The sequence below is a fragment of the Python bivittatus genome, unplaced genomic scaffold (assembly GCF_059951505.1).
Source record: "Python bivittatus isolate LINGU-HERP-01145 unplaced genomic scaffold, Pbiv_v1 ctg000020_np1212, whole genome shotgun sequence".
NCBI classification, from domain to species: Eukaryota; Metazoa; Chordata; class Lepidosauria; order Squamata; family Pythonidae; genus Python; species Python bivittatus.
The window spans coordinates 61,982,774-62,054,862 of NW_028277030.1; the positions used below are offsets into that span (position 1 = coordinate 61,982,774).

Here is a 72,089-nt window from a genome sequence, read left to right on the forward strand (position 1 = left end):
ATAGACCCAGTGTGTAATCTGGGGGTCCTCCTAGACTCACGGCTCCTGCTTGAAGAGCAGGTGGCAGCCATGGCAAGGGGAGCCTTTGCACAACTTCGGGTTGTGCTTCAGTTATGCCCTTTCCTGGATCGGGATGCCCTTCAAACAGTCACTCATGCCTTTGTTATCTCCCAGATAAACTACTGCAATGCGCTCTACATGGGGCTACCCTTGAAGAGTATCCAGAAGCTACAGCTGGTCCAGAATGCAGCTGCGCAGGCTATTTTTGGAGCCCCAAGAAGGGCCCATTTAACGCCGTTGCTCCGCAAGCTGCATTGGGTACCAGTTTGCTTCTGGATCCAATTCAAGGTGTTGGTTATCACCTTTAAAGCCCTACATGGCATGGGACCAGGTTACCTAAGGGACCACCTCTTCCCCATGACTTCAACCCATCCCACCCGATCACACAGAGAGGGCATACTTCGGATCCCCGCAGTAAAAGAACTTCGGTTAGCAGGGTCCAGAAGGCAGGCCTTCTCTGTGGAAGCCCATGCCCTTTGGAATATTCTGCCCCTGGAGGTGAGATTGGCTCCCTCACTCCTGGCCTTCCAGAGGGCTTTGAAGACCTGGTTCTGCCACTTGGCCTGGGGTAGGGAGGGAATACTTCAAGTGCGGGGATGGCTAGCCCCATAGAGGCCTGCTGTCTTCAGCCCCAGATCCTTCATCTTCTTGGACTCTCTTCCTCTTTTTTAGTAATATTTTTTAAATTTTTATGTTTTATGTATTATATGTATTTACGGTTTTAATGTTTTGTGTGAACTGCCCACAGTCCCCCATTGGGGGAAGATGGGTGGGGGAGAAATTTAATAAATACATAAATAAAATAAATGCACCCATGAGTCTTAGAAGGTCAGTCATTCTATTGTCATGCTCAATGCCATTGAGATATCACTTATTTGGGATAGAAACACAAGTCCTTTGGACTACAGGTAGAACGTCAAAGGGGATTTCAGTTTTGATTCTGAATTAAATATATAGGTATGAAATAATGTTAAAGTTAAATAACAGATGTTCACTTAATTTCTGAACTGTATTCTGTTACCGTCCTTCTGAAAGTGCTATGGTCTTAGGGGCCTTCTCCTCATTTGCTTGCTACACAGCTGCCTCTTACTCTCTATGTCTCTATACTCTTCACTATAGCCCCCACCATATATCACCCCACCCTAGTAATAGTGCTTTCTGTCTTTCTCATCAGGAAAACCTGGAAGTGCATGTTGACTATAGAGAGGAATGAATTTGTCACATTTGGTTTTGGTAAATTTATTATATTTTGAAGCCCAAAGTTCATGTGGTCCCATTTCTAAATCAGTTTGCAAATTTGTAAACAAACAAAATCTGGAAAATATTTGCATTTTAGTTACTGATTTATTTGTTGATTTATTTTATTTTATGTTATTTACAGCCAATCAACTTATCAATTTATAGCCAATCAACAAGGACTCTGGGTGGGGTATGTAAAGTCATGTATAAGAAAAGGAAAAAAAAGATTACAACTTATACATTCCTGCCCCTCCCCCAATACTAATAAAGACAATTTATTTTGATCCATTTCCCCTGATTTGAACAGTTACAGTATATACTTTTTTTCATAAATGTACACATTTTTGTAAGCAGTTTTCCCCTATATATATATAGGGGATATATATCCCCTATATATATATAATATATATAGGGGATATATATATATATCCCCTATATATAATGCATTTTGTATGCTATTTTCACCAATATAATATTTTGTAGGTGCACTGTTTTTGCCTTAAAGGCCATATCACAACATTTTGATAAAATGTAACTGTTGATAGATTATTCACCTTTCAAAGAAATCCTTGTGGCTGGAAGCTCAGTTATCTGACATGCAGGAGATGACCTGTGTGGTCTCCAGGCTATGGAGTGCTCTCTCCAGGGACGTATGTTTGGCCCCCACTCTCCCAGTATTCAGGAAAATAGTAAAAAAAAGAAAAGAAAAGAAAAGAAAAGGTTACTTTTATCAAGCTTTTGAAGATTGATTGATTTTAATTGCATTGATTTTAATTCTGATTCTTATTTACTGTATTGATCTTATGTTCATGTAAGCTACCTTGAATGCTTAGATAAACAGAAAGGTGGGGTATAAATTTAAAAATAAATAGAATTTTAGATCAAGCATTTAATCAGGAAGTGTAAATTAGGTTATCTGCATGAAAGCTCGACTTGAACACTTTTCATCCTTTCTTTGGTGACAACATACTGTAGCTGGAAATTTGGTTTTAGGAAGGGTAATCAGTAGAATCTGCTTAATCGGGAGACTTTTCATATGTAATATATTTAAAAGCGTTCTCAATAAATGAAGAATGTTTACAGAGCTTCAGCAATGGAGGGGCATGCTGTCTATTGCTGGCCATCTTACAAATAAGGAATACAGAGTGCACCAGTTGCTCCTTTGATCTAAAGGTGTGCTCTGTGAAGAAAGACTTTAAAAAAAAATCACAGTGAATGCTATTAAAAATCATTTCAAGCCAGAAAAAGTTAGAACAGGTTAGCCTGTCCTCCACATATTTCCTGAAAACTTAACAAGAACGAGTCTCTCAGTTCCAAAGAAGCAGACCGTGATACTGTGGTTGCCTCCGGCTGTCCCAATTGCTTCAATTAAAGAAGCCACTCAGCCAAAAGCTCCACGCAGGAAAGGGTGCTGAAGCTCATCCCGTTGCAGCCCGTGGATCATCCCAGAGGCACAAGTTGCTGGGCATGGATATCCAAGCGAACCTAATGCTTGTGGCCGCAGGTTGGAAACAGCAGAGAAATCCTTCGGATTCTTCCTAGAGGCAAAATCTCTCCCTTAACGGTTTAAAAATAATTTTTTTAAAAAAAAAAACACCAACCTACCATTATCTACTGTTTTTGTTGTTGTTGTTACTGATGGGAAAAGTAGCAGCAAAACTTTTTGTTCTTTTTTTTTTAAACACACACACACACACTAAGATTGAGGTCAGTCATATTTTTAACCACTCACCTGAGCACTGTTAGCAGTCAGGACTTCTGTGTAGAAGATTCATAGTTTTCTGTCCAGGTGAATTAAAGGGCTAGTCAAGCAGTGATTGACTGCCCGTTTTTTGCACTGGCCATAGAGAAAAGGCTGTGTTTTCTTTATGGCCAGTACGTAAGTTATGTAGAGATAGAACTATTTTCTTCTGTAGGGATAAAAGGAAGTGGAATGTTGCTGTAGTTTTAGTCTGCAACACACACACACACACACAAACTCCTGGCGTGAAAATCAGGAGAGCTAAAAAGTTTGCTGACTACTAATCTGGGAGATAGCAACCTGATTGCTGTAATTGTGTTTGATGTTGGTGATAAAATTTAGTTTTCAAAGGTTATATTTTATTAATACTCAAGTAGTTTTGCTGCTTGCAGTGGTGTATTCAACATTAACTTTTTGATTCGCTATTTATCATTGTATAGAAGAAGATGGATCAAGTTGTGCTCACATTTTAATTAAAGTCATTTGTTTATTTCCATTTAGATGATTCAGTCACTTTAAGCAGTGTGATCGCTTTCCTTGTGTAGAAGCGACTGATATCTTTCTAAAACAGGACAGTAGGATAATAAGATTGCCATTTTTGGTTTAATCTTAAACAAAAAGAATGCGATGTCAACTGTAAGCAGATTTCATTAAATTCTGCCTTTGCACTAAATCAACCCATATAATAAGCTTTCCTGGACTCACTGTGGGGATATATGGCTTTGAATTATATCAGAATCTGAAGGGCTGCACATAAACTAATGGTAAAAGAACTTAATTGTTTTATAGGCCATGTTGTAACTAGAGTCCAAATCAATGCTGTGAAAGGAAATGTGCTTCTGATATTACTATAGTGCCGTAATCCCATTTCTACAGTCTCTTGCCTTCTTAGAAATATAATGCAGAAATTCATATCAATTTTAGTATATGTGCTGCTGATTTTTAGTGCCAAATTTCAGTATATGGTGGAGATTTAAATGCCAGGATGAGGCCAAATGATCACTCCCTATTCCATCCATTGAAGACCTTTCATGAGGAGGACCCACTAGAGGGATCCCTATATCCTAGAGAATTTAAGGATCTAAAATCTAACTGGGCAGGATTATGTGTCAGGCAGATGACCACACATTTGGAGCTGTGCATACTCAATGGCTCTCTAGATGGGGAACATCCAGCAGAACATTCTTATTGGGGGGCAGGGAGAAGAGCAACAGTTGATTACTGGATCACATCACATGATCTCCTAAATGCCCTATAGTGTATGGAGGTAGATTCATGATTAGAAAGCAATCACCACCCCTTAATACTATGACATCCCTCTGGGAATCAGTAAGAACAGAAGCAATCTATGCCCCGGTTCTGGAAAATAACAACACAGAGATACAAATTAAATGGGATGAAAGTAGTGCAACAGCAGTCACTAAATGTCTGGCAGCCCCAGAAACTTTAGAAATTTGTGCACACCTCTTACTTACCATACTTAGACTTGCATGATCCGTTAATTTTTAATCTGAAATCTGCTTTTGTCAAAGAAATAAAGCAACACTCCAGTAACTGGGGTATAAATGGTTTGAGCAGGAATGTGCCCACCTGAAAAGGTCATATCATACAGTGTATAGAAAGAGTGAACATTTTCCTTCTGAGGACCAACTACTTTCCCTGTGGAATTTAAAGGCTCAATACAAGGCCCTCCTAAAAGAAAAGAAAAGATTGGCAACGAAGGAGACCTGTCAGAAACTAATAAGAGGGATTCTTCCCTCTTCTGGCAAACTACCAGAGGACTAAGAAAACCACTACCCCCCCCCCCAATCAAATACCAATACTAGCCTGGGAAGGTATTTTAGAGAGTTGTACATGGACCCTGCTAGTAACATAAATGAGAGTGGGGGTGATCGAGACCAAGTTCAAAATTGACCCCCTGCCTCTGTGAAAGAGGTCAATTGACTGAATACCTTAAGGTGAACAAGGCTCCAGGTGTTGACTGTGTTTTGCCTGAAATAATTAAAAAGAATCCTAGCTGGGGGGCACCTCTGCTAGCATCCCTTATTCATACATCAGACTGGTCATGTTCCAAAAGATTGGGGGCTGGCAATAATAGACCCAATTTATAAAAGGGCAATAAGAAGGATTCATGCAATTACAGGCCTATCAGCCTTTTGAGTGTTGTTAGCACATTATATGCTAAACATCTAAATTACAAGCTCCAAGACTGGACAAAGACAGAGAGCATAATTCAAGATAAGCAGGCAGGATTCAGAGAAGGGAGGTCAGCAGCAGACCACATTCTGGTGCTCTACCATCTTGTACAAAAATACAGTCATAACAAGAAATCCTCCCTCTTCATGGCCTTTCTGGATTTTAAATATGCCTTTGACTCAATTCCCAAGAATGTCCTTTGGGAAAAATTAAAAAACACAACTATTGACAGGCACCTCCTCTTTCTTATACAGAAATTTTACTCCAACACCACTAAGAGTGAGGTGCAATACCCAAGTGTTCCTCTGTGGCACAATAAGTATTCAGAAAGGAGTGAGACAAGGATGTATTCTTACACCCTCTCTTTTCAACTTGTACATCAATTCAGTGGTGGACCTTCTTCATAATCCAGATTTCTGCGCACCTAAACTAGCAGGGCACAAAATCCCTAAACTCCCCTACTCTGATGCTGCTGCTATAATTTCACAAACGCTTATAGGGCTGAAGAGAGCAATAGCAACAATATTTTGTTACTGCAGACAAAATCACCTGATTCTTAATTCTGATAAATCTAAAATTCTGGTCTTTGCTAAATCAGCCATCCAACAATCTTGGGGAGTAGAAGGGCACACTTTAGAGCAGGTTACTGCATTTAAATATCTTGGGGTGGTTTTCCACTCTAAAGGCACATGGAAAGTGTACCAGAATCATGTCATGCAGCTAGCTCTTAGGTCTACAACTGCTATTAAGCGCTTCTTTTATACAAGTGGAGGACAATTAATCCCTGTGGCATTAAAACTTTTTGAGGCCAAGCCACTAGCTCAAATCCTTTATGGGGCACAAGTAGGAATTTATGTGATGAAGGATGCACTGGAAACAGTGCAGACAAAAATTTTTAGATCAATCCTCGCTGCACCCAATGGAACAGCAAATGCCCGGTTAAGGCTTGAGGCAGGAATGCCTGCAATCCAGGTAAAGGCCTGGAGGAAGAGGATAAACTACTGGCTGAAAATCCAATTCTTTCCAGTTGGACTAACCCCTTTAGTTTTAATAGACAATTTTCCTTCTCCCTAGAAACAGGCCATAGAGCAGAAGTTGGTATTCTATGGGATTTCTGTACCATTCCTAATTTCTTTAGGAAATGACCAAGCCAAGCAACTGCTCACCCAAAGAATAGTTGATAGGCTGCCCCAATATGGCAGGGTTTGGATAAAGAAGGGCACTTGGAAACTAGCAAGATATCTATAAAATTTTCCGCAAGCTGAGGATAGCATTTTTCAAAGTCAGGCATAACACCTTACCATCCACACTGCTGCAAGGCAGAGACTCCAAAACTCCATTAACTGAGCGTACCTGCCCCCATGGTGACACGGAGATCAAAACCATTTCGCATGTATTATTACATTGTAAACTCAACAGGGATATCAGGTCTGCTTATATTTTGCCCCTAATATGTAAATTTCCAGGAAGACCTGACAATTTCTATGTGAACCATCTTCTAGAAGATTTAAACCATTTATCACCTGTGCAATAGCCAAATTCTATGTTGTCGCAGTGAAAATTAGGCATAACTGGTTACAGAAATAATCACTGCTGTTTTACTTATCACTTACATTTAACACATACTAGCTATCTTGTTTTTAGATGATATATATTTTACTTCATACTGTTATATTTTAGATTTACACTTGCACAAGTAATTAATGTACCATTATAGCAGTGTATGTCATATTTTGATGTGTTGTTTTATCTTTGTTATGCTAGTCACTTATCTCATCTATTTGATTTTACTTTGGTCTTGTATTTTTTTTAAATTTTTGCTGGTCATTGACCAAATAAACTATTATTATTATTATTATTATTATTATTATTATTATTATTATTATTCATAACAACATGTGAAATCACAGCTGCCAGTTCTTCAGCTGTTGTTGGCCTTCATTCACATCAATTTCTTCCCAAGAACCTAGGATGCTATAATGTATCGGTGCAGTATATGTGTGGATCCAAGCAGTGTGGTCTTTTGTAATTGGCAGTTGTAATTGGAAATTTTGTAAATTCGCAGATTTTCTAAGTGCCATCCAACATTTTTTGGAATGGCGCCCAGTGTGCCAATAACCACTGGGACCACCACTACCGGTTTATGCCATAAACTTTCAACTTTGATTTTCAGATCTTGATGCTTTGTGATTTTCTCCAATTCTTTGTCTTCTATTCTACTACTCCCTGGTATTGCCACATCAATTATCCACACTTTCTTATTTTCAGCCACAGTTAAATCTGGTGTGTTATGAGCCAAGACTTTATCAGTTTGTATTCAGAAATCCCACAATATTTTAACCTGCTAATTTTTTACTACTTTTTCAACTATATGTCCCACCAATTTTTCATTACAGGCAAATGATAATTTTTACAGATGTCCCAGTGAATTATTTTGGTGACTATTTTATATTGTTATTTATAGTCAGTTAGTGTGATCTTCTTGCACAAGCTGAGTATATGATCTACTGTTTCTTCTGCTTCTTTGCACAATCTGCACTTTGACTCATTTGATGATTTTTCAATTCTGGCCTTGATTGCATTAGTTCGAATAGCTTGCTCTTGAGCAGCCAATATCAAGCCTTCAGTTTCTTTTTTTTTTAATGTTCCAGTTGTAAGCCATTGCCAGGTTTTATCTTTATCCACTTTCTCCTCAATCTTTTGTAGAAATTGACCATGTAATGCTTTTCCTTGCCAGCATTCTGTTCATGCTTTTATTACATTATTTCAACATTCACGTTTTGTTTCCTGAACATTCAGTAAGTTCCAGTTTTTAACTTGCATCAGTGCTTGTTCTTGTGTCTTTTACATAATCAGCCAACTCATGCTTTTCTTCTTCGAGAGATTGCTTGATTTGAAGTAAACCTCTGCCTCCACTTCTGCGGGCAAGTATAATCTATCAATATCACTACGGGGATGTAATGCATAGTGAATAGTCATGAGCTTTCTTGTTTTTTGGTCCAAACTGTCCAGTTCAGCTTGTGTCCAGTTAATAATTCCAGCAGTGTATCGTATAACAGGTATGGCCCAGGTATTGATGGCTTTGATGGTGTTTCCATCATTCAATTTTGTCTTTAGCAGTTTTCTCACTCTTTGGATGTATTCTTCACTAATCACATTTTTAACTTGTCCATGCTTGATGCTATCCATCTGTAAAATGCCCAGATACTTGTAGGCTTCATCCTGATGGCTCCTGATGGTTTGGTCATTCGGCATTTCAGTTACTGCTCATGATTTTACTCTGATTTATTGCTACTGTAGCACATTTCTCTAGGCCAAATTCCATCACTATATCTGTGCTAAAATAATCTTACAGTATTTGTCAATGACTGGATTTCGATTTCTGATTTTCCATAAAGCTTCAGATCATGTATAAAGCAAATGTGAGATTTTATTAGCATTTTTTGCTGTTTGATAGCCAAGATTTGTTTTCTTCAAGATCACTGAAAGTGGGATCATAGCAATGACAAATAATAAGGGTGATAATGAGCCACCCTGGAAGATACCTCTCCTAATGTTGACAAGCCCATATTTTTCATTTCCAACCACCAATTCTGTCTTCTGCTGCTTCATTATTTTTTCTATAAACATTCTAGTGTTTTTACTGACACTGCTTGTTTCCAAACATTTGATGATCCAACTATGTGGTAATGAATCAAACGCTTTTTTATAATCAATGGAGACCATTTGTAAATTGGTTTTTCGGTTTTTGCAATTCTCCAAAACCATTTTATCAATCAGAAGTTGATCTTTTGTACCTTTGCTTTTCCTTTTATTTCCTTTCTGTTCTACTGGAAAGATGTTATTTTCTTCCAAATAAACTTGGATGTTGTCTGCTATTATGCCTGTGAGTAATTTAAACATTGTAGGCAAGTATGTTATCAGCCTATAGTTTCCTGGTGTTGTCACTTTTTCTGGGTCTTTTTGAATCAGGTAAGTTTTGCCAGTTATTAACCAGTCACTGATGTCTCCTTTATGCAATACTCCATTAAGCTGTTTAACTATAATTGGATGCAAGCTAGTCAGATATTTGAGCCAAAAGCCATGCAATTGATCATTTCCAGGAGATGTCCAGCTTTTAATCATATTCACTTGATTTTTAACCATTTCTATTGCTGTAATTAGTTCTTCCATTTCATTTTTTCTAAATTCATCTTCAAATTCTTTTATCCATCCAGCATTTGTGTTATATTCTTTCTGAGTTTCCCATAGATCTTTCCGAAACTGGATTGCTTCATTTTGGTTTTTCATTTTCAGAATTTATATTGCCATTTATACTTTGGTAGAATCGCTTTTTTTTTTTTTTTTGCTTTGAATTTTGCTTTGGATGATTCGTGCCTCGTAGCATTCCATTTTCCTTTTGCTTTTCCTTATTGCTTTATGATTTCCAAAGTTTCTTCCATTTTTCTGGTGTTAAGCCAATACTTTTTTATTAGGCTTGTCTTGATCCTTAAATTCTTCCATTTTTGCTTTTTCATGTTCTTTAAATCACTTGCATCTGATCTTAATTTATTTAACTTGGGCTCCAGTCTGATCTTCCAGTTTGGGATTGAATATGATTTTGGTCTTGGTTTTCTAATTTTGATACCCAGTTCTTCTGTAACCACCACTGCTGTACTGTAGGCAAGCTGACTGGTTTGTTCAATAGATGTTATTTTAATCCTAGCAAGCGTTTTATTCACATCCTTCATTATAGGTGCTGGGCTTTTGGGGGGCACTACTTTCAGTGCTGGCAGTCTTTGTCTTTCTACTGCTAATTGTACATATGCCATAATTTTCTCCTTTAATTCTTCTTGCCGGGGTGGGGGTGGTCAGTTCATAAGTTGTTGTAGTGCTGGCTTGTACTAGTTCTGTTGTTATTACTTCTTCTGAATTGTGATTTCTGTAGTTCGTATCAGCTGTTTCCTCTATATTTCCAATTGTTGCTGAGTTTCTTCAACTATTCTACTATTGTTCTTGGGTCTTCCATTTTCAATTTTTTTCTGAATCTCTTCCAGTTCTGCATCTCTGAATATTTTATTTCTGGTAATGAATCTCCTTTGATCTGCTAATCATTGTTCAGTGATATTTGAGTCTGGATAAATTCCTTTCCACAGTTCAAACATTCATTTTAAGTAGCCCTACTTTGTTGGTTCCACTTTATAATAGCAGGCCATAATGGTGTGGTTTTCAAACACAATATACTTTTGTCTTGTGTGCAGTTGTTGTTCTTCCAGTAATCCTACAGGGCTAAGCCCTGGTTGCCTGGCCATAGCTCCTGAGTCCTGTTGCCCACTTGACGACAAGTGGAACTCTACATCTGATGCATTCCTTGTTGACCCGGGCGACAACTGATTGGGTATAGGGTTCGTTTTCTGTTTTCTCAGCATAGTTAATGGGTTGCTGGATACACTTAGTCTAACTCTTCTGCCAAGACCTGTCTCTCTTGGGTGACCTTTCTAGTAGAATACACTACTGTCAGAATAGCCCTCAAAATTATCAGAGCATCACAAGCCCCTCCCTCACAACAAGGGGGTATCCATGGAGGGGATGATGATGATGATGATGATGATGATGATGATGATTGATGATTCATATCAAATATTGATCTTGGGCATGATGGACTTCTTTGGTGTCTTTCATGATGTTGTGGTTGTCTTCCAACTTTATAACTGTCATTGTTAGTTTGCCTGCTTCTTTCTCTTACTATCATTGCCTATAGCAAGCATGGGCAAGTGGTCACTAAGGCTACTGGTTTTGCCCACAAGAATCTGAATAACTACTAAATGGCAGCAAAGAGGTACTGAAAACCACAATTCTTTGCTACCTTCTAGTAGTCTTCTGAATTTTTGTAATCCGGATCTGACAGTCCTGATAAAGCCCCCTTTTTCTGCAGTGGCATGATTTGCAATAGTATGACATCTATGTTGTAAGCTCCCAATAAGCTGAACATAGTTAGAACAATAATTTTTAAACCAAATTATTCTTACCAAAACTAAGGAAGAAATATCCCTGCCTTCATTAACACATTTGACATGTGTTTGCATCATTTCCAATAGTGCTACAATTCTAGTTCTTCTCAAATGTAGAGTTTGGCTCCTGATATCCAAAAGATAGCCCACACTTTGTCTAAAGCAACCCCACTGTATATGTAAGAGAGATGGGAAATGAAGAGCATCGATGGAGAAGCTGCACCAGAGGAGCTCACATTCTCTGGTATACCCATCTTCTTTTTTTGAATGCTGCAAATGAGTATCTTCCCTATGTGGTACTTCAGTATCATTGTTCTTATTCATCTTGTTTCTCAATGTTGCTTTTCCATTTTGATTCATTCTGGTTTTAAATAGTGCTATGCTGAAGAACAAATCTTCTCTGTTACCTTTGACTATTCTTATTCAATTTGATCACAAAGAAGCTGCTTTCAAAACATTTTTCAAAGAAGACAAATTCAGTGACACTTTCGTGGCTGGGATAGGATGGAAATATCATACTTATCTTAATTATGGGATGGTTAAGGAATATATAGAAGCCATCTGTCTTATTATCCAACTTTATATCCATCATTCTGTATTATTCTCTTCATTTTCTGATTAAATTCAAGTCATGGAGGACTTCCTCCTGTGGATTTGATTTTGGGTCAGGACACATGGGCAGGCTGGAAGGCTGAAAGTGATGGAGAGATGTGTAATTTAAAAAAAAAAAACAGCTTCCTCAGACTGTAGCAATAAAGTATATTGTAAAATATCACTAAATTACATTCTGACAGATCCTCAGAATGTGGTAGAAAAATAGAATATTCTTTCCGGGGAAACAAGACTTTCAGGAAATTGAAGAATATGCCTTGACATTGTATTAAAGTATTTAAAAATACCTTCTGTGACTACTTCATTGTTCCTCTTTCTTTTCCATCACTACTCCCCCATCTCATTTTTTAAAAAAAATGACATTGTAAATCAAAAGCAATGCCTGGTTTATGCTTCTGGCATATTTATCCCTGTAGGTCATTCCTATGTGTGGGTAGAAAGTGCTAGTGCACTTTGAAGCTATTTTCAAACTGCTGTTAGTGGGGATCACCAGTTGAGCCATAAACAAATCAGGCTCAATTAAAGATTTATATTTCAAGGGCTTAAAAAAAAAATCATTCTAAAAATATAATAGGATTGACTGACAAGAGAAGAAACTTGACTAATACATAAAAAGTAAGATTTATTTTTTGCTTGTAAATAATTCTCCAGTACTAATCAAGCTCTATTTTTATGAGAGCCTATATATTCTAAACTCTTCTATTCTCCAGCAAGTACACATTTATTATATATGAAACAAAACAGAGCTCTTCATGAATTATTGTAGCAGTGCAAGAGTTTGGTGCCCATGGCTCATCCTATGTTGTCATAGAAACATCTGGAACCTCATGGCTACAACCAGTCATGTCAGTCATTTGATCTTTCCACCAATCATTACCACTGTATCACTTTGGGACAGAAAAGTGAATATGTTCATGGGGTTTGACTTTTTAAAACCATCTTCGCTATTTAAAAATCAGGAAATTAAAGCATTTCATTCTCAGCCATAGGGAATAGTATTGGTTTATAAATTCCTTTGACTTCAATTAATTACAAACATGCCTATCTATCTATATACTACTAAAACTCTCCTGTCTGTAACCTTCAACTGGATGAAACAGTGCATCATAGGGCAACAATTTTTGAAGCAAGGTACCTCAAATGTGCTAACTTACAGAATGCGTCCAAAATCCAGGACCCATTACTCCCATGGGATTGAAATTTGGGAAATTTGTGACTACTTCAGCACTCCTGTGCTGCCGTACCACTGCAATCAGCCCAAGTCACGTGATTGTCATGGGCATATCCCTGACTACTTTCCCATCTCCCTCTGTCCCCTGCACCCAATCGGCTAGTGGCAAGGCCCAGTGGGTGATCAGCAATTGGCTGCTTTGGAAACAAGGCAGAAATTTAAAATTTCTTAATGGTGGTGGGCATTGAGGGAAGTATGAGGGAGCAACTTGGATGCCTGCTGGCAAGGTAGGGCTGACTGAGGGGCATTGGTGATCAGTAGGTGAGTCCTCTTCCTCCTTTGAGAGAGGGGCTCCTTGAGGACATGCCAGAATGGGGACCAGGGGTTCAGTTTCCCTCATGGTCCATGGCTCTCTTTGTTCCACCAGCTCACAGCAAAGTGGCAGGCAGTTCCATGGGTCAGCTGAGAAGGAGAAGGAAGAGACTTCACCAGGTGCTCCTGAGGGTCATGAGAAGAGGGCAAATGGTGCAAGCCTATACTATTTGTGGGAGGGAAGGAAGGAAGGGAGGGAGGAAGGAAGGGGTCCTCAACCTCTTTCTTCCTCCCTCTGACCCCTGCACCCAACTGACTGACAGCAAGGCATGACGGGCGAGCAGCGATTGGCTGCTTTGGAACCAAGGCTGAAATTTGAAATCTCTTAATGGCAGTGGGCATTGAGGGAAGGACAAGGGAGCAACTCAGATGCCTGCTGGTGAGGTAGGGCTGGCTGGGGAGTGCCAGCAGTCAATGGGTGAGTCCTCATCCTCCCTGGAGGGAGGAAGCCCTTGGAAACATGCCAGAATGAGGAGTTGGGGTGCAGTTTTCCTCATGGTCCATGGCTCCCCTTGTTCCACCTCCTCCCAGCATAGTGGCAAGCAGTTCCACAGGTCATCTGAGGAGGAGGAAGAGGCTTCACTGGGGTTTCCTGATGTGCATGTGGGAAGAGCTAATTGTGCAAGCCTATATTATATGTGGGAAGGAAGGAAGGAAGGAAGGAAGGAAGGAAGGAAGGAAGGAAGGAAGGAAGGAAGGAAGGAAGGAAGGAAGGAAGGAAGGAAAGTGTTTGATGCTCCCTGCCACCTTCCCACAAGCAAAGTCAATGGGGAAGCTTGTAGCTAGTCATACGTCACTCCCACTCCCACTGCTTTTTTGCCCTTGGTCATTCTGTTTCTCTGTTTAGGTAAGGAAATATCTCTAAAATGATGACCCAATGGGTCACGGGTTGTCTAGTAGATTTCTAAATACAATACATATTTTAACATATTCTGTGAATTCAGGGCCCAGCTGTTTCTAAACAAAACAGTCAAATAAGTCCCACTGTATTAAACACTAAAGTAAAATAGTAAGACAAAGTAATATATAGCATAACACATCACCAATTGTATAAGCATTGTGAATACACTAACCTTATCTTCTGTGTAGGCTAAGGAAAATATTAGTAGCAAACATAGTAGTTCCTAGTAAACCGAATCTAGTATTATAGCTGAAATTATTAGGGAGGGCCAGAGCAACCCAGTTTCTGTCACTTTTGCACATTACATTATAAAATCCATACTGCCCTTTTTCTACATCAGTAAAATGAAAAGAAAAAAGAAAAAAAAATGATAGCAAATGCACCTAGACTTTCAAAAATTACATTTAGAAAATTCAATTATGATAGTGATAATTATGGTCAGCTAAGTTCCAAAGTCTCAGAGCAATGCGTTATGATGTGAGGTTAATAGGAAGGAAGGGAGGGAGGGAGGGAGGGAGGGAGGGAGGGGGGAGGAGGGGGAGGAGGAGAAGAAGATGATGATGATGATGATGATGATGATGATGATGATGATGATGATGATTGATGATGATGATAATGACATGTGGGAGAAGACATCTTTTCCATATAGTATTTGTGGAAATAGCAGCATGTCATCACACACTGTCATTCCCAGGAACATTTATGACCCCTTTATGGATATGTACAGATACAACAATTGTGAAGTTTTCTAACTGCTTGAATCAACTTTTTCCTGTGAAAAAAGCTAAACCTTTCTTCTTTTTAAAGACAGCCCTGAACCCAATGTATACATTTTTAAAAGAAAAAAGCATTCCAATGTGCATATCAGTCCAGGTTGAGTTTGCTTGGGAACATGGACCCAACAAATTCTACCAATGTCTCAGCCCACCCCAACAGTCAGTACAGAATGCAGCAGCCTCAGGGTGGGTGGGTGAGTGAGTGCTTCTTTAGCATTGCTTCCTAACAGATTTCCATGCTGATGATAGCTTTCTCTGAGTTGAACCTACCTGCCATGTGCAAGGGATCTGAGGAGGCATACTACAGGTTCTCTCTTCAAGAGAAGAACAGGGCAGAGTTACTGAATTAGGCTTTCTCAGTGGCTGCTAGAGCCTTGCAGAATAGTTTTCCTCCCTGACTACTGACATTCTGGAAAACTATTAAGATGGTCCTCTTCTTCCAATCTGAGGGGCTATAGAACCATAGATGTTGGGCTCCTGCTAATTTTTAGATCCAATCTGTGTTCTTTTTGTATGAATTATTATTGTGTTCATGATCACAGTAAATTATTGGGTTTATTATTTGTGAGCTGCCAAAATGTCAAATTGGGGTAGAATATTAAAATGGCTAATCCATAAATAAGCATGCCTCTTCAGATGTTTATTAAATTAGAATATGTGGCTACTTTGCTTTATTAATATAGAATTACAACAATGTGTCATATATAAAGAGAGCATTTAGTTCTCAGCTGCATTACTGTTTCTTTCCATTTTTGCACAGAAGGTATGGGAAATGTATGCTTAGAAATTTTGCAGTGCTTTCAAATAAAGCTGAGTGAATTATATTTCATGCTCCAACATCAATTATTCCATTCACTAAAGTGTGATGTTACAATGGATAAGTACTACTGTAATTTGGACACTTTAATACTGTTTCAAATTCAACTGCATCAGTTGGTTTTCATTTCATCAGTGCTCATGCTTAAATTGAGTTTTTCATTTTAATACTTGCTGGTCACCTGGAGTGAGTTACTTTGTTTTCTAGAGAGCATAGAAGCTGTTGTGGTTGGCTGGAAGTGATTGCATATCAAAGTATGTAAAATATGACGTGAGATTGGCTTTATAGAATAGTTTACCTTCAGATTCAAGAGGATATAATTCTGAAACTCAGAAAGAATCATTCTTTTTCATTGGACTTCCGAGAGACCGCCAGTTTTTATTTTCTCAGTAGCCTTTAATTATATTTTTTTTCCTCTCATTTCCTCAAATGAATACAAACAAAATGCTAGGCAGATGCCAGTAATTTCCCAGTTGTGAGGACACTCAACCTTCTTCTTGCACTAAGCCCAAATCACAGTACAGCCAAATGAATAAACCGTAACAAAGCCTCTCTTTTTATTTAACCTATATGCAGAGTACATCATGAGAAATGCCAGGCTGGAAGAATCACAAGCCAGAATTAAGATTGCAGGGAGACACATCAACAACCTTGGATATGCAGATGATATCACCCTAATGGCAGAAAGTGAAGAAGAACTAAAGAGCCTCTTGATGAGGGTGAAAGAGGAGAGTGCGAAAGCTGGCTTGAAACTCAACATTAAAAAAAACTAAGATCATGGCATCTGGACCCATCAATTCCTGGCAAATAGAAAGGGTAGAAATGGAAGCAGTAACAGACTATTTATTTGGGCTCCAAGATCACTGCAGATGGAGCCTGCAGCCATGAAATTAAAAGACACTTGCTCCTTGGGAGGAAAGCTATGGCAAACCTAGATAGCATATTAAAAAGCAGAGACATCACCTTGCCAACAAAGATCCGCATGGTCAAAGCTATGGTTTTTCCAGGAGTAATGTATGGCTGTGAGAGCTGGACCATAAAGAAGGCTGAGTCCCGAAGAATTGATGCCTTTGAACTGTGGTGCTGGAGAAGACTCTTAAGAGTCCCCTGGACTGCTAGGAGGTCAAACCAGTCAATCTTAAAGGAAATCAACCCTGACTGCTCATTGGAAGCAACAATGAAGCTCAAGCTCAGATACTTTGGTCACCTAATGCAAAGAGAGGACTCTTTGGAAAAGACCCTGATGCTGGGAAAGATTGAAGGCAAAAGGAGAAGAGGACGGCAGAGGATGAGATGGTTAGATAGCATCACTAAAGCAATGAGCATGAAACTGAGCAAATTCAGGGAGGCAGTGAAGGACAGGAAGGCCTGGCGTGATATGGTTCATGGGGTCACGAAGAATCGACACAACTTAACGACTGAACAACAACAACTTCAGTGTTGGCATCGCATCGATGACAGTGCTTACCATCCAAATATCAGGATATACTCCCACTATCATAATCAGTCTGCATAGAACTGAGTGCAGAACCTGTTGACCAGTAAAGTGGGTATTAATAAGTCTGCCTTGATATCATATGTAAAATAAGAATATTTTCTGTGCCCCAATTTATACTCCCTATTATCAAAGGTTAGCCGGGCAACAGCCTGGGAATGTGGTTTTTCTTCCTGGGAGGTTAACAAGCACCTGCTTTCTGATGCCAGAAAAAAATGTTTTTCATTGGTTTTGATGCAGGCTGATGTCACTAAAAGCAAGGAATGTTGATTTACAGGAAACGCTTCCATAATGATATAAATGTTCCTTGTTAATCCAAATGGGATGGAGATAAATGAAACCTATTCCGAGTGAACATGCCCAAGCAATAACTATTTCTTTCCTTGTGTCTCTCTTAGGGGAAAAAACAACAACTCAGCATTGATGGAGTCTAAGCTATAGTAGCCATTCTCTATCTAATTGAAAAAATGAAATGTGAATGTTTCAGGTTACAAGAGAGATGATTAACCATTGTCCTAATAGTGATACTTTAAGTTGCCTTCACCATGATCCATCAGCCTTTGAACACTCTTCTTATATTTTATTATCACAATAAAAATAATTCTTGAATGATTTGTGCCTTTGCACATAGCAAGTCTCTCTAGACAGGCCACATTTGCAGTCTATTATCATTTAATAGGCTACACTGAATAATCCTAAACAGGCACAAGCAAATATATCATTGCAAGTATGTTTTCCTATCAATAAATGAAATTTCAGCAGTTTTCCTATTAATGAATTATCCAGAGAAGTATTTGCTGAAGAACCTCTATGAATAATTTTAGTCTCTTGATTTGCAGTGCTCACATTATGAGTATTTTGTGTTCAGGGATGTTTGTGTGTGTCACAAATTTCTCAAGTATATTTCTTCTTGCCTGAGCAAATATGAATTTATAAGCAATTTGCTTAAAATGCTGTATTTGATTTATAAATGTCTAAAGACACAAGAATACATTTAGAGAAATGGCAAATAGGGGGAAAAAACCCTGCTTAAATAATAAGTGAAATTCTCAATGGATGAACTTTATTACACAATGAAAAATGAAGTGCAACAGAACCATCTTCAGAAAAGGTGAGTCCCTCTATGTCCAGTCCTGTGCTTCCCTATTCTTATATTTCTACTGTTTTGCACCTTTTCAATTCTTCCATTCCTTTCTGAGTCCCACAAATGGTGAATCTAGAAATAGAGTTCTAGGTATCCACGGGAATTTTCCAAAAGGGAGGAATAAGACTGCACTGTGGGTACTGACCACAATTTGCATGCATAGGATACACTGCTTCAAGCACAACATCTACTTTACTTGTATGCCTGCTCTGTTACTTACTGTTATATTCAAAGACAGAAACACAATGAAGCAGTCTGAAGAATATATCGAAAGGGGGAAGCAATAGCATCTTCTTCATACATTTGACAATTTCACATGATTTCTCAGGAAAAGAACCCCATGTTATAAAAAATGAAGATGAGTCACTGCCTTACACAAGTCAGACTATGGTCCATCTAGGTCACTATTGTCTACACTAGTGCTTCTCAACCTTATCAACTTTAAGATATGTGGACTTCAACTCCCAGAATTCCTCAGCCAGTATGCTGGCTGGGGAATTCTGGGAGTTGAAGTCCAAACATTTTAAAGTTGACAAGGTTGACAAACACTGGGCTACCCTGACTGGCAGTGGATAGACTAGTTTTTCTTAGTCATACTGGGAGTTGCATTTTCCCTTAAGGACAAATCAACAGTTCTCAAGGCTTACTAAACATGCCACCAGGCCTGGATGCTGAAACAATAAAATTAAATGAGCTGTCCACGTACCAATTTCATCTCCTCCTAAAAAAATATGGTCCCATCCATTTTCAGGGTAGTACACAAATAAAACTGTTTGTTAAAAAATTATCCACACTGAGAAGAGATTAAAGGCATCAAAAGTAGCGATTCAAACCAGCATTTAGAAATCCAAATCAAGTCCATAACTTGTTCGAATGTCTTTCTAAAAGCTTGGCAAAGAAAAAGATATAAACCTAATTGAGCAACCTTTATGCCCTCAGTTCACATGCTGCCTCTTTCACATAAAATACCTGGAATACTCTGGAGCATTATCCAAGGCCTAAGCCTACACACATAAGTGCTTTATTTCAGTGTGGTGCAATGATTAAGGTCTTGGAGTAGGACTGTGGAGAATCAGGGTCAAGCCTATTCTCAGCCACAGAAAAACCACTACTTTACAGGGTTGCTGGTGTAGGGAATAAAATGGAGTCCCCCGTGTAAGGCACCTTGAGTTATTGGAGAAAATCTAACCAATGAACAATGATTGAAAACCAACACATGGCTCTGCAGATGATCACCAGCACTTTCCACTGGAGCCCAGGATTCAATTGCAATGGCTGTCCTTAGTCAACACGTCAAGTTACTCCTTTCTACATGAATGAAAGTAGATCTTTATATAGGGACTTACAATAATATCTGGACAGGGTGTGATGGAAATCTTTAAGCAGCTTTAAGCATCAAGATGAGCAAGAAAATAACAGCCCCAATCCCATCAACGTCAGTAGCTTCCTCTTCACCTCCTGGGAGACAACGTTCAATTCAGACAATGATACAATATGAAAAAGAGAAGGAAGTGACATTACAGGCAATTATGCAAGAAATTCAGAAGATTGGAAAGAGGACGGAGAATATTGAGCATAGAATTGAAAAGACAGATGAAAGTATACAACAGATGATGACAAAATATGAGGAGAGATTTAAGAAAATTGAAGATGAAGACACACAAAGAGATAAGAAAATTGGAGATATTGATACTCGACTGAGTGAAGTCGAAAAAGCCAGGAGTGACTTGCTAGGATGGGAAATTGATAAATCAGAATACTATTTGAGATTTCAAAACATAGAGGAAGGAAAAGGTGAAAACCTTGCGGAAATAATGACAGAAATACTGGCAGAAGCATTGGAGATAACCACAGAGAAGATGTCGGATGGGATGGATGAAATTTTTCGTGTATATACGAGATATGCAATGAGAAATAAACTACCAAGAGAAGTACACATAAGATTTACTAAAAAAACTATTAAGGCACAGATACTCCAGGTGGCAAGAGAGAAAACACTAAAGTACAAAGATAAAGAAATTGTAGTCCTGAAGCAGGTGCCAAGAAAAGTAAGAGATATAAGAAGGCAATACTCATTCCTGACTAAAGAGCTACTTAGAAGAGGAGTAAACTACAGATGGTTGATTCCAGAAGGTCTTCAGTTCACTTGGCAGGAGCAAAGACAAAGAGTTGATACAGTCCAAAAAGCAGAGCTATTCTATTCAGAATTCTTTAAAGGAAAAGAAGAAGACACACAAAAGGAAGAGTCGTTAATTGAGTTTCAAGAAGAAGGTGCAGCAGCAACTGGAAAAGAAAAAGAAGAAAGTGGGGGAGATGGTGCTCCTAGAGAACAACGAGAAGTAAGATCTACTAGAGCAATTAAACCCTCGTATAAAGCCTAACATGGAGGAAAGAAAATTGATTACGATCAATATAAATGGACTTAATTTGGCTATTAAAAGAAGGAAAGTATTTCATAAATTAGAGAAGTTAAAGTTTGATATAATTTGTCTGCAAGAAGTACATATCAAAAAACAACACGAATATTTGTTGCAGCAAAAAAACTGGGTAAATTATTCACTTCCTTGCCACAATGTAAAAAAAGAGGTGTGGTCCTATATATTAGAGATACAATGCCAGCAGAACAAATCTATGCGGATGATGATGGAAGGATTTTGATGGTTGAAATAATAGATAATAATGTTAAAACTCTTTTAATTGCAATTTATGCGCCCAATGACAATCAAGAAAAATTTTATAGGAAATTACATATGAAAATAGCTGAATTGGATTATGTTAATATTTGTATGATGGGAGATTTTAATGGAATAATGAATGATCAATTAGACTATAAAACACAGAAATTGACAAAGAGAACTAGGAAGACATTGCCAAAATCCTTCCTTCGAATGACAGAAGAAATAGACTTGAAAGATGCTTGGAGAGAAAGAAACCCAGCAAACAAACAATATACTTTTTATTCAGACAGACATGCATCTTGGTCTAGAATTGACATGATATGGATGTCAGCGGATTTATTTGCTAACATTCGAGAAATTGAAATACAAACAAGTATTTGGGCCGACCACAACCCAATGGTAGTTATCTGGAAAGGACAACGGAAGAGATCTAGATGGACTTTAAATAACAGGATACTAAAAGAAAAAGATTTCAAACAAAAAATAGAGAAAGAACTTACCTTCTTTTTTAATGTAAATAAAAAAGAGGATACATCATTACAGAATCTTTGGGATACAATGAAGGCTTATACAAGAGGTTTAATAATAGATTATACAAGGAAAAGAAACATAACGCAGAAAAAGACTTTTAAACTATTGGAGGATGACCATAAAAAATTGGAAGAAGAGTTACAGAAATCCCCGCAAAAAAGATATTAAAGCTAAAATGGATTTAATTAAACATAAAATGGGATTAATGGAAAAGGAGGAGCTGGCACAAAAAATTAGAAGTGCTAAACAGAATTATTTTGAAGATGCAAATAAACCAGGTAGATGGCTAGCTTATAAACTGAGAAAAGAGAGAGAATCAAAAAGGATTAATCAATTGATAAATGAAGAAGGACAGATCTGCTTTGGTAATGAGGACAAGAAAAAAATTATACAAGATTACTATGGAAAATTGTACTATCAAGAGAATGTACAAGAAGAAGAAGTAAGACAACATTTACAGAAAGCGAAATTACCTCAGATACCTAAAGACATTGAAATAATGTTAGAGGGGAATATAACTATGATGGAACTAACAGAAGCTCTAAAAAGCAGAATGTCGGGAAAGCCCCGGGTCCAGATGGGCTGCCAGTGGAATTTTACAAAACCTTCCAGGACATATTGAGCCTTCAACTATTGGAAGTTATGAATGAAGTTATGACAAAGAAGAGGATACCCCAAACATGGACTGAAGCATATATTACACTTATACCAAAGGAGGACACTGACCCACTACAGGTTAAAAATTATAGACCTATATCTCTACTAAATTCAGATTATAAAATTTTTGCTTCAATATTGGCAGAAAGACTAAAAAGATATTTAAATAATTTTATCCATGCCGATCAAAACGGATTTTTGCCAAAGAGACAAATTAAAGACAACATGAGAGTAATTCTGGACACACTGGAATACTATGAGGCACACCCTGAAAAGCAAATGGCCCTGATATTTTTAGACGCACAAAAAGCCTTTGACAACGTGAATTGGCGATTTATGCTACTGCAACTGGAACAAATGGGCTTTGGTAGAAAATTTACCCAAGCCATTGAAACAATATATCATAAACAGACTGCAAAAATCATGATAAATGGAGATTTAACAGAACAGATAGACATAACAAAAGGGACGAGACAAGGTTGTCCACTATCGCCCTTGTTGTTTGTCTTAACACTAGAAGTGTTGAACAGGAATATAAGAGAAGAGAAAGAAATAAAAGGAATGAAGATTAAAAAGGAAGAGTACAAATTGCAAGCTTTTGCAGATGACCTAGTATTTATACTAGAGGACCCACTGGAAACAGCACCTAAATTAGTTGAAAAGATAGAAGAATATGGAAAAGTAGCAGGACTAAAAATAAATAAAGACAAAACAAAGATATTAACAAAGAATATGCTAGCAAGGCAAAAGAAAGAATTGGAAGAAGTCTTGGAAATACAGGTTACAAACAGGGTTAAATACCTAGGGATATACATTACACCAAGATGTAGTACATTGAAGGAGGATAATTATCTTAAACTTAAACGACAGATTGTAATAGATCTGACAAAATGGGAGAATTTACAATTATCAATGACTGGGAGAATATCCACTATCAAGATGAATATATTGCCTAGGATGTTATATTTATTCCAGACAATTCCAATTCGTTTAGGGAAAGAGTTTTTTGATGATTTAAATAAAATTGTATTGAAATATATCTGGCAGGGCAAAAAAGCAAGAATAAAGCTTAAATTACTACAAGATGCAAGAGTAAGAGGTGGGTTTGCCTTGCCTAATTGGGAATTATACTATCAGGCGACAAATCTGATGTGGGTAAAGGACTGGATAACTTTAAGAAATAATAGACTATTGACTTTAGAGGGACATGACCTGTTGTTGGGCTGGCATGCTTTCTTATGGTATAAGGGAACGAAAACACAGGGCTACTTTAGAAGGCACTATATTCGAGAGGCATTGTTTTTAAACTGGGAGAAGATAAGAAGACAATATTATTTAAAAGTTCCACGATGGATATCCACTATTGAAGCTTTTTCTTATCCAATAACATATAAAAAGGAACAAACAGTTAGATATACTGAGATATTGAATGAAAAGGGTGAACTTAAAACTATGCAAGCGTTAGAAGAACAAGGTATAAAAATGAACTGGTTTTCATATTTGCAAATACAATCTAGATTTGATAAAGATTTTAAAACAGAAGGTATCTATGATGAGCTGACTGTTTTAGATAAAATTTTGATGGGCACTGATGAAAAGGTGATTAAAAAACTTTATGGACATTTACTAGAATTTAAGATGGAGGAAGAACAGGTTAAAGATACAATGATTGCATGGGGGAAAAATTTTGGATATGGAATTGATTTAGAGAAGTGGCAAAAACTATGGTCTCAAAACTATAAAATGACAATGTCAACTGCATATAAAGAAAACTTGTATAAGATGTTTTACAGGTGGCATTTACCTCCAGCAAGGATTGCGAGAATGTATAAGAACAAGTCTGATAAATGTTGGAAGTGTCATCAGAAGCCCGGTACATATTACCATATGTGGTGGACATGTCCAGAAGCTAAAAGATATTGGATTAAAATCCACACATGGTTGGAAAAAATGACAAAACAACATATAGACTTTAAACCAGAGACATTTCTATTAGGAATTATACCTGAAACATATAGTAAAGAACTGAAATATTTGATTGTAAATGTTTTGACAGCGGCTAGAATTGTATTTGCTAAAAACTGGAAAAATGAAAAAGTACCTATGCAGGAGGAAGTTATTAAGAAAATTATGGAATGTGCAGAGATGAGTAAATTAACATTTGAAATTAGAGAGCAAGAAGATAAACAATTCTATATGATATGGGATCTGTTTTATCAATGGTTGGATGAAAAGATATAGTAATGTAATAGATCAGCAAATTATATAATAGAAACTTGACAAACTGATATAAATTACTATATATATATATATATATATATATATAATCAATGGATAAAAATGATATAAATCTTATTATGAAAGCTGGTGTTATAGACTAGTAACAAATGAATAATAATTGATAATTGATAAATATATAAATATATGTTAGATAGATGACATGAGATTCTATATAAATGATGAGTGAAGACTATGAAAGGATGGCACAAATGATTGGTAACTGGCTGACACACGGTTTAAAATGGAAGATGGTTTTTTTTAATGTTCTTTATGTTATTGTTTGTATGTGTTTGTTGTAAAAAAAAAAAAAAAAAAAAAATATCTGGACAGGGTGTGATGGAAATCTTCACAGATTCATGATCCACTTAGTGGATCACAAAGTCCCACTGTCACATATACAAACTCTCAGAATCTCATTTTGGGCTACCCAGACAACCTTATGCTTGCTGCCAAGGAACTGAGCAATCTTCCTCCAGCAAGATGAGATGATGGGTGCTCCAGCCTATGTCCTGATTTCTGGCCTCGATGCCTTCATTTTGTTGTGGGGGGGGGGGGGCGGGGGGGGAGGCTACTGTGCAGAAGAGTGGCAAAGTTCTCCCTCAGATAACCTGAAGAGCATAAGAAAATGGTTCCAAGATGCTGTGGTGGAATCCAAGGAGCTGGGAGAATGCAGGAATAAAAAGAAATAGTTTATCAGTATTAATTACAATTTAGGATATCAATATTACAAGCATAAAATTATTTGATTTTTTAATACAAAATTGAGTATAACATTAAAAAAAAAAGAAACTGCTACATATTACATCAAAGTATTTGTTGTACAATGAAAGTTTCAGTCTTAAGCTGATTACATGGTATTGAAATCCCGATGGATGGATGGATGGATGGATGGATGGATGGATGGATGGATGGATGGATAGAGTAATAAAAAGGAGAAAAAGTAGGTACACCAAACAAATTTAACAAAAATTAAAATTCCAAAAAATAGTTAAAAAGAAAAAAAGAAAAAGAACCATTGGATTTCTAATCCCCCCCCCTTTTTTTTTGCATCTGCTAATTTTTCATATTGTAGGCATTTAAGCCCCCTTAGAAGCCAGCCTGTAAATGTTTATATTTGCCATGCTGCATGATGTGTTGTATGTATGGGGACCATTCTTGCTTAAATGTGGTTAAACTTCTGTTGTGAATATATGCTGTTAGTTTTACCATTGCTGCATATTCTCCAAGTTTAAATTTCCAATTAGATATTGTCAGACTGTATCTTTCGTCCAATGCTGAGCAACATTTATTGTCATTGTGGAGTCCTTGGGGTTCTCTGAGCTTGGCTGTTTTCTTGCAAACATTTCATTACCCAGCTAGGTAGTATCTTCAGTGCTAGAAGGCAGTGGAGTTTGCTCTCTGTTTATATACAGTAGCTTGCCCTGCTAGTGTTGGTGGGGATGGGGGTTTTGTTTTTGTTTTTTCCCCTTGGTAGTTCCTTGATTAGGATATTGTTTACTGCTTGATTGTCTGGTGTTAATCCTCATGTTAAACCTGGCTTATCTGGGTGTTGATTGCTGGCAAGAAGGTGTTCTAGTCTTTTTGTTTCCTTTTTTTTTCTTTTTTTTAATAGTGTGTAATGTTGTTTTTTAATAGTGTGTAAATGTTTATCTCTATTGTTGTTTATTCTCACTGCTTTTGTTCATTCTCACTGCTGTAAGCATATATCTCATTAAATTTTGGTGTTTCTTGTTGACTTTTTCTGAGATTATACCTAGTAAAAAAAGTTGTGGTTTCATTTCATATTTAAATTCCAAAATTTTCTGCATTGTACTATGTATGTCTTTCTAGTACTTTGTGTGTGTGTGTGTGTGTGTGTGTGTGTGTTTTACATGTCCACCACATCTGATAAAAATGTTCCTTCTGTTTCATGGCATTTCCAACATTCTTTACTGTATGATTTGTCTATCTTAGATATTATCGATGGAGTTGTATACCATCTGTAGAACATTTTGTACCAATTTTCCTTTAAGTTATAACTTGGTGTAAATTTTATAGATTTAATCCATAATTCTTCCCATTGCTGTGCTGTAACTGTTTCTTTAAACATTTTCATCCACATACAGTTTTTTGTTTCTTCTGTCTCTGTATCATATCTAAGTCAAAGTTTTCCTATATGTCCTAACAGATTGTGTGGTTTTGTATGAGCACTTTTTCTTAATATCCCTCCTTCCATCTTGAGATCTGATTTTATCCTTCTAGCAATTTGTAAATACATCAACCATGGTATCTTCTGGCCTTTGCTAAGTAGTTCTTGCTGTGTTTTTAATCTACCCATAGAGTTTGACTGAACCATATCTGCATATGTAATTACATTTTTCTTGTAGTTGTCTCCAACATGAAAAGCATTTGAGGGAGAAGTTAGAGGGGAAATTGTTAGGCTTATTATTCCCTTTGTAGATTTCCATGCTTTTATCAAATTTTGTCTAATAATGTGTCATTTCAAATTTTATCTTCCTTTGTATCTCTATACCATAAATATCTATGAACTCCATTGACTAAGCCATCTCCTTCCAAAATTGCCATTCTGCTTTTGAGGGATTTTATCTACTCTGCTATCTATGCCAAGCAGCTTGCTTTATGATACACTTTAAAATTTGGAAGGGCAAGACCATCTCTCTCTTTGGAATCTTGCAGGATGTTTTTTTTTTTTATTCTTTTCCCACTCCATATAAATTTACTGAGAGTTTCTTGCCATTCTTGTAAGGTTCTCTCTGAAATTTTGATTGGCACCATTTGGAATAGATAGTTTATCTTGGGTAGCACATTCATTTTGATGATAGCAATTAATCCTAACCAAGATCACTTTAAGTTCCTCCCTTAATCTCTTGCCCTCACCATCCCAAATATTCAGCAAGTTGTGCTAGGTGACAACAACACAGAAAAAAAGAAGTGCTAAAATCATACTTTGGACACATTATGTGAAGACCTACTGTAGCTTTCTGGAGAAGGCTCTAATGCTGGGAAAGGTGGAAGGAAAGAGGGCGACCAGCAGCAAGGTGGATGGACTTAGTTACAGTGGCAAATACAGGGAACATTATTGGGAGAGTTGAAGGGCCAGGTTAGGGACAGATCATCATGGAGAAAATATATCTATGTGGTCAGTAAGGGTAGACAACGACTTGATGGCACGTAATCAATCAAAAAACAATAACAATGTTTTACAGCAGCAGATAGTTACAGTACATTTAACATTTGTATTAGTTCTGCCACAGGAATAAAGACTTTGATTCATTTAGATTACATTTCCTCCAGTAGATGAAGAGGCAAACTCTGGATTCTTGGGATTTGGACTTGCCGCAGAACTGGCTGATAGTCTTCAAAGAAAGAAAATGATTGAATTTCCATTTTTTATCTTTAATCTCATTCTGGAGTTCAATTCATGTCAAATTTTTCTTTGCCATCCAAGAATATGTGACGCCAGATGTTCATGCCACAAGCCAATGTTTCTCAATTGCAATGTCAACATCTATTAATTCAGGTTTATAAACATTTTAATAGTATTTTAATATTTGGGGCAGGCTTTGGGACAGGGTTTCTTAGGCACTTACTTTCTCACCATAATGAATGCCATTTGGAATGTGATTGCAGATATCTTACCTGCTGTTCACGTGTTCAAGCTGGCCTGATTTTTTTTTTAATGTCTGAGAACAGATTGAAAGATTATTCTGGTCAGGGACATCTGAAAGATGCCAAAATTATGAAGCATCTTAGGACCTATTGCAATAGCATACACACTGAAAGCTCAGGAATCTTTATCCAGTTCTGCTCTTTGGTTCAGATCAAGATAACTGCAGCCTCACTTCATAAGACCCCAGTAGTAGCTACTTCTCCAGCATGTCCTGTGATGGAGTTCCTCCTCTTGCACTGGAAGACACCATGGACTCATGGAAGAAATAGTCAATGATCTATTCTTTTTCTAGTCCTAAATATGATTTTGTTTCACGTTCAGCATCAGTATGCAAATGCACAAACATTTATACACAGTCTCATTTGTATTTCTACAGAATGTACCTTCTTTGTTGCGGGTGGGGGAACAAGTCATTTCCCATAGCATAATTTTTGTGCACCCTTTCCCTTAATATATGCATGATGTATTATTGATATTGTTATAAGTAGAGAATTGAACTGAAGCATTTGGAGAATTTGTACTTTCAAAGAGTATTTGCATTTCAGTGTACATGTTGCTTCAAAGGTGCAAAATTAAGATTTAAATTAAATTGTGAACCAAATTTCTCACATTCAGTTAAAGTCACTAGAATTTATACTTGCCACAAAAAACAAAACAAAACCCTATAGTTATCATAAGCCATTAGAATTCCTTATTTTGCTGTTGTGATTTTCTCATAGCTGGGGTGAAACATGGAATACATCCCCAACCATTATCAATATGACCTTACAGAGGAGACAGTCTTCATATAGAAATTTCTTTATTAAGGTGTGCAATAGTTTCCTATAGAAGCAAAAGTGAAAAGTTAATCTCATGTGGCAGCATTGCAGGAAAAAGCCTAAGGAAAGACAGCAATTTTAAATAGAATATTTGTTCACACATAATTTGTCTGATAAACATCCTGTGGCCAAAATACAGATGTCTGTTGTGTTGGATAGTATTTTTTTAGCATTCACAGAAGGATTTAATTATCATACCTTCATTGTTTTCAATATTCTGTACATTACTCATGGATCCTTTAAAAAGGAGAAGTAAACTTACATAAACAAAGATTAATAAAATATTGTGCTGTTAATTACAAACACTCCAGGTGGTTTATCCTGTCTTACAGTTATTGAGTACTGTCATCCTTTCCCTTTGCTAATAATCCCTTAGGCTGATTTAAACCCAATACATGTCTCCCCTACAGTATTCTTACCATCAGCAGATCCAAAACATGTTCTATCCATGCTTGTGATTCTTGGATTCATAGGAAGCACCTTCAGGTATCACTAGTCTGTCATATCCTTCAATAAGGCACTCCACTTCTGGATGCATTTCTCAACACTATGAAGAAGATTAAGCAGAGTGGTTGTCCCAAAGGAAGCACCCAAGATACCTTGGAAGGCCTTGCCATGCCTTTGAGTAAGTATGGCTACTTTGTAGTTCCAAGGAGCAAATCTAGAAGAATATTTACTAACAAGTTTACCTAGGCCTATCAATTACTACTCAGCCTGAATAAGCCAATAATAGCCGTGCACACAGCAAATGCACAGCCTTTCCCTGAGCTTCAATCAAGATACGGTCATTGGGAAATCAAGCAAAAAAACTCCCAGCCCTTGCAACAGTGGTAACATTTGGACCTACCATTCCTGACCATTGTGATTCAGACTTTAACTTTCATCTATCTAACTTACAAAAATGCAATCTTCCATGTGAAGAGTAAAAAAGCAGGAAATAACAGAACTGCTGAGTTGCAGAGACAGGCAGGTCTACCCAGGAATACCCTGATGCCAGCTGTTTGTAAGAGAGACTGACAACTTCCTGTGTTGAAGATACCACCTGCAGACTGGTGCTGAGGCAACTTTTCATTATAGTTCAAATGTGCATGTCCTATCTGTGGTTCTTTTTAAAACCATGGTATATCAACTTCCTGTTGTGAAGCTTTTTAGAAGACCTCCAGCCTTGCTCATTCTTTTAAAGAATATTGCTCACTAAATTCTGGCAATAATAGAAACTCTATTCTCTTTGACCTTGGACTGTATTTATGCCTATGCCTTTGTCTGCTGGATTTACAATCTTACAAGTGCTGCTCAACTGATTCCAGCCTGGAGGAAGCAAAATAATAGCTCATGATCATGTTAATAGTTACTATTACGCTTTCCTTCAGGCAATATAGCAGGAAGTCATGTACCAAACTGATCTTGCCACACTTCAACAACTCAGCTTGAATTCCACCTTTTCCAAAGGTCTTCTCATGTATCAGGATTTGTTTCCCCTCTCTTCTTATGGTCTCAGATTGAACACCACCCATAACAGATAGATGTCTGTGAATGAAAAATATATGCTTCATAAGAATATTGTTCAATCCAACATTTTAAAAAATGAGCTGGAACATGTGTAAGAATTTTCTTCATACAGAGTGTAAAGCATTTTTTAATGCCAAAGCAATTGTATTTCCTGACACCTGCCAAACTGCTGTAACTGAATTTTACAGATACTAGATTATTCATTCAACAAACCTCTTCAGCAGTAATTGATTTTTTTGTGCCTATTTTGTAACATTATGACATCATTATATTGGAACATGCAGTGTTGGAAGACTTTCAGGAAAAGAAGTATGTATGATAGGAAAGATGTTGATTTTGGACCTACAACCACATGTAAATGGACACAGGCTACCAAAAATGGAGTATCATTTATATTAAGGATAAGCAAAATGTAGTCCTACAGATATCCCAGAGTTACAGCTCTCATCAACGAATGCCAACAAAGCCAGAGGTGAAGGATGTTAGAAATTGAAGTCAACCAACCTGAACCTCACGTGCCCACATTTAGATCACATCTCAGTTGTGCTTCTGGGTGTAGAAAGGGGGGAAATTCCCACATCTGTCACCCAAAAGAGTGCTTTGTACTGATGCTATAGAAACCAAAAGAAACCTTGCATATGCGTCTTTTGAAATCCATGTCTTGTTTGACACTGATCAAGCTGGCATCTTGATTCCAGATTACTTTTATAATTTGTGGGGGGTATGCTAACATAATATGCTAGTGGGCATAATTGAAAACTGCTTGTTTAGGGCAAATATTTCTTCCTTAGAAATAATTATTTAGTTTATGGAATAAGGATGAGCTCACTCTCCTCCAAGCATGTTAACATTTTTCTTTATTCATTTCAGAAGGATTTTCCTCTCAATAAGTGAAGTCTGTGCTTTCCATCTGGTATGATCTCCCCAAGCAGATATTTATGCAGGCAGCTCATCGGAGAGCTGAAAGCAAGCAGGAGGCCTGTCATCTCCAGCTTCACTCAAGAGGAACTGAATGCTATCGTGACACAGTAATGCTATTTGAAGCCAGTGTGTCAGATGGGGATAGCTCTCCCTCGAACAAGCAGAAAAGGTGGACTTCACTTACCTTTCAGTTCAGATAGAAGCAGCTTCATTTAATTTTCCTCCTGGGTACCTTTCCAGTTTACAGAGTTTTCTAAGTTGACATTGGTGACCTTGAAAGTCTTGACAGATGGATTGCCAGGCAATCTTCAGAAGGCTTCATGGTTTAATGAGGTTGCAGAAAGGACCCTCCTTTTTCAAATATTAATCTGATTTGTGTAAGTCTATGTACATGCCATGTTTAAACTCTCAGTTCGAACAATTATAAATGGCTGTTTCCTAAAGGAAAAGGAGGAGTGGAATCTAATGTTACTTGGGAAAATGAAAGCCCAGCTTAAGGACAATTACAAACAGCATAATCCAACCTAAGCTAACCATTTTCAGTGAGACAGTGGGACTCAGAAACACTTTACATGGGAGATTCATGTATTTTTCCTACCACTAAAAGCATCTGTATGGTTCTGAATTGGTCCAAAGCCATGGTTCCAGGAAGGAGAAGGGAAATCAGGCTTAATTATTAACCTGCTTTCTGTGTGAGCAAATGCAAATCAGTTTACAATAAAAATGTTTAAACACAAAACAAAGTATCTCTTCCCATTGTGTGGTTTGCCAGGAAGAAGTTACCAATGGCCAATACAATGCAACTTTGTTGGTGAACAACATGAACATTCTGTGTAAAGAATGGATTAATCTCTCTTGCTCTCTCCCTTCCTCCTGATCCAATTCATAGTGCTTTCAGATGGAGAAAAGTATGCTGGAAATCTAGTCATCAGTATCCTACCTTAATTTATGGCTTGCCTTTGAGGGATGAAGAAATGTGCTTGCTGCAAATTTTTTATAAACTTTGCTATTTTGAATATAAGCCAAAACGCGCACTGGATTTAGATGTTAAAAATCTATGATTTTTAGAATTTCTGTGATGTACTGCAAGTCAAACACTAACACTGAATCAAGATTGCACAAAAAGGAAAATCAATTGAGAATATATTGAAAAACATGTCATAGAAAAACTATGAAAACATGATATAAGATTATTCATCCATCTGAAGCATATTAAGGAATCCATCTCAATGTAATAAAAAGATTAATCATATGAAGCAATTGCAGTTATTTCACTAAAATGATTATATTATAATCAATTGTAAAGTAGAAACTTATCAAAGCATTTTCAGTAGAAAAAGGCAGATTAGTTCAAACCTAGAAAGATATATTAAATTTCAACTCTTGCCAGCCCTTAAACACACTTAAGCCTTCTAAATATTTAATGATAAAGGGGAAAAAAATAACATTTGCCACTCTTGCTTAAAATAGTTTTCAAATGAAAGTTCCAAAGTACAGAGATCCATCAGGATAAAGTTAAGAAAAAAAGTTAAGAAAAGTTTTTAAGTGTTTCTTTGTGTCAACTGAGGAAAATATTAGAAAGCCTCTGCACCTTCAGAGAAAGGCTCAAAGGGTTAAAGAAATCGTCAGGTTTATATATCCTTTTCTTGTCTGAGTCAGCATTTTAGAAACAGCAACTTCTCTCAGTAACATAACTGTCATATCTAGTGAACTAACTTGCCACTGAATTTCTGATGATTCCCCTCCCCCCAATTTAACTATTTCTCTGGATTCTCATAGCCACTGATTACTTCTTTGGATTTATCAATTACTAATGACATTATTGATAGTTGGATCAAAACTTACTAAATTATTTGATCACATGCATCTGTATAGTTTATCTTGTATCTAGATTTTCTTACCAGTTACCAAATCATTTTTTCTACTTCAAGTGTTCTGTTATTTGCATCAAACATTTTTTTTTAATTCCTAGGCTGGACTGTATCTTTCATTTGGAGCCTTAGAAAGCTTTGTTTAAAATTAGAAGTTTAAAATACCAATAATTCTAAAATACATCAATAAAATAGATAGATAGATAGATAGATAGATAGATAGATAGATAGATAGATAGATAGCCGCTGATAAGTATCAAAGCTAATGTTGATGCCAGTTTTAAAGTTAGTGAATATAGATACAGTTTAGAGTTTCTCTTGTCTGTTTTTATTAAAATAAACTTCTTCCTTTATTACAAAATATAAAATTACAATAGAGCTATGTGAGAAAGTACTAATATTCCAACAAATACATTAAATCAAAAGTATTTAAATAACCATAATGTAGTTATCTTACAATTCACTAGTAAATAGAAAATATGTATTCCTCCATGGTCAGATGAGGGTGCTATAAACAAAGGTAAATTTCATGCTTTTTAATTGGAGAAAAATGCAGGTGTTTTATATCTTCACCTCAGTTCTTTTCTCTGGTTCCAGACTTTAAAGCACCAATTCCCTGTGTAGAATTTCTCATATGTCAGCCTATGCAGATGCGCAGAGAGAAGAGACCTAGTGTATATTCTTCAAATAATTTTTGTTTAGTTATGGCCCTCGGAGTAAGACAGATGGTCCATTTAATTCCTTGTTCAAATATCCTTAATATACAAGGGGTTTTTTTTATAATATTTTATTGAAATTTTAAAGATACATATTTAAAAGTTAGAAATGAAAAAAAAATTGAAATACAAAATATAAAGAAAAGGAAAAGAAAAGGTGAGGTAAAGTAAAAGAAAAAAAGATTTGGAAAATAGACAACTTCCAATCTATCTCTGGTCTTAGAACTAGGCTATCATAAGTGCTAGTTTTTAATACATTAAATATGAATAATTCTTTGTCTAAATATGTCCCATTACATTTATAATCTAATCTTCAAATCCCCATGTAAACTTCACCCCACCTGCATTTTGCAAGTAGTCCATCAATGGTTTCCATTCTTTAAGGTAGTAGTTATTTGAGTTTTCTTTTAATAGGCAACTTAATATACAAGTTTTGTTCAGGCTCCTTTTGAACAAGACCTCAGTTGTTCCATTGTTATCCCATCACTCTTGGTCATAGCATCAAAAAAATAAATAAATCATCAAACTAACAAATCAAAGTTCAATGAGACTTCCTAAAAGATAGATAGGACTGTAGGCAACCTATGCTTTGCTGCTCAAAGCAGATTTGGGAACTTGATGAAGCTATTTATAGTAAACAAACACTTGCAAGCAAGACCTAAGCAATCTTTTACTACATGTCCTAATATAAATAACATTTGCAAGCAACATTTTAAAAATTGGTTAAATACGAGGACTTCCAGGTGAGTTACAGCTGATTGAAGATGTCTCTGAAAGAGCAGAGATGATGACAGCTGTGAAAAAAATGAAGGACCGGAAAGTAGACCAGTTCTTCGAAATCTCTCTGGAGAAGGAAAGAACAGGAGATCACCCACAAGCGCTCTGAATAGCAGCTCCTTGCAAGGGGACCATAAAATAGCAGTCTCCAGAGGTTTGAGTGCCAGGAGCCGAGGGAGACGACATCTTTGCTCTCAGCAGCAATGGAGGCTTTAATAAAAACACTAAGCCAGCTCACTTTCTAATCACATTCAGAAATGGTCAATTTAACTACTTTATGGACATTAGAGACCTTCAAAACAGTGAGCTTAATTTGACACCTGGTGAGTTTTACCTTCTTCTTTGGATTTTAGGAATTTTAAACAGAGACTTAAGAGTTTTAAATATACAATAAGAAAAAAAGAAAAAAAAGAAAGTTTTAAATAGACAGGGAGACCAGAGAGATTTGGAATATTGGTTATTTTTGCTGTAAAACTTGAAAAACAAGAATATAATTAAATAATATACTTATGGGAAACAACTGAAATGGAACTAAACCCACATAGGAACTGAGACTTGATGAAGGTTGCAAGTGAATACTGGAGGGAACTAAAGGACCAGGAAGAAAAGAGTTAAAATAGCAAAGCCAGCTATAACTTTTTCTTATCTTAAAGAGTTTTTTACATGGGCTGAAATATTAATAACTAATATCTCAGAATTTACAGATTTCAATAGTTAAACTTTTAGAAGACAACGATAAACATTTTAAAAAGCAACTCCTACCTAACACAGACATTATAGAATTTGAAGGCATGGAAGACAACAAAATTGATATGGGAATACAAAAGACAAATCAGGAAAAAGGTTTGGACATGGAACAGCTGTGACCAGAAATCCTGGACAGTGCCTCTTTATGGGATTTACAAAGTTGGCTGGTGAAAGCTTTGAAGACTCCTCTTGAATGCCAAACATTGATGAAAGATTGTGAAGAGCAAAAAGAAGGAATATAGAGTTGGACTATTTGATCATGGATAAACTATTTGTGTCAGGATCTGCGCAAGCTACTAATCAAAGCTGATAGAAAGTAGAGTTAAAATGTAGAATAGTGATGTATAGCTAATAGGGTTAAATGTTAGTTTTAATGTGAATTGTATGCCCGCTTGCTGATTCCTGCCATAAAAGTCAGGAGGGAGGAAGAATGAAAACAACCAGAGCCAGGTGCAAACATTATCTTAGTTAGAGGCTCCAGCAAGGTCAACCCGTTGTGAGACCAGGGACGAGGCGCGAAGAATTTCAAGTGGGAAAGTAGAGAAGAAGGGGGGGAGGGGTTAAAAGGGAAAGCTTTAGGCTAGGGAAATTTAGACTCAACAATCTATAGATGCTGTATGCTGCTTCTCAATAAAGAAATCTTTGATGGAACCAAACAGAGTCCAGTGGATTTACTAAACTTGGGAACTGAGTGTGCAGACTCTGACAATTTGTTTGACATTTCTGGTAACTCCTAATGAACTTTTTGCTGAACTAGGACTGAAAAGAGTACAATTTGTGGATTGCATATAGATAAAAGTTAGAAGGAAGAAGAGTTTTTTATTTGTAATTTTAAAAGAGGATGAAAAGTTACTATATTAGTTTATGCTTGGTGTGATGAAGATTGGAAGCCACTTCTTTATATTGTCTTTGATTCTTTTTTCCTTTTCTCTTCTCCTTTTTTCTTTTGTTTTTCTTTTCCCTGCACCTTCTGAACTTTCTTTTACTTTTTTTTCCCTTCTAGTTTAGTTTGTATTAGTTTTTACTATGTTTACTAAAAACTTCAATGAAATTATTTTTAAAAAGTTGATTAAATATAAATCTATACTGCTTCAGTTAATCTAATTAATTTTAAATTAATTAATTATAGTTAATATCCCAATCATTTAAAAGACTCTACTGTGACCTTTTTACATCTTGCATTTTGCCTTTTTTGAGTTACGTCCAATTTATCTATTGTAGTTGTAAATATAAAGTTTTATTCTTTAAATTAGATTTGGATGTCCCGCGCTTTGTCTTATTGTTCAAAAGAAGGTAGGCAATGGGCAACATTCAGAAAGCTATGGCAATGTAGACTCATTCTCATGGATCTTCTCACTTGTGAATGTATCAGGAAGGGAGATGGTTTACAAAAGGGTGCTGGTTTAAAAAATATGGGGAAAAAACCAAAGAAATGGAATACTGGGCTAGCTCTTTAAAAAGCACGTACAGACATATGTACACATGCTCAAATCAATGTACATTTTTAGGAGATTTCTGCTACCTGCCAGCATGGGGTCTGTCCAAAATACTACCAAAATTTACTACCAGAACCTGAACTAAAAACTTTTGCCCAGATAGAAACTAAAAAAGGAAATAAGAAAATAAGTGTTATTCCACTGAGTTTTTTATAATGAGTTTATAGATGAACCATAAAGGCTTTCAAGAAAGGAAAATGTATATTATGAAGGAGGCAGCAATTAACTGAAAGGGGGAGGATAATTGTACTGAGCTGAGAAACTGAAGGGAGTGGTGGAGCTGAAGGCTTGAAACCAGGCAACAGACAGAAAGAGAAACAGATGGATGGATGGATGGATGGATGGATGGATGGATGGATGGATGGATGGATGGATGGATGGATGGAGAGACAGACAGACAGACAGACAGACAGACACACCCACACACCCACACACCTTTTCTTTAACATCCAGATCAAATAATAACAAAATTTAAAAAAACATTTTTTTTAGTCACTGTAACACTTTGACAGTGGTTTTGGATGAAGGGAGACAAAATTCTGCATAACTAGTATTTTTTAAATATAATTTCAAAGTGCATTCAGAATGTGTTGCTCCTAAGTATAACCAAAAATGAATAAATAGTAAAATATTTTTAAGGCTTTATCATAAGCATCTGTTAAGCACTTATTTTTAAAAAACTCATTTTTTTAAAAAAGTGCTGAAAAATAACCCCTTATTTCTTTGTTGACAACAGTGCCTCACCATCATGTCCCTTGCAACCTTCAAAGGCTGAAAAACTTTAGGACTCCTGGCCACAAAAAGGTTATTTAAATATACTTTTTAAAAAGATTAAAGTTATAATATCTACCCAGTGTGTAGTGTGTAAATTGGTCCACATAATACTAAAAGAGAAGTACTTGATTTTTAAACAATAGAGAAAGGAACCACAAACATCATGCCACCATGTAGAATCCAATATGATTCAGGGGAAACAACAACAACAAATAAAAAGAATCCCCTCTCACCCCTATGGGTGGTATGTGTCTCCCTCAGTCTCGGGTCCTGTACCAGAGGCCTGGGAGTTTGAGGGTTCTATGCAGTATCTTAGCTGTTCCTAGCACTGCACTCTTCTGCACAGAGAGCTCTGATGATGTTCCTGGGATCTGTTGGAGCCACTCTCCAAGCTTAGGAGTCATGGCCCCGAGTGCTCCTACCACCACTGGGACCACTTTGGCCTTTACTTTCCACATCCTCTCTAGTTCCTCCTTCAGGCCCTGGTACTTCTCCAGCTTCTCATACTCCTTCTTCCTGATGTTGCTGTCACTTGGCCCAATACATCTATCACCACCGCTGTCTTCTGGTCCTTGTCTACTACCATGATGTTTGGTTGATTGGCCAGTATCTGCCTGTCCATTTGAATCTTGAAGTCCCACAGGATCTTACCCCTGTTATTCTGTGGAATCTCCAATCTGGATTTCAGAAGGTCTAGCCCATATACTGTCCAGATGTCCCTGTACACAATACCAACTACTTGGTTGTGTCATTCAGTATATGCTGTTCCTGCCTACATCTTACACCCTGCCACTATGTGTTGGACTGTTTCTGAGGCTTCTTTGCACAACCTGCACCATGGGTCCTGTCTAGCGTGGTAGATCCCTGCTTCTATGGATCTGGTGCTTAGTGCCTGTCCTTGTGCTGCTATGATCAGTGCCTCAGTGCGGTTTTTTAGTCCACCCCTTTCCAGCCACTGGTAGGATTTCCCAATGTCAGCCACCTCAGTTGTCTGTCGATGGTCCATCCCCTTGTCTTGCCATGGTACTTCCTCCATTTGAACTTCAACCCATGTGTGCTGCTGCCTGAGGCATTCTCTCAGCAGCTCATCTTTGGGTGCCATCTTAGTGATATATTCCTGGATGCTCCAGGTTTCATCCAGGACAGTGGCTTTGACACTCATCAGACCCCACCCGCCCTCTTTGTGGCTGGTGTACAATCTCTGGGCATTGGACTTGGGGTGGAAACCTCCATGCATTGTGAGGAGCTTCTGGGTCTTCACTTCATGAAGCTCCTCAAAGGAGCCTCCTCAAAAGGAGCCTCCATGTCCTTTGGCCAGCTCACTCTGCCAGCAGGGTATCTGATGACTGGCAGGGCATATGTGTTGATGGTCTTCCCATTGAGCTGGCTGTTCAGGACCTGTCTTATCCTTTGATGGTATTTGGATGTTGCTGTCTTCCTTGCCTCCTCATCGTGGTTCCAATGTGACTGTGGGATTCCAAGGTACTTGTAGCTGGTCTCTATGTCTGCTATGTGGCCCACTGGTAATTCCACCCCATCAGTCTTAACTACCTTCCCTCTCTTTACTACCATCCAGCCACACTTCTCCAGTCCAAATGACATCCCAATGTCCTCACTGTAGATCTGTGTCAGGTGGATCTCTGAGTCAATGTCTCATTCACTCTTAGCATACAGCTTGATGTCATCCATGTAGAGGAGGTGGCTGATGGTGATTCCACTCTTGAACTTGTGCCCATATCCAGTCCTTGCAACTCAAGACAGCTTCCACAAGTGGCAAGTACATACATACACACACACACATACACATATACAGTACATACATACACATACACACACATAAAGATCACCTTGCCTTCTAGTGAAATGCTACCTTTCATTTACAACAGATAATTCTGTGGGCGTTAGATAGACTTGTCTTCTCTGTATTTTCTTTATAACATATAAAATATCAAAGTCATCATAAGAAGGAGTGAAGAGCAAAAGCCGAACTGGGATTTTGCTTTCGTTTTCATTTGCAAATACAAACTACTGATAGACACGTCTACTCCTTTTAAAAGCTACTTGAGTAATATTATGATTGGAAGGAATAATCTCTGCCCAATACAACACAATATGAGAAAATCAAGCCAGTTTACATTGCCCTTGAATGGTTCAAGTGTTTTCATAAAACAATGCAAAAAGCTTTCATTTCTTTCTACAGACATCTTCAGAGCAGCTGTCAGCCTTTGTAATGCTGCTTGTCAAATTACAGTAACACTCTTTGACAACTTTCTGGAAGGATGACAGTCTCATCTGCATACTTCTTGATGTTCACCTGTGGAAAAAAAAAGAAATCCTCTCTTTAAACTTTTGTCTGTTAAAACTGGTGCACCAAAACTATGCTTTCCAAAAGGTGAAGAAAGAGGACTGGAGAAATTACAGACCAGTTATTTTGACTTCTATAACCAGCAAGGTCCTCAAGCAGACTGCCAAGCAACATGTCTGTGAGAATTTAGAAGCTAGCGCTGCCATTACAGGAGCCTGAATAGGTTTCTCAAGAACAAGTCATGTCAGACCAACTTTACTGTTTTTTTATGACAAAGTACCTACTGCAGTTTGGTACAACAAGGGAATGCTGTAGATGTAATGTACCTTGATCTCATTAAAATATTTGACAGGGTCTCTCATGATATCCTCATGGACAAGATGGATAAATATAGTCTAGTGTGATAAAGATTTGATTCTGGTTGAACAACTCCACCTACTGAGTATTCATAAATGGTTCTGCCTCATCCTAGAAGGAAATCTCAGGTGGGGTTCTTCAGGGGTCCATCCTTAGTTCTGTGTTGTCTAGGATTTTTTACCTTGATGATGGAATGGAAAGGATGCTTGTCAGATTTGTAGACAGCACCAATCAGGGAGACTTCCTAACACCTTAGAAGACAAAATCATAATTCAAAATGACCTTGACAGGCTTAAACGTTGGGGAAATACAACAGGAAGATCTATAACATAACAAGGGTAAGGTCCTATATAGGGGTGAGAAAATCAAATGCATAGGCTTAGGGAGATCTAGGAGTGCCAGTGGACCCCCAGCTGAACATGAAAAAGCAGTGTGATACATGAGGTAAAAATATCAACAGTTTGTACTGCATGCACACCATTTAAAGTAATAGTTCTATTGAACTCTGTGTTGGTGAGACTACAGTCAGAGTACTGTGAACTACATTTAAAAAATGACATAGTGAAGTTGGGCTGTTTTAGAGGAGAACTACTAAAAGAGATCAATAAACTGTGCCTGAAGAGGACTGTTTAAAAGAGGTGGGCATGTCTAGTTTTTAAAAGAGAAGGTGACGGGCAGTTATGACAACAGTCTGCAAATATCTAAAAAGCAGCCACATGCAAGAGGGGTCAGATCTATTCCTGTTGAAAGTGAGAGCAGGACAAATACCAACAAGTTGACATTTTAAAAAGTTTTGGGCTAAAAATTAGGAGGAATTTCCTGACAATAAGAACTTTAAGCAGCGGAACAATCTGCCTATAAACTTGCTGGAGGTTTGCAAACAGGAACTGGATGATGTAGCAGATTCCATCACTAAGCAAAGACTGGACAAGGTGTATTCATGAGGTTCCTTCTGACTCATATAGTTTATCGTTTCACAGTGCTCTCCACCAGGTTTTCCTCTGCTTATTATCATAAATGAAACTTATTCACAAACAAGGCAAAAACAGTAGTAATTGAAGAGGGTACTTGTGTGTGCAAACACATTACAGAAGTGAGAGAAATCAGTCCCAGAGTTCATCTCCAGAAAATGGGTGCTGGAATCTCTACATGTTCATCTCTAAATATTCATGCCGTCTGCAAGTATCCAGCTCCAAATTTTTCTCAGTTCAAATTCTGAATAGAAATTATGTACACTGTATGGTTGAGAAGGTTGCATACAAAAATGCAGATCCTGAGAAAAGCTGCATCTTAAAAAGTGTATAGATTCAAGAAAGACGTGCACAAGGCAAGAACAAATTGTTTATGTTAGAGAAAGCTTCATAGGAATATAGCACCTATCTTTTAGGATCTGTATCGGCTGCCAGAAAGCTTCTGAAAACAATTCAAAGGAATGAACATTACCTATTATAAAGGAATGCAGAGCTGACCCTGGGGGAGGTATGAGAGAGCTGTTAAGAGGGGATGGAAGGAACAAGCCATTAAGGGAGAACTTGGAGAAGAGATTACACAGTCCTGAGACAGAGGGAAGAATGAGAAAGAAACTCAAAATAATGCTGCCTTGATCTGGAACTTGGAGCGGCTTTCAAGATTCTGCTAATCTACCTTACTAAAATAAAGACCATTCCTGGAATCCTTGCCATGCCTGTTTCTTGACCTGGCCTATCTCAAAGGGCTCATACCTATGAAGCCCCTATGGCTTTGGCTCTTGCCGACTGGGAGAACATCTTCTCCAGATGGAATTTACCTGCCCTATGCAGTCTAACCAGGAAGAGATGCTTTGAATATCTACTTCCTGAGAAATTAGAGATGAAGGGACTTGAAGGATGACATTAACTGCAATAGTTCACTGAAGAACCAAAGTCAGATTGGCCCCCACCCATTTTTTTAAAAAAAGGAATGGTGAAAATAATTCTCTTCCATTGTAATGGTATGTGGGAAAGACCTTGGGAGACTGGGCCAAGAGATGCTGCCAAGGGAACAGTCAGACAAGAGACAGCATAGCCCACAGCTGGATAGTAGGTGGGGCAAGAGGCTCAGAAGAGACCTTCCCTAGTTTCTTGGGCAGTAAAGGAGATGGGGAGAGAAATGTACTTTCAGACTTGCAAGATTCTGTCAATGAAGGTTTACAATAAAATAGAATTAGCTCATCTGGTCATGTTTCCTATCTGGTTTGTCCTACATGGCTGACATCCATAGAGCATTTGGTGAGGAAGAGTTTTAACTGCGGATAGCTGCATATTGTTTTTACATTATATATTGTTGTTTATTGTTATAGATTTACTGTATGATTTATAAAAGCTACCTAGTGCCTGGTGAATCAAGTGGAACATAAATTTTTGCAATAAATAAATAAATATAAATGCAAATTTTCTTGCATTTTTTATGATCTATTGAATAATGTAGAACTTTGATAGAATGACCTATGAAATGAATACATGTGATACTCACATAAACTAGATAGAAGGTGAGTTAGTCACCTCTAATACATATAATTCTTTCTCTCACACACACACATTCAAGCTCCATTAATAAAGATATTTATCCTTTCACATCAAAGCATTTTCAGTCAGATTTCAGAATCAAATGTGGGCTAACCTGAATCAAATGGTGATATACAGAAACCATCAACTATTCACACACAAACTTTCTTCCCAATGCAACATTCCCAACTGTCATCTTTAACCCACAGCTGACAATCAACTAGGCTTTTAGTTGGCTCTCCACACATTCTTCTCACATATCCAGAAGCTTCTAGAGAAGCTTTATAAATAACAGTGATCCACATTGAGTCTTGCATACAATTAGGTTACAGTACCCTCAGTGACTTTTCTAATTCATGCAGAATCAATGGAGTATGTTTATATTACCATGCATATAAGTGCTATCATATGTTCACTATGATATATTTAGCTTTTTATTCATTTATGCTATTTTTCCTCCATGACCTCAAAGTTTTAGGCATAGCACTCTATAGTCTATTATTACCATAATCATCAACAACAACATCATTGCAACAATTCTATGGGGCTAATTTGGGCTAAAAGATAGCAACTGTCCAAAGTCACCCAGTAAGCTTCGATGGCTAAAGGTGTATTTGAATCTGGGTCTGCCTGGTCCATGTCTAACACCTTAAGTCATAGGCCTTATTGAAGCTGGCAGATTTTGTAATGGCAAACTTTAAGTTATAACTTGAGAAGTTCTCCAAACTGAATTTATGAATTTATTGCTGAGCATTATAAGTAGTTCTCATTTCAACTCTTTCATAAGGAGATCATAATAATCAAGACTTAGCCTGTAGAGTTCATGTGAAGATTATCAGGAAATAAAAAAGGATATGTGCACCCATTGCTTACCAACTAAATGGGGCAAATCCTGCCATTGTGACCAGTGGACACTCTGTTTGCTGCAAAAAGCTTTACAAAGAAACACAGAGATTTCTTTTTAGCCAGTGCAAAGAGAAAAGTGATCCAAATAGCAGATCTAGCAGTAAGCAATTTAGTCAATTCCATAGAATGAAATGGCTCGTTCAGAAACGTGCACAATGGGAGACAATGAAAGTGGAGCCAAATAATCAAAGAATGGTTCATATATTTGTTATGTATCATTCATTACTTACATTTGCCTCTGCCTAAAGGGAAAAGAAGATGACCCATTGGATGGATTTATTTCCTTTTCCCCATCTTTCTTATATTATACTGTTGTTTATATATAAGAATCTCTCTCTCATGGTTCTTTATATTATTCTGAACGCAGCAGAAAGCTCGAGTTCCATTTCATAAGAAACAAAAAAGAAAAAAAGCTGGGAACTCTGGTAAAACTTTAAGGCATAATTCTTCAAACTCTTCTTGCTACAACATGAGCATCTTTTGATGAGATCTTTAAGCAGCTCAGGGAATTTCAAAGGAGCTTTAAATTTCTTTTAACATAAAGAGCTTGTCAAAGATTTCTCTGAAAGCCTAAAAAAGCATGAAAACAAACATCCAAGCTGAATTCTTAAATGTTCAGCTATTCTGATCATTTTTTAAAAGCCTAATCTTAACTCAAATTCAAAACATGGCTGAAACCATGCAGATTCCTCACTTCCAGCTTGCATTATTTTACAGTGTCATTTGGATTGTGATGGTTACTTTACAAAGAAAATCAAGTTTAGGATTTGTGTGGGGGTGGAAAGTCTTCTTTACAATAAGTATCTGAATTTTTAAAAAATACTATAGCAAGAATGTAAAAATAGTGAAAATTAAAATGTTAGGCCAGATTGATATTAAATCCTTCAAATAGTTCTATTCACTCCAAAACTTAAGTCGTATGAAGTGGCTTTGGAGAAAAGCAGCTGGGAGATTTGGTCTAGGGCATTGCTGGGTGAACAATGCACTGAATATCCACTCTGAATCTTTTCTTTGCTCTTACCTGCATATAATGCACAATTAGGACCTAAATCTCTTACTTCACATGGGATTCACAGATAGCCATACAAGATACAAAGGTCATGCAACCTGCTTCAGGGACTATCATGATGTGCCACTGGTGAGTGCAGGGACTAGTAGCCAAGTGGTATAGAGAAATTTATTAGAAGATTGGCCATAGCAATGTGAGGTGAGGAATGGGGTAAGAAGCAGAACTTCAATCAGAAAAATATCTTCAGCTAGATCTGCTGAAGCAATGCCAAAAAAGAATACAGAGGTTTAGTCCATTGTATGAGATTTGCTAAGAACCCATTTACTGACTATTGTAAGGTATTTCAAAACACAGAGTACTGTCCTGCTAAACATAAACAGAGAAGGTGTCCTATTTTGCATTCATTGTTTTTGATTCAGTATTAATATGACCTCATGGCTTGTGACACTGCCCTGTTACAAACAAAGCAAAGGTTCATAAACACAATGTAAGATTAGTCCATTTTTTGCATGAAGAGGCAAAGTATATACCATATATAAACAGCAGGGTCTACTCTAAAATAGCATCCTCCATGCATTACTATATGGACAAACCTTGTAGAAAGGGGAGTGGAGCCTTGGCCTCAACAACAAGGACTTTCCCCATCACTGCCACCAGCACCTGGACCCTACTTCTGTAGGTCTCTAGAACTCTCCCCAAGCATTCTGGTGAATGCATGAATGGCTCACAGAATGTGGCATACTGTGTGTGTACAGTCCTGCCTCTACTATCCCAAATGTCCATGCATTCAACTGAAATTAGGAAGGGCAGGTAAACTCCTGTTGCCTTAAACAGCTTTTTTGAAAGGCAGGTAAACTCCCTGCTTTACTGTGGTCCCAAACTGCATAGAAAGGTGTACTCATATCCAAATGAACATTGGTATGTATACCTTTCCTTCTGCCTCAGTTGAATGCATGGAAGTTCAGGATAGTGAGCAAGGCCTCCACTGCATCCCCGTTCTCCAACTAGTTAAAATCTGCCAGTCATTCAACTGAATGCCTTAACAAGGCTTAGTGTAAGAATTTATCCGGTTCCTGGACTTCTGATCTCCTACGATTCTAAGGTTCCACCTAGCTATGTATAGGTAGGAAAAGAATGGGACATCATCAGTGACAAGCCAGAATCTCTTTTTATAGGGGTTGCCCATCTAGCAAACATATGGAAAGATGAAGTTAAAGTCAAAGAAAGACATTGTTGTTCAGCCACTTTCAATTTCTAGGGATTTTGTTGATTTGTTTTTATACCCCTGGTACTATATGACACCACACAGATGAAGATGGGGAAGGATAGAGACAAGGCCAAGCTTTTAGTCTCCCTCTCCACAACATTTTCAGGTTTGAGGATTCTTAATATGAAAATATTTTTTTTAAGTTTTCTGAAGTCGTCATGGAGCTATTTTGAACTTTTACAGGGCAAAAAAAAAAAATTGCTGGCTATCTGCTGCACAATTCAATTTTTTATATTTGTTGAAATAAGCATACAAGGCTCTAAGGTTCAATTTAGGTTGAAGTCATTGAAAAGTGCTTTTTGCTTGTTTAGATAGCAGCTCAGTGAAAAAGAAACTCTAATGGATACTTCTGATGTAATGTGTTTTTACTCACAATTCAAAACTGAGCAGGGAAGAAGTCAGAAAATGCCATAATAGGCACTTTGCAACATCTTGTGTCAAATGCTGAGTTGTGGTAAAGTTACTCTATGTTATTATTTCAACAGCAAATACGGGGAAAAAATGCCTTTAAATGCTGCTGGTGTTATTCACTTTCAACATCATTGTCAATTGCCATTCGACCACTTGTCCTCAGTTACATCAACTTGTAAGTGAATGTAATTCACTTTTTTGTTTACATAGCACAGCACAGCATACCTGTACATTGGATAATTCTTGATCAGATGGGAATGCTCAGGTGACTTGAGTATGAATTTATCCATGTGATTTTAAGATGAATATGCCCAAACCCTAATCAAAATGTAATTCTCTTTTTTTATTATTGTTGCTGAATTTTGCAAAACAATTTCACAATTAAATTTGCATATTTCATGTGCTTATTAGGAAAATTGCGTGCAAAAAGGAGTCCAGTTGGGAAGGTTATGTACTGCTCTGTCTCCAGCCTAGCAGGGCTAGGTCACAGGATCTTTTGCATTTGGAAGCAATAACCACACAGTATAAGTACTTAAGACTTTATTCCAAGGCAGTATAAGAAAATAGCATAACAACATAACATAAGACAGCAATCAAGGAATATTTAATACAATAAGACAAAGGAAAAAAAGACTTTATGCCCCTTCTGCCAGTCAGGCAATCCCAAAGAAATGATAGTGGGTGGACTCCTTTGAAGGCAGCAAACATGTAGCACTCTTCTGGTTAGGTCTGCATCAAAGCCCATGCGAATTTTGAGTAGCTTATATAGACTCTGAACCCCAGTTACTCACACCCCTTTTCAATGGTCTCATCTCACTGGAGTTTGCCAAGAACAAGTTCATCTTATCCTGCCCTTGGAATACTTTGTCTCATGAAACCATCATAAGCCCATTTTAGAATTAAGGAGTATCTGTTTCCCAACATTTCTGAACTGACAATGAGAAAGATCATCCTACTCTATACAGATGGCCCACCAAGGACCCGGCAAAACAAAGTATAACCTAAGTATAACCCTTTAGTGACTAAAATTAACACTTCCTTAATTCTGTATTATATGCTCAACTATTACATGGTAATAAAAGCTTTATTTACCACATACCTAAGGTGAAAGGGAAAGAGGTAAACACCTCTATCCAATTCCTTTCCACCAATCTTCCAGTCAAACCACCAGCACTACAATTTATATATAAAATATACATACTATCTATCTATCTATCTATCTATCTATCTATCTATCTATCTATCTATCTATCTGGACAAAATGCTTACTAGATACATATATGAAGACAAGTTGCATTCCCCAAAATATGCACAAAAATTACTTAAGTTAGTGCAATTTTAAAAATGCAAAAAAGGTTATTGGACTAACTTGTCCTTGTAAATACAAATATTACCAAAAGCAAAACAAATATTTTACTTCATTATTATCCAGAAAGGAAAACAATGCTGTAGTAGCCAAGGGGAGAAATGTACTGAAACAATGATATTTAATATGCTTCAAATTTGGAAGGTAAATTGCCACACCAGCCAAATTGATCACAATTATGAGAAAATCAGATCTAGAATACAATTGTTGCAGCTGCAGTAGGATGAGTCTTTCAAAAATCTGAACTGCGGAGAAATTCCCACCAGCTTTGGAAAGCTGCTATTCATTTCTGAACATGCATTTTGCCAATTACTTTTTGATAGGTTTCTACTATGTCTATTTCTGATCAATGCAAATTGGGATATGTCTTTACATATTCAGATCCAATGGACAAACTAGATTGAACTGCTATGAGCAGACACTAACAAATTACCCCAACCCTGTGAACTGAAATGGAATATAATTGCAGACTCTGAACCTAAAACTTCAGCATCTGAAGCAAATGACTGTCGTCTCCTATGTCTTTAAAACTTTCTAATTTCAGTTAAATAACTGCGTGCCTGCCTTTGCTAGTACTCCATTTCAAAACACAATTAAGATAAATATCAGTCAGAATGAGCTCATACCTGAAGCTAAGCCTGGAAAAATTTGACTCTCTTATCTGCTCCCTTTGACCTAGCACAAATGACTTATGATTAGGAGTGTGCATGTATTGAATTGCTCATGTTGAGGAAATGTCAGATGGATTTGTTTTTAAAGAAAACATTACACCTTCTTGAGGCTAATTTCACTGACATATCCAAAAGAAATGTTGTATTTATCAGACCACTTTTGCATATGTAAATGTCAACATAACAGCTATTTACAACATCCAAAAACAGTAATTATTCAAATGTGCATGCTTGCTGTACCATGGCATCTTTCTTTTTTATAAATATTTAAACTATGTGGCTTCCCTAAAACTGATGGAACCATATCAACAGCAATACCTGCTTTGTTTAAATTTCAAGGAATTCAATGTGCTATTTACTGTAGTTTAGAAAATCTTGTCAGGGTGTCAGATCTATTTGCCCTGAGAATATCATGGGAGATTCAGTTATCATGGTATACTCAATAGGTAATACAACATCATAAGGAATCACTGGTATATATCTGTGTGTGTGTGTGTGAGAGAGAGAGAGAGAGAAGCAAAAGCAAAAGCAATGGGATTCAAAAAGCAAAATCTGTCTTCTATTTATTTTATTTTATTTTATTTTATTTTATTTATGTTATTTTATTATTTTCCTTGTCCCATGTTCTTACTTTTCCCAAAGCAGTGTAAATCTTGAAAGAATGGGCATAACAGCAGAGCCAGAGTTTTGAACTCCAATCATAAATAAGAAACTACAGGAGGTCAAACCAAGAAAATCTTGGGATAGGCAGGTCTGTCAGGGTTAATTATTCTTGCTTTCTTATTTGTCCACCATAAAGTCCATTTTCCTATGTTAGTTCATAAAGATATATGTATTTTATATAAAATTCTTGTAAAATCCCCATAACAAGTAAACATAAGTGAACATGCTGATTAACCTGAATATACTGTAAATACTGTATCAGGCTCCCTGTCACTGAGCCATCCCTACTCAACTGAGACAGCCCAAGGTGATGCGGCTTTGAGTGCCTTCATCCAGATGTACTGCCATAACCCTCATTTTCTTTCCTCAACCTGAGTTGTAGGAACAGAGCCAAAGAAAGAAAATGTCTTCACCTTTCTGCTATCTGAGGAAGATAAGGATACCTTAAGGCAGTGTTGTCCAAACTTGGCCACTTTAAGATGAGTGGACTTCAACTTCCAGAAGTTGGGAGCCATGGCTGGCTGGGGACTTCTGGGAGTTGAAGTCCACTCATCTTAAAGTGGCCAAGTTTGGACAACACTGCCTTAAGCCAATTAGGAGAGGCCTAAGCCTTCTGATTGTAATCCCCAGACACAGATTTGTGTCCAGAACTAGAAGTTTAAAATAGCATTTACAATTTATTAAGAATCCACACAGCAAAGAAAGCATCGATGGGTGTTAGGCATTAAGAAGAGGATTAGGCTTCAAAGAGACAAGATGAACAAGGGAATAATGGGTAGGCAGGCCTAACCAAGAGAAAAAAATATCTTTGAAGGAAATCAAGCATTTGAACTCATACAAAATAAAATCAAACTCTAACCCCACTCTTTCTCTAGGCATCTGTTGCACCTAGAGATTTTCATCGGTTTGATTACTTCCTGGATACTAGACTTCATCCCACAATTTATGGCAGAAATAGGGGCACTTAGATTTGTTTCTTTGCTTGACCTCAGCTTGCTCCTGCTCTTCAGAGAAACTCAAAAGTGCAAACGCTTCCATCAAATTCCTCTCTTGCTATTTAATCTAAAGGGAAGAGGAGCTGTGATTGCCAGCTAGTGTTTACTGGTTTGCCTTTCAAAAAGCTGAGGTAATGAATATACTCACCTAATGGGGATTTCTAGAAGTTTGCATTTTTAGAGGTGCTCATTAAATATAACCGATCCTTTCCTGTTCTCAAAAGCACAAAATGAAGCAAAACCATCAGTGATTTCTTGATTTATTCCTCACCTGGTAACAAAAAGTTATCTGGGTAGCTCACAGGTAAATAGTGTTAGTTAAAATGCTGCCCTGAACCCCCATCAATTAAAATCAGAAACAAAACCAGTAAAAACAAAATGGAAGAGAAAAAAAAAAGACATCAAAACAAAACAGAATTCAGCTTCTCGCTTATTCTTGCAGCTGTGACCCAACCCGTTAGTAGTTGGAAATAATCATTAATCTTTTCCCCTGATTGCCTTCTACTTCCCAACATGATAAGGCAGATATGATATTTTTCTTTAAAAATGTCAGTGCAGTATTGTAAATGAGGGGACTATGCTTCATTAGAAGTCCCCTAATTTTGGTAATTTATATGGCATGGGATCAGTGGCTTCCATAAGAAGCCACAATTACATCAAAATAACAATCATGCAGATGGAACAATTATGTAATTGTGTCATGACATCACATACATTATCAGTAGTCAAAACAAACACAAAACAAACTAATGAAATTCAGTAAAAGAAAAACATTTAGTAAGGTCAGCTGTGAAGGGGCTTGATGTAACCAAATGGTGACCCATTCCAGAGATGTGGTACCACCATAAAAAAGGCCCTTTAACAGCCTTCTAAAACACTCACAAAGAGTCATCATTACTGATCTTAAAGTGCAGACAGATTGATAATGGTGGAATTGTCATTAGCAATGCTTCAATTAATTCATTTAAAACCAACATTTTAATATAGCTTGTAAATAAGCTAATAACCAGCCTACTTGATGTGTGTGTCTCATCCGTACTTACAGCAACCTTGTTTCCATTCTACAGATACAGAACTGAGACTAGAGTTCTCCAAGAGGCTATATGAACTCAGCTCAGGACTGTGTAGATCTTCCTAAGATAATGGTTAAACTGCTATTCACTGGATACATTCAGTTACTGAATTAAATAGGTTTTATATCTTAAGGGATCTTTACATCTCCACTGTGGTGTTTGTGCATTTCACAAAATGTTAAAAAAATGTTACGAAAGGCCACTGTGCAGAGATAAAAGAATGGATAAGATAAGAAGCAATAAGGCAAAGCAATAAAGCTGCCTGTGTTTTCATGACTTTTTAAAATGTATTCATCGCATACTATATTGTAGCAAATCTTGTTAAGGATTTGATGCCATTGTTGTTGGGAGAGGAAGAATCTCACACTCCCCAGTGATGATTTCTAGCAGGGCTGGATAATAAGAAGTTTGACAGTGAATTGAAACCATAAATGAGTTATTGGTTACCTGGAGATGAAAGAAAGGATAGTTCATCATTTAGTCTTTCTTTTATCAAGGAGATGGCAGCAGTTGTGTAAAGGCAAGGCCATCATCCTAAAATCTGAGATGATTTGAACCTACCCATTGTAGTTTCTGCTGCAGAATTTATACATTAATAGAGCTAACTAGACAACCCTGTGACGCATTGGGTCATCCTTTGAGAGAAAGGTAGTGCAGTCTGATGTGATCAGAATGAACATTACATTTTAGGCTGACCATTTTTTTTACCCCAGTGCTGGACACTCCCATCATCATCTAAGAAGAGTATCTATCATAGATAGAAAAATAATTGTAGTGGCAAACAAACTTAAATAATAAGTCAATATTTACTTACCTAAACAGATAAACAGAATGACCACAAGCAGGCAAAAATGAAGTGGGAGCAGGAGTGATTTCCGACTTCCTGGCAGTTTCCACATTGACTTTGCTTGTGGGAAGCTGGCAGGGAGTGTTAGAAATCACTATCACGTGACTACAGGGATGCTGCAATGGCCACAACTTTGTGAAGAAAAGTGGTCTGAACATTGTGGAAATTTCAATTCCACAGCAGTAATGGGTCTGGGATTTTTTACGCATTCTTTAAGTTAGCAGATTTCAGGTACCTTGATTCAAAAATTGTTGTGGTATAATGCACCATCTGGGCTAACTTGAGGGTACAAACAGACAAACAGATAAAGACAATGAGAGTTTTAGTAGTATATAGATAGATGACACTTCCACACATCTTTTCCTTTGCTCCAGTGGCTTTGCCATCCATCACCAAGTAGCATCCTCACATCTTAGCTTCTAGAGGGAGGAGGATCCCAGAAGTGGGAGGTGGAACAAGGCAGGAGTTTCTTCCAATGGGAGGGTACTTTATCCTGCAGTTTCAGGGGAAATGTTGAGAAACTAGGTTGCAGTTTTTCCTCTAGACTTAACCTGAGCCACTTCTAGAGTTAAGAAGCTCAGCTTTCATTGAATTCTTAAAAACCTAGTGGCTTCAAAGTACATGCAACAGCCATGCTTTTTGAGAACAGCACCACCTTTACACGTGGAAAGGTCTAAGTTGCTGCTTGGGTATTTCTTCTGGTCCACTTTCAGCTGCCCTGCATTGCTGTCCTTCTCATACATGATTCTAGATATATGGTTGGCTGTTCCCACATTTCAGTAGGTACATTCTGGGCAAGAGAAATTTACTAAAAAGTCACCCTGCGTGGTTACAATATAATACTAGCAGTTAATCAAACTCTTTGGAGAAAATGGAAAGAAAATATAATGCTTCATATACACAACTGGATTCAAGGACCATTGAGATATAGAAATATAGATATATGAACAATGTAAGGAAAATGGATCTTCCTGTGTCACTCCCAGGTTACAGAATGCACTTTTTGGCCTCCATTCTCTCAATCTTTAGAATATAGTTAAGAAATAGTTTAGCCACATCTTTTAAGTGCTAATATTTTTGCATTTGTGATTTAAATGTTTTGCTTTAATCTTGTGTTTTATCTTGTTTTTGTTTTTTTCATTAGGTATGAGGAGCATTCAGTCGACTGGAAAGCAGGATGAATGAATAAATGAATGGCAGTGAAATTAATGTGCATCTTATAGTGTTGGTGTGGAGTCACTGGCCTGAAATCCACACATTTATTTAAAAAACAACCCACTTTATGTGGATATAAATCCCTTCAATTATACCATGCACATACCATACTATACAAAGCACATTCATGTCAGAGCCAATTCACTGTTTCAGCATTGTCTAAAAAGAAGGAAAATTGCAGAAATGGGTTTTTCTATATATGGATTTGTGTTTCACCTTCTGTCACTTGAATATCTTTCCTTTATTCCTACAGAATTAGGATGAGTGGCAGTTTTTTGATAATGATGGAAAAAAATACCATATCAGGGTCTTTGATGAGGTGGAAGAACAGGGAGAACAAGTTTGCAGGGAGAAGCTTGCAATAGAATAACCCTGCTCATAAGTATCAAGTGGCCTTGAAGGGACAGATCATAAAATTTGATCTGATAGACATTGGCTGGATCTGGATGGAGACTGAGAGCAGGGGTGTTTAAGGCTTTAGCTAAGTTCTAAAGTTGTTTCAGACATTACAATTTGTTTTTACGTGTCACAGCTACACTGACTCCTTGATTTTTTGACCATTTTGCCTTGACCATTTTTCTACCTTGCCTTTGAACCTTGGTTGCTGAGCCGAGTTTATCAACTAGAATCCTTGTGCTTCTGCTTTATTTTCCCTTTGTATTTGCTTTGCCTTCTGCATCCAGTTTGCCTTAAGAAGTCTGCCTTTGGAGTCAGACTGAAGTAGATTGGTAGCTTCATCTTGCAAATAGAGGGTTTCTTCATCATTAATCTATGACATGTTGTCCCATACTTAAGCATACTCTTCTTCACATATTCCACAGATGAGACTACAGTTCACTGGAAGCATGATCTAAAAGTAGTTCTAATAAGTAGGAGTTCGGAATATGCGTTAAAGGGATAGCAGTCATTCCGAAGCTATCTGGCACACCCAATAGAAATAGTCCCTGTTGTATTGGATGCTAATAAATATTTTGTTCAACAAATTTTCAAAAAATTGTTGAATCTTCTAAGTTGAAGTACATTGTTTATAACCATAGGAACTCTCTGCTTCCACATATAGCCTGCCTTTTTATTCTTAACTCCATATTTCATTGATTGCTCCAGTAAAATGAGAAAATTGCAATGGGTTTAGATGAAATGTTGCCTAACTATCCTATGCTAGATTTTATGTAGTTGATTTTTTAATCTATCCATGAATCATTAAAACATACATTATTGTTATAAGTTATTCCCATCTTACTAGGTGCTTCTTATTAGATGACTACCATATGGAGATGCAGGGAGTTAATTTAATAAGACATTTATTACTTGGCTTCTCCAGAAAGCTGAATTTATAGAAGAAAGCCAGAGGAGGAGCTTCCAGGCTGTAAGAAATGGCACTGCCTACCCACACTAATTTGCCCCAGGGTTTGGGTCTCTTACCAGTCCTATTTAACTACATGAAGCTGTTGGGTGAGTTCAGTCAGTGGCATGGAATGTGGTATCATTTGTATGCAGATGTTAGTTATACATCTCCACCCAGGCTGGGCAGATGATGCCATTCAGAGGCTTGCTCAATGCGTGGAGGCTGTGAGGGTCTGGATGGGGAGAAACCAGCTGCGACTCAATCCTTGCAAGATAGAGTGGCTTTGGATGTTTGCTTTCCCCGTCCCCGCCAGAGTCCAGTGACTTATCATCTTTGACTCTTGATGGGGTAGCAGTCCCCCAGACAGGATTCATGTGCAATTTGGGGGTCCTCTTGAACTCACAAGTCCTGTTCAAGGAGCAGGCTGCAACTGTGGCTAAGGGGGGCTTTGCATAAATTCACCTTGTGCTAAGTGCACCCATTCCTGGACCAGTAGGTCTTGTTGGTCCTTAGTCTTCAACATGCTGTACATGGCACTGCCCTTGAAGATCACCCAGAAGTTACTCTTGATGCAGGATGTATTGTTGCATGGAGTCCTGGGTGCCCCACAGTTTGCCTGTGTTACACCACTGCTGTGCAAGCTGCATTGATGTACAGTTTCTTTACAGGTACAATTCAGGGTGCTGGTTATCACCTTTAAAGCCCTGAATGGCACCAGGTCAGATAGGGTGGACATGCTCCAGGTCCCTTCTCTTAAACATCGTCATCTGGTGGGACCTGGGAGGCATGTCTTCTTTGTAGAGGCCCCAGCTCTTTAGAAGAGCTCCTCCTGAGATCCAGAGGGTCCCTACCTCTTAACCTTCCAGAGGGCTGTGAAGACCTGCTTTTCCTCCAGGTGTTGGGCTAGTATGGGAGTGAGCTGTCCAGGATGACTGTGTGTAAGACAGGCACCCATATAAGTCTTCTAAATAAATGAATGAATAAATAAATGCTTTTTGGGGTTGTCATGGAATTTTAGTAACATTTAACTGACAAACTTTATTTTTATAGCAATATCAAAATCTTCTAGGTAAACTCAAATGCTAATAACATCATGGACTTACCTATGTAGTTTTCTTGACAACCATACAGAAGTGGTTTGTCATTGCCTTTTTTAAAAAAAGATTTATTTTTTAAATGTGTAATCTAGCCTGCATCCCTGGAATTTCCTACTGGTCTCCATCCAAATTTTAACCAGGTCCAAACCTGCTTAGCCTTTTGAACTCAGCCGAGATTGACATGATAGCAATACTCACTGATAATTCACATAATTACATCTTTATGTCACAGTTTTCAATGTCACTGCTATGGATGTTGGCTCAACCTATAACTGAAAAAAATGGTGGTGAGTTTTTTTTCGCAGGGGGATGTTTCCTCATGGGGTCAGTTGTTCAGGGTTATTGTACCCGGCACAAACCTAGTTTATAGAAGTGGCCAATATTATTTCTCTAGCATCCCTATTTGCATTCTTTCACGGCCTAGATGGTACTATAAGTCATCAGTTGAGCTATACAATGACTAGGCTTATTCTTTATGTCACACCAATTTCTGTGAGTGGAAATCAATCAAATGTTGTGCCTGTTACAATCCACTTCAACCTATATGTCCTCTATTTTCACTTTATGCTGCAGACAAAATTAAAAGTTTAAATCATAGCTCATTTAATTTGTGGGAAGATGTAAATGACTAGAATAATTAGCTACATTTTAAAAAGAGAGAGATTATTATAATATCTTGGAGAGAAGGTGTCCCTTTTTTCAGTTGTTCAAAGCTGCCATCTGTATTAAAGACATGATAGAAAGAATACTTGCAAAGTAAATAAAATACAGCCTCCTTTATTTTAGTTGCTTCTCCAGCAGAACCAAAATTATTTTCCAGCTAAAGAAAGCATATATTTGCATTTTTTTAAACATTGTAAACAGAATATTTTCATTTCATCAGATAACAAAGAGTTTGAAGGATTACTCCTAAGACATTCGAGTACATTTCAGTTTGTGCTTTTAGTTTTGACCTGGCTCAATTGTTTTTAAGATAATAACTGAACAGCAGAAAGTGGTAGCTTTCTTAGTTTGGAAGGAATGCTGAAAAGGGAAGTCCAGATCTCCCTATCTGCCGATACATACTCTAGTGAATATTAAAATGTTACTCCATCTCCCCACCTGATAGGCACTGGGAGACAGACCTGGTACATTTTGTATATATCTCTCAAAAGAACAACTGTAAATTGGGAGGGAGGGAGCCCATTTCAGCAAAATTATGCCTATAATTCTTTCTTCTTGAGAATGTTCAAGAGAGAACATGGAGACCAACAACCCCCTGCCCTTGAATTTTTATGCAGAATTGGCTGGAAAAGGTCGGAGGGAGGCAGAAATGTAGAAATGTTATGGTAGAAAATGGGGAATGTCATCCTTACAAAATTCTTACTTGGAGTCTTATCCCAAAGCCCATGTGATGACAGAGCGTTACCCCCAAACATTTGGGTAGAAAAAATGGCAAGGTTGAAGCTAGTAATGCAAGAGCCCCTAATCTCATATCAGAGGCAGCTGTTTAGTGGCCCAAGATTTGATTCTAGGAATCACAGAGAGAAAGAGAGAGAGTTGTGGTCGTCATCATCATCATCAATCAATCCATTGAAGGATGAAGGCCATTATTTCCATAATCTCTCATACTGGTCCACTGCAGGTTGGTAGACAGATGTTTTTCAACTTCCCAGTCTAGGGCAGAGACAGAGTGATGGACCCAAAGTTATCCAGCTGGTTTCCATGCCTAAGGCAGGACTAGTACTTCGGTCTCCTGGCTTCTACTCCAACACCTTAATCACTACATCACACTGGCTCTCATAAACACAAAGAGAGATGTATCAGATTTCCTATGCGATGCTGTATGCAGAACCTCTTCTGTATATGACTTATATTCTGTATATGTATATGGTAATAATGTTCACCAACAAAGCTACTTACCTATTTTTCCTTGTTTCAACAGAAATGAAAGTTTTATTGCCACCTGTCATATGAAGCATTGACAAGCAGCTACACAGGAAGAAGTGCTGTCTTAAACTCCTGCCCATAAAGTTAGCCCTTCTCTGCCTTTCATTGACCCCTACTTTTGCAGGAAGAAATGGAGGTGGGATGTTTTTGTTCAATACCTCTCAGAAGAAATCTCCTTTGCATCAGATGGGTCATGCTCCCCAAACACATATAGCTGAGCTGAGGCATCCTTGATTTCAGTGAAAGAGTTAAGGCTGTGCAGTCCTATCCATACTTATGTGGGAGTAAATCCCACAGATTGCAGTAGGATGGATTTTAGACTATACATTCATGGTATGTATCATAATCATTTCCAGTTGTGTTTGCATCCAAAGTAGTTGCCAAAGAATAAATGAAATTAAGTCAAACCAAATATTAGGGACACTGAGATGACTCATAAAATGGCAGAATATAGGATGCCTGAAAGGGTAGAAACATGCCACTGATTTAATTGATTATTTATTATTATGAATAAGATTGTCCAGCCCAAGTAGGCACTTTATGGGTCACTTTTCTTCCTTTCACATTTGTCAAATAAAGATTGATCCAACTTATATCAGATGAAAAGTCCATATTATATGTGTGTGTTAATTTCCTTCCTCTTGTACAAAATGTAGCCAGAATAGTATGTTTTCTTTTTGTACTATTGAAGCAATATAAGTACTTGTGTGACAATCATAAATGTAGCAAAATGCTCCTATCTAGCCAAATGGCTTTTAAGAAATCCATACACATCACGTATACCAGTGAAACAATTTAGGTTCAATCTAGTCTTCCTAACAAATTGCTACAATTTCTTCTTCTTACTTTCAGCTAATTATCTTTGATAACCTATAACATAGGATGTTGCTTCTGGCCTTTTACTGAAATAAAGTTTCTGAATACAAGCCTACCCCTCACTATAAGAAGATTCAGAGTATGCTTTGTACCCACATTTACTTTAGGAGCCATATTCAAGATGGAATTCCTAGTTAGTTGAGACATTAGAGAAGTATATAACATTACTCTACTCCACAGCCCTGAGTGTTTTCACAGCCATTCCATGTAGAAGAAATAGGAAGGTTAATGGCAGTTCAAGCTCACCCACTTTCCAAATTCACCTTCATAGTGCCTGGTCTTCAGAAGTAGTACCTGAATGTGTATATTTTTCCCTAAATCCTCCTGACCTTTCTTTTCTCCTGTGCCCATGGAAAGCTTTCAGAGGAACATTGTTCTCATCATCAGCTTTGTCATTCTCATTGCATACCCTGTTGGCTTTTGGTGTTACATGATCCATTTTCCAAAGGAACCTGGAGAACCACTCAAAAGAGAGAAGGCTAAAGTAATGCCACTCAAAAACTGTACTTGATGAAGGAGAAGGAGAAAGGTTTAGGATGGCCAATGGATTTAGAATAATACCGAGGGAAACATGTGATCACAAGAGGGATTAAAAGGTGTGGCATTATTAAAATCATTGCTTCATTAAGCAATTCTACCTTTCCATTCTGTGTCAGGATCTAGTTTCTCCCCCCCCCCCCAAAGAACTCTTCATATTAGCCCAACAAATCTGTCTTAATATCTGTCCAGCCATTTTGGAGAGAATTTCCCTGCTGGACATTCATATAATGGTAGCCATCCACAAACTGAATACCTAGCACTGGCTGCATGGATTCCACTCCTCATTCATCTTTGTCTCACTCCCACAGCTCCTAAGCCTGCCTAAAGGAGGAGAGAAAAGAAAGTCTCATTGTGTTAACAGAAGTCTAGCTGAACAACAGTAGGTGTAGCTCAGAGGATATGTGGAAATGTTTCTTACTTCTGAGTTTGGTATGAACAGAATTGTGAGAGAAGGATAAGTGAAGGAAGCTAAACTATTGGGAGGGGAGGGGAGGGGAGGGGAGGGGGTTAACTATATCCAGAATTTGATCTTGTTGAAGCCAGTGGTATGAAGCTGAAATGGCATGAATCTAAAACTGCATGAAGACCTCTCAGCCTTTCTCAGATATTCAGGATAACTAGCAATATGGCTATTGCACTGAACAATCCAATAGCATTGTAATAATATTTGATACTGGTTTATTATTAGAAATTAATCAGATACAATTAATCAACATCATGTAATTTGATGTTTTATCAGAAGCATTTTATCAGAAATGGATCAAGTACAAGGACTAGTTTTGTTTTGATTTTGTCTTCTGTTACACATTTACAACAGAACTATAATTATCCACAGATTAAAAAAAAAAAACTGGGGAGCAACTCATAAATCATTAAGTTCTGAGTCTGAATGCCAAAGACACAATACCAAATTAGGAAGACTAGTCAAGAGAATGATGCATGAAAATGAGAAGATCTATGTCTCAATTTAAAAAACAAAACAAAACATGGTTTAACCTTTACTAGCCAATTAGGGCATTTCTCTGCACCTAGCAAACATGGCTGAGCTCCAAAAAAGTGAATCAAGGTTAGAACTGGTTAGTTTTTGGAGGGAAGACCACCACAGAAGCCCAAAGCTCTAGACTAGACTGGAAGTCAAATCCCAGAAGGTAGCGGTGGCAAACCATTTCTCTATTGTTGCAAAGAAAACTAAATTGATGCATCTGTGTAGTCACCAGGCACTGAACTTGACTCTAGGGGGGGTTTGCCACTTACACATAACTTATTCTTTCCTTGATCTTAAGCAGAAGAACAATAGAACCCACCAGAGTATTTCAAAGCACCATATCTCAGTCAAACATAGCACCTAATGCTTTCCCCTGATGACAAACCATTTATACGCTTTATGGTAAGTAAGTGTACCTTTCAGATTTCTTAGAAGACCTTCTAATAGCACACTAAAAGTACACGCAAATAACAGATTCAAGATCAATACATGAGAGAATATGGGCATTGCTTTTCAGGTTTAAAGTTCCTGCTGGAATCATTCTCCCTCAGAGATTAAATCTATAAATCCACACTGGCAAAGTTGATGGGCGGTTGTTCAAACATCAGATTAAAATAGCTAACAGCAGCTAAAGGTTTTATAATGTGGGCAGTTGCCTGCACTGCAAAGCAAGGTGGGGTTCTCATCAGCCAGGCTTCAGGTTTCAAGCCTGTGAGTTGATTTACTGAGCAGTGGTATTGTAATAACACTTAGGCATGAAGAAGCCAGTTCCTGGCATCTGCCTTACTGAGAAGCTGTAATAGAGGGGATTATGCCTATCTCCATTTCCCAATAGCTTGAAAGTTCATTACTTTCTGAGATGCACAATAAGATGGATGAGAACTAGTAACTTTTCTTGAGAACTTTATTAGTTCTCCTCCATCTTATCATGCATCTCAGAAAGTAATGTAGAGCAGATGTAAAACGTGTGTGGAAGGAGATAAAGTGATTCCTGTCAGTGGAAGACGTTTTTAAAAAATCCTTCCTTCCTTCCTTCCTTCCTTCCTTCCTTCCTTCCTTCCTTCCTTCCTTCCTTCCTTCCTTCCTTCCCTCCCTCCCTCCCTCCCTCCCTCCCTCCCTCCTTCCTCCCTCCCTTCCTTCCTTCCTTCCTTCCTTCCTTCCTTCCTTCCTTCCTTCCTTCCTTCCTTCCTTCCTTCCTTCTCTATCCAACATAATAAAAGTAGTTCTGTGCTAGGAGCGAGGCTTTCCATATTCAAATCCCCATTCAGCCGTAAAACTTAGTAATCTACTTTTTCACACAGTCAATGGGAGGCAAGCATCCAGGAAATGTGGGGAGCACATGAACTTCATTAATCATGCATCATCGTTCATCTTTGTAGGCCTCCTAGAGTTATCCATGAGTGGGCAGCCTTAGAAATTTAAATTATAAATAAAATTAATTAATTAATTAAACAAAGCCTGAAAAATGCTAACCAGTGTGGCTTGTACCACATATGTTGAACCTTGGTTAGTGTGGAATGAAAGTGGGAAGTTGCAGAATTTTCATGGCAGCACCCCAGGAATTTAAAGGAAGGACCATAACTCATGCCATTCAGAAATGCAGAATCTGCAAATGAAGAGGGATTAGTGTGATAACAAAGAGCAAAAAAGAAACTAGAGTGATTTTTTTCAGTTCTTGAGTATCATGATTTACAGTTATTGAATACATTGAGAAGATTATTGATTAACCATGCTTGCTTACATTACACACTTCTTACATACAATTGTCACTGCTATTTTTCTATAGGTTCTGTGTGTATAAGAGGACATAACCCATTGATATCTATCTGTTGTAGGTCCTGATCTCACTCTTTTTATAGCTTATTTATTAGAACTTAAATGTCATTAATTACTGATGCCTTTTTGTAGAATACAGCCTCAAATTTAACAGATCATCCAAAAGGTCACTGGTAAACATGCAAATGGAGCTTCCTGTGGCCCAGAAGGCTGGCAAAAGATGTTTCTGTGCTGGCCACAAATCATATTTGGTGATTCACATATAGAACTGGACATGGGAAAAGGGAAGAGTCATCCTTACAGGAAATGTCACTGAGCTTCCTGCTGCAGGCAGTCATGCTGTCCTCATGGAGATCAGATTTTCACTGATATCACTGCTGTGGATTTGGGGAGCAGAGGGGCTCTTTGCCACTGTTGGTAGATTCAGTGCAACATGCAATCAGATTCCCTGAACAAAGTTACAGAGAAAGGTCTTTCCATTCTCAGTGGCAAGCATGGGTAGCAAGGGGGGTTTTTCCCCCTTACTTTCTTGTGGACTTTTTCATTCAACTGCTATAAGAATCTTGTTGGCTAACCTGAAAGGGGGCAGGAAGAGTGAAGAGTCAGACCAGCTTTTACAAGAACATAGAAGTAGGATAAAAGTAAGAATCCTTTAAGGGTTAGGAGCCAGTCAGTTTCTATGCAATTTTCAGTTAATCCCTCTCCATCCCCATTTTGTAGAGTTGATTTCTTTATTGACAAAAATGTCCATCTTAAAGTACGATAATGAATTAATTAATCCATGGGGGTGGGGAGGGTGATGGTCAGAAGAAAGTGGACCTTGTCCATGCAATATGCTAAGGTAACACAGATTAACTGGACTCTGTTGACACAACATTGTAAGACAACATAGCACTTATGTGCAGAGAGAGAGAGAAAGAGAGAAGGAGTTACTAAGCTTTGCACATTATGTAATTGATTTTGTTAAGCAAATTCGAGGGAAACTAGCTCTTGATTGACTTTGGGCCAGTCCTTATTTCTTATCCTCATCTATTCCACAGGGAGTCTGTAGTGTTAAAAAGAAGAACTTCCTTGATTTCCTAGAGGAAAGGTGAGATAGAAATATGGCCACCAGATCTGCATTGCAATAATCCAGACAACCACCAGATGGCAGCAAGGTGAAAGTGGTAATCTTCATTTTTGCAGCCCACTTCATGTAACTCTCATAAAAATATAACAATATATACAAGAAAGCAGTGAGTTCAGGTAAATTATAGCCGGGTAAAGTATTAGAGGCATATCTATTGAATGTGAAGATTGGGCTTAGTGAGCTAAAAGGAACATGAAAATGATAGAAATCCCAACAAGGATGGCAAGGGGGAAATTAGTTATGAAGGTGACTGGATGGGTGAAGATGGCCCATAAGTAATATTTCAGTTTGGGTAGGGGGGAGATGGGGGTGGCAAAGCATACATTTTAAGCAAGCTCTCACATGCTAAAAATGTAGACTGTTTTCCTCCAGGAACCTTTCTTCTTTGTTCCAGAGGAAACAATTTGCCAGCTGAAGTCTACATTTACCTTCTGTCTTCTTGAAAACATCTCTCTGGTAGTCTGTGGAGACTGTGGTAGGTTTTCTGATGCAGTGAGGCATTCCACATTAAAAAGGCTTTTTCTCATTGTATGCTTGGAGGAATTATGTGGAATGGTGCCATTTTCTATATAACAGGGATATCAAAAGGAGCAATGTTTGGAAACACCCGTGTGTAATACAGATTTGCCAGCCACTCAGTTGTTCCCAGTGAAATCCTAGTAGAATCACTTTTAATTGAAGAACTGGCGAGCTCTCCCAGCATGGGGTTATTACTTGTAGGACTTCAACTTAGCATCAAGCGAATTCCCTCTTGGGAATCTTGCAAGAGCAACAATAGCTGCAGCGATGTCTGAATTCTATTAACTATGGAGCTGGCTTGCCATATAATATACCCATTTAGATTTACAATTACTATTACATTATGGACTGTTGGATTCAAGTGGCTGATTGTTTGCCGAATGAGGGCTTTACTCAAAAGAATCCATCATTTCCATAAATAATGCATTTTTTCCTCTGAAGTGTTAAAGCATGTAATTGTTTTTCTGACATTGACTTAAACAATAATCTGTGTGTAAACAAGACATTGTCATGCATTCTACTAATGATTGCTAATTAAATCTGCCTTGTTATTACAAGTTTCCAAAATAATTCAAATGCCTCAAGTTGTACTGTGTTACTAGCAGAGCAGCATTAAATCATAAGCCGGGAGCACAGATAAGCTTTTAATTGCTAACCTTTCAGCTGAACTCCTTCATTTTAGTATTCCCTTTACCCTATTATTCATTAGATACCTGTCATTTTTTAAAATATAGTCATTAGTTGCAGGAGAAACACAAAAAGAGCTCTGTTTTTAGCCTTCCCCGGCATATAGTAGTGTGTAGAAAGAATTCTAGCGTAGTTCCGAATGGATAAAGTGAATGCTGTATCTTGGAGTCCCAAGATTTCTGATAGGAATCAGGTCATGTTTGCTCTTATACAATAGAGGGAGTAGGACTCTTCTCACACTGCAGTACTGAGAGTTGGCTCATGCTGCTGAATTAGCAATAACTGTGTTGCCACGCCAGTGCTAGATAGTAGAATGTGTGCAAGGTAGAGATTTTTCAAGCAGAAAGTTATTCTACTACAATTACAGTAAATCTTTGTCTGTACAGCTTTGTCTCAGTTCGGACTGTTGCAACAGGATCCCCCACCCTCCCAACCACCCAAAAATGGAATCTTTCCAGCTCTACTATATTTCCATCACACACAAACAGCAGTCATTTTCTACATGTGTTTTCAGAAATGTCACCTTAGTGTACACTTACCCCCCCAAAAAATAAAAAAATTATAGGGCATCTATTTCTGTACCATGATTCAAGTCAGGCTTCTGACTGAGTTTAAATCTATAGTCTTATGAAGATAGCTGTAAGTTCATGTTTGAAATGTTAAATCAAGAAGGTGGTCATAATACATGACCCATTCCTATAAACATTTTGGCACAAGAGTATTGATGTTTCTTAGATATAAAGTTAGAAAAAGAAAATCGCAACAACATTTTAAGTGGCAGTAAAAGATTTTTACTATAATTGTTTGTATCTATCCTAGTCCTGTAGCTAGTTCAGTTTTAAACACTTATTTGCTAACAATAAGTAGGAAACCATAGAGGAAGAGATGTTTATTATACTAAGTTTACATTCATTTCGTATGAACTGAAAATAAACTTCATTCTCAAATTACAAGCATTTGGGTTATTTTACAATGGTTAATATTCTGAAGGTAGCTGTTTCCTCAGTGTGACTGTATCTTATCTTAAATAAGTTTCAGGAGCACTGCTATTTGCTCAGTTAATAATCTTTCTTTCTTTCTTTCTTTCTTTCTTTCTTTCTTTCTTTCTTTCTTTCTTTCTTTCTTTCTTTCTTTCTTTCTTTCAAGGGAACAAGTTCACCACCCAGAGTCACTTGGTTGAGATGGGCGGCTATAGAAATTAATTAATTATTTAATTGATTAATTAAATAAGTGATTGTGAAAGTCACCCAGTCAAAAGGATTTTTCCCATTGTATTTTATGGAGTAGGGACCTGTAAAAGAGGGGCTTCTTTTATTCTGTTTCAATACCTAGTCAGAAAGAAAAGAAATTGCTTTATTAAGTTCTTCCCATGCCTAAAGAAATGTTTCAAATATTTCAAATACTGCAGCCACTGTTAGCTGTGCTGAAAATATTTGCACAAAGAAAGCTTGAATGCCAGATTTGCAGCGGTCGTTACCACTATATTTTCCTGTTGCTATTCAGTGTCAAGGCTTGGTCTTTCACCAGACCATTCAGATGAATGAAAACCCAACTGAGCCATATGTTCTCATCCCTGTGACTCTGAGTACACTGCAAACATTGTAACAAAGTGTTCACTTCTTAACTCCTGGACCAGCAGCTGAAGTAATCACCCTAATTTCATGTCCTTTCCGTTGATATTGCTGAGAGGGCACAACCCAAAGTTAATAGTATAAAATAAAGGCTTTTCTCAGTGGGTTATTTTCTTGACATTTGGGATTTGATTTGTTCAAATTCACAGCCCCCGGCAGTGGACTAACAATATGAAACTTCACTGAAATGTACCGGGGAAAAAAAGAGCAGGACCAATTGTAAGGACAGGCTGGTGGGCTGGGAGAATGAACACAAATAGGGGGATTCATAAGTAAGGTTTAAAGCAGCAAAGAAAATTGCCTTCAAATTGCAGCCACACATCAGGACATTTTTTTAAGGAAAAAAAATCATGAGAGTTTTATGAAATGTGTCTATTAAAAATAGTCATTGGATATGCAGTTTGCAGCCTAAGGAATTGGACTGCATGCAGCCCCCATGTTTTTTTTTGCTTGTGTGCGTTCATAAAAATATTTATTAAGTGCTAGTAGTACCCCCTATATAAAACGTGGGGCTTGCTATCATAGACATTGTTAGCTAAGGGCCAGAACCCTTAACTCAGTTTCTGGATTTCAGGCAGTACAAAGTTTCACCTTGCCTTCAAGTATATGATTTAAAAAAAAATCCCCCCTCCCCATTCACCAGGTTTTGCCTCAGAAGTATAGAGATGGGTTGCAAAGTGTATAGAACTTCTGGTAACCAGTCACGCTGCTCAAACAGTTGCAGGTAACTGGAGTCATGGCTGAACAACAACAAAAAAAGGAAACTGGTGCCTTTGACTCTCAATAGACAGCATACATAATGACAAATGTGATATTTGTCAGAGACTAATGGGAGCATCTTGTGCTTCTAGTGCAAATTCTTGCCTGTTCCTGTCTCTCCCACATTTTTTTTTCTCTCTTGTCTAATTACAAACTACAAGAACAGGTATAATTTCCAGAGCGTGCAATCACATCCATTCACACCATCTGCACACTGGAGAGGTCAGTATTTCTCAACCTTGGCGACTTTAAGATGTATGGACTTCAACACCCAGAATTCCTCAGCCAGCTTTGCTGACTAGGGAATTCTGGGAGTTGAAGTCCACACATCTTAAAGTCGCCAAGGTTGAGAAACACTGGGAGAGGTGTTCCTGGGAAGGGGTGGCAAGCAGTAATCATTCTTCCATCCCAGTGCACAAAGTGTCATGCATTACTGGCAGCCTAACCACCCAGATCAGCTGACTATTCTCTGGAACGGTGAAGGAAATGAAACAGAAAGCTATGCTTCCTTTCCTTTACAATTTTGAATTTTTGTTTCTTTTTTCCTAGGTTCTGAATTCCTGTTTCTCAGGTAGACCATTCACATGAGCTGTTATTTGCACAATTAATTATTGTAATTTCCAGTTGTTAAAGCTTTGTATAACATGTCTTATTCAATCGCATGAAATGGCTCAATTAAGCATCTCTAGATGATCCCTGGCCTAGGGAAAGGATATGCCATAAAAAGCCTTCTATTTGAGTCCAAAACATTCATTCCATGTAAAAATAATAAAGACTTTGGTCTTTCATCTCCGTGGGACTTCATGAGTCCTATGCAATGCAACCTGGGTCAAAAGGAGCTGTCCCAAATTCAGTAAAATGGTCCTTCATCTGTAGTCCTCTATCTATACCTAATTCATTTTGAAGAGATAGATAAAGATTTTATTCACTACACTGGAAATAGATGCTCCTCTGCAAGTTGTGCTGAAACAAAGTGCACAGACACATTGCAAATAAGAGGACTTTCCTACCACAGCACATATTGTATGCAGTGGATGTCTCCTAGCAGACACTCACTACATACAAAGGGCACATCCAGACAGCCAGTGAACATGCTGTCCTCCAAACCGTGGGATGCCAGCATAAATTGGTTTGTCTACATAGCTGGTTTCTTCTCCACTATTAAGTTAAGATGATGGATTGCCTGCTGCCAATCACTCTTGACAACATAAAGCGGGGATGGGGAGGAGGCAAGTTTTGTTTTGACAGATGCCTAGAGCAGTATGTCTACCCATCAGTCAGAATTTACAGGGTGGAGGCTTTCTCTGCCTGCTTTACCAGGAAGCCCCTACACCAGCCCATGGGTCACCTGCATCTCCTGAGATATGAGAATGGGGTGGCAGAGGTGCTAAGGGCTGTTCTGGTAAAGCAGGAGGGGCTGATAGCCCCACATGGGTGGGGGGCTAATATTGGGTGAAGTAGGAGGATTCTGGGAGATCCCCCCCAGGGGACACTTGCAGCTTGTGGCAGCTTGTGCACAGTAGGAAAATCCTCCAGGGTTGCCAAGATGCTATGCAGAGGATTTGGGAGGGAGAGTAGATAGGACTTCGGAGTCATATTTTCACTCCCACTGCAGATGGCTAGAGAGGAGAGGCTGTGCTGACTGTAGCTGGAAGCAGCCAATAACAGATAGGCAGATCCAGCCTCCTGTTGAATTATTAGCCAGGTTGCCTCTGAAACCCCAGCCATCAGGCCAATAGCAAGTCTTGCATCAGGAGAAGATGGAAAACGCCAACTACAGTTCAGAAGAAAACCATGTGAGCTGGCTGGAAAAGATAGGAAGATTGTGTCATGCAGATGTGTCCCTCAAGAACTTTTAGCCAGTCATCCTCAAGCCAAAGTTAGGGGGACATGTAGTATTGCTTGCCTACCACAGATGAAATAGGACAAATTAGCCCAAAGATTTTACAGTTTCTGTGAGCAAGTTAGATTCTGTAAAATTGCATAGTATAGAATAAACTCTATAACCCCTCTTCCTTCACACTATGTATACATTACAGCATGGAAACCCTAAGCATTTCTGTTGCATTTGGAGAAGGATTGTATTGTTTTAATTTGAAATACAAACCAACTAATCAAGAAATGAAGCTATGAAGGAGGAGGAGGAGAATCCTTCTTTGGAAAAAAAAAAAAAGAGTCAGAAGGCTTATATTTGATATTAAACATGAGTGTGGAAATCCATGCTGTGTTCAAAGTTCTACAAGATATAATTTGAGGCACTGTTGTACATGAATAATTAGTTTTTGCAGAATTTGTTTTGATGGGTCTCTGTTCCTCATCCTTGGCACATGTCCCCTCAATATTTTTGTGAGCTTCTGGTTTTCATATGTTCAGCTAAGAGAAAGATTTGAAGTGGACAAAAGAACATTTGGAATTGAACAACACAAGACAGAATTTGAAACTGAATTATGTACAAATTAATTTGTAATTGCTAAAATGTATAAGCTTTTACTGAAATTTGAAATGGAAGAAGAACAAGTGAAAGAGTATATGATAAAATGGGCTAAGAACTTTGGTTATAACACAGAGATGGATCAGTGGGAAAATATATGGCTGAAAGGATTGAAATTCTCTTATGTTATACTTTAAAAGAAAGATTTTACAAAATAAATGTTAATAATAATAATAATAATAATAATAATAATAATAGAAGTAGAATGAATTTGGCAAAAGAAAGCAAAGATAGTACCAGTAGTAATAGGTGCCTTAGGTGTAATCCCAAAACAGCTGGAGCACCACTTGAAGACCATTGGCATCGACAAAATCACCATCAGTCCATTGCAAAAGGCAGCTTTACTTGGAACGGTTTATATCCTGCGACGATACCTTTAACACCATCAAACAACAACATCTGCCTATCCCAAGTCCTTGGGAAGGACTCGATAGGTGGATAAAAATGCCAAATCCAGTCTAAACAACTGGCTGACTGTGTGACCAACCATAATATGATGTATTATTAGTATAGGATACCAGAAAAACTTTTTAGAATGTATAAAAGTACCTCAAATCTATGTTGGAAATGTGGAAAACATGAAAGATCCTTTTACCATGCTTAGTGGACTTGTAAAAAGACTAGAGTTTAGGTTCAAATACACACAGTGATACAAAAGTTTTTAAAGATTAACATTCAACTGAAACCAGAACTTTTCTTGCTGAGACTAATGGACAGACAACTAGAAGAGACTTATGGTTGACTGTTTTTGTGCATAGTAACTGCAGTGAGATTATTATATGCACAAAGATGGAAAGACTGAAATATCCACAATGGAGGAATGGTTGATGAAGATGACAGAATTTGCAGCGATGGCAAAACTGAAAGTTTGATCAGGGAAGAGACAATAACTACATTTGTTAGTAATTGGAAACCCTTTATGGACTTTTTGTTGAAAACAGAAAAAAAATGAACTTGTGATTTATAGGTTTGATGATTAGAAAGGGTAGAATATGGAAAGAAGGGAGCCATGATGTAACCTTAGAAAGATGATAAAATATAAATGCATTTGTAACTGTTGCAAAGAAGATCAGAAGCCATTTCTTTATATCTCTTCCTTCCTTCCTTCCTTCCTTCCTTCCTTCCTTCCTTCCTTCCTTCCTTCCTTCCTTCCTTCCTTCCTTCTTTCTATTTTTCCATTTCTTTTCTATTGGCTTACCACTTTTCTTTTACTTTATTTTTCTCTTTAAATGTGTATTGTTTTTACTTTGCAAAAAAACTCTTTAATAAAAATTAATTTAAAACTTATTTTTGTGAGCTTCTACCTCAATATTTTGATAAAGATTTTTTATTTTTATACTGCTATTGTTTGGTGATTCCAGTCTTAAATTGAAATATATCAAAACAAAACAAAAAATCAAAGTGAGGCCTAATCTGAAAAACAAAACAAAACAAAACAAAACAAAAATATATAGGTTTCCATGAAACAGATACATAGCCTCTAGAAATCCCACTGAGTTTAAAGAGATTTGCTACTAAATCTGCATAGAATATAAACATTTTGTAGTGTGGACTGTTGGCAGATTCAGCTGTTAACTACAGCACTTGGTTTTTCTACTCCTGGGCATCATCTTGCAATCTTCGGCCACAGCTGGGGTGCGCCAATACCCCCACCTCCACACAAACAAAAACCCCTAAATCTTACAAGATCATATGTCATAAGATTTCAGTTACTTTTCTTCAACTTCTCATGAGTCCATGTTCTCAGGCTTCATTGATTGCAGAATCACCAAAATCTCACAAGATCGTGGCAATCTTCTCAAATGTTGGTAATGTTTGGATGGTTGGCTTCCATCTCACCTTTTCTCCAGGTACTCAGCAAATAGCACTTACTTCACCAATTTTTGCCCACAACAAAAACCCTAGGAAGTAGATTGGACTGAGAGAAGGTGATTAACCCAAAGTTACCCAGGGATATCCTGTGGCAGAGGGTGGACTTAACCCTGGATCTCCCCAGCCATAATCACTACATTATAGTCAAAAAAGTCAAGATGATGCAATCAGATCTCTGTCATGATTGTCATCTTGACTTTTTTGATCATATCTTGTGGAGACCCCTGTATTCCTAACTCTTTCAAGTGGGGTATTAACTCTATATTATTTCTATTATAATTAATATTGAAAAAGTTGTTCTTTTTCAACAACAAAAATTAGAATGTGAGGCCAAGAGATACTAAAGAGTTATACCATACCTCTAAAGATTCTTGATGAAAAAGATAACATGGCCGTTGATCTGACTGCTCAAGGTCCCAAATATCTCCACAGAATGACAGAGAAACTTTAAAGCACAATTTATTTTTAAAAAATAAAAAGCAGAATCCTAGAAAGCAAGTTCAGGTGAAGGAACATGAGCACATAACAGGATAGGAAAAGTAGTTGAAACACTGCAGCTAATTATTGATAACATCCTATTAAGAAGAAATAGGCTCAAGGGATTCTGGAGTCATCTGGAGCACACAACACCAGCCAAGCTTATGGTCCATTCAGACAGCCGGTTTAATGTCTTCCAGTCCATGGGGCAACTAAAAGTATGCCAGCGTATATCTGCTCCATCTCTACAGCTAGTCTGAACTCTGCCTTGCAGGGATACCTGCAGCATAACCAAACAAGTTATGACAGTCTCACCCTGCAATTATGTCACTGCTCAAGCCCCTCCTTTATGTTAGGGCGGGGCTTGTGTAGTTTTTTTTTTAATATAATTTTATTGAAAGTTTTAAAAA

The 72,089-nt window shown here is 37.6% G+C and overlaps 1 pseudogene; it reads right to left on the minus strand.

Moving 5' to 3' along the window:
* Window positions 1–7,202: 7,202 nt before the first annotated feature.
* Window positions 7,203–9,139, minus strand: LOC148217068 (uncharacterized; annotated as a pseudogene).
* Window positions 9,140–72,089: the final 62,950 nt, after the last annotated feature.